The sequence below is a fragment of the Eublepharis macularius genome, chromosome 14 (genome assembly GCF_028583425.1).
Source record: "Eublepharis macularius isolate TG4126 chromosome 14, MPM_Emac_v1.0, whole genome shotgun sequence".
In the NCBI taxonomy this organism is placed as follows: Eukaryota; Metazoa; Chordata; class Lepidosauria; order Squamata; family Eublepharidae; genus Eublepharis; species Eublepharis macularius.
Window position 1 is genome coordinate 26648832 of NC_072803.1, and position 72089 is coordinate 26720920.

Consider the following 72089-nt stretch of genomic DNA (forward strand, 5'->3'; position numbering starts at 1 on the left):
GCCTGCACATCAGCACTGCCCCACCCAACTGTGTGGGCATGAAGATACTGTTAACAATTTCCTCCCTCTGACTTTTGTGTTGAGGGAGGCGGGACAGAGCATCTGCAAAGGGAGGGGATTGAGGAGGGCTCAGCTCCACAGACCATCCCTGATCCAATGGGATGATTTCCCTGAAGGAGAAGGGGAAGGTGATGAGAAGTCAGGAAGGACGGGAACCTTATTTTTCCTCCACATTACAGCAGTACATCCTAGAAGGGGGATGCATATTAGGGTGAGAGCTCTGATTGATTCAGGGTGCAGCAGGGACCTAATTACCCCAGCCCTAGTCACAGGTCTTGGGATGGATCTGGTGAAATTAACAGAGCCTATTAGATTTGAGCAAATGGATGGCTCTCCTATGAAAGGGGGTCCCTGCACCTATGAGACTGAAATGACCCAAGTTGGAATGGAGAGTCATTGGGAGGAAAGAACTTTTGTAGAAAGCCCAACTGCAAAACTTCCAGCAGTTTTAGGAGTCAGATGGCTATATGATCATGACCCATACATACGGAAGATGGGACATTTATGTTTCCCAGCTGAGGATTGCCATAAACGGGTGTGGAACCCCCAATGGGGTGCCACCCCCTCCCATGCCTGAAACTGTGTGCCTAATGAGAGAAGAAATTAATATAATCCCCCGCTGAGTACCAAGACTTAAGTTGAGTCTTTGGGGAACAAGAGGAAGACGAATTACCCCCTCGCATGGGCAACTGACTGTGCTATTGAACTGATCCCTGGGCAGAACTTTCTCAAGGGGAAGCTGTATTCCATGAGCCCAGCTAAGCGAACAGAGCTCCCTAAGTTCATTGACAAAAACTTGGAATGGGGTTTAATTCGACCCGCAAGTTCTCCTCATGCTGCCCCAATGTTGTTTCGCAAAAAGAAGGATAGGAGCTTATGTTTGTGCATGGATTATCGAGAGATTAATGCAGTGTCAATGTCAAATGCATGCCCACTTCCCCTCAGAGTTCTGCTGGGAGTGGTGGCCAAAGGCAAGTTTTTCACCAAACTGGACATAAGAGATGCTTACTTCAGAGTGCGCATCAGAGAGGGGGGACAAGTGAAAAGTGGCATTTAACAACCCCTGGGACAGTCTGAGTACCTAGTCATGCCATTTGGATTTCATGGGGCACCTGGAGTCTTCATGAATCTGATCAATGAAGTGTTGCATAAATACCTGTACAAAGGAGTGGTTGTTCATCTTGATGATGTTTTGATGTATTCTGATGATTATGACTTGCATGTGAAGTTGGTAAGGGAGGTTCTAAGTACCCTTTATAAGAACAAATTGTAAGAACAAAATTGTCAAAGTGTGAGTTTCATAAAACTGAGCTGGACTTCTTGGGCTCTAAAGTGTCTAAGGAAGGTCTTGGGGTGGATCCCACTAAAGTCAGAGATGTGTTAGGATGGGAGGCACCTAAAATGAGACGGCAGTTACAATCCTTCCTGGGCCTTGCAAATTTTACCATTCATTAGTGTCAGACTGTGGCTAAATAAGGCACTCTCTACAGGGTTCCCTTTAGAGGCAAACACAAGTCCAGTGTCTGGAAAAGGAAACTTTATTGCAGAAAAGGTCCATTATAGTCCACTGTCCTGAATAGGAGACTCAGGATGGTACATGATCATTGTTACCAATGAAGGGCAAGCATAAGGTACAGAGTAACAATACCCATCTGGAGCAGCCTCCCCCCACAGTTCTCAAAACAACATCTCTCAGTCCTGGGAAGCTGCTCTCCCTCAAGGCCAATGCTTGGTGGAACGGCGTTAGACAAAACAGTCTCCTCCGGTGGGAATGCTGCCTGGGAACTGGTGCACCTAGGAAGAAAACACTCAAACACTAGAAGCATTAGAAAATGGAGTCAGTACAGTTTAGGTATACACTGGACCTGACATTCTGCCCCCCTTAAAATAAATCCCCCCCTGGTTTATATGGGTAGCGAGTATGAAAAGCTTTGGTTAATCTAGGAGCATGAACATGTGCAGAGTTCACCCATTCATCGTAACCAGAATCAAAGTCCTTCCACCTAATGAGGTAAAAAAGCTGATTTCGTTTGAGTTTAGAGTCCAAGATTTGTTGTACCTCATAGTGTATTTGGTCGTCAATCAAAGTTGGAATGGGTGGAGCTTTGACGTGCCATTTGTTGTCGGTGGGAGCTTTCTTTAGAAGACTGACATGGAACGTATCATGCACATGGCGCAGATTCTTGGGCAAAGTTACAGCAACAGTCACTTTATTTATTATCTTGCGCACAGGAAAAGGTCCTAGGAATTTCAGAGCGAGTTTGCGGCTTGTTTGAGCTATTTTCAGATTTTTTGTGGAAATATACACATGATCTCCGGGTTGCAATTCCCACTCGGCCACACGATGGCGGTCTGCGTATTTTTTGTAATCCAGTTTGGCTTTTTCGAGGTGTTTCTTAATAAGAGTCCATTGCTGTGCCGCCTCCCCCCACCATGAAGATACATCTGGCAATTTTGAGGAATGGAGAGGGGGTGCGTCCAACGGGAAGGGATTGAAGTGGGCTCCGTAGACAATTTTGAAGGGGGCCTCCCCCGTTGAAGCGTGTACACTGTTGTTATATGAGAACTCGGCCAAAGGGAGGAGGTCCACCCAATTATCTTGTTGAAAATTGATGTAGCAACGAAGGAACTGTTCTAATATTTGGTTTGTTTTTTCGGATTGCCCGTCGGTTTGTGGGTGGTGGCTTGAACTGATGCCTTGCTCAATATTCAACATTTTCAAAAGCTCCCGCCAGAAGTTGGCAACGAACTGTCCGCCGCGATCCGAAATCACCTTGGACGGAAAAGAATGTAATTTTACGATGTGTTTTAGAAACAAATCCGCTAGTTTTCGAGCGGAGGGTATAGCAGTGCAAGGGATAAAATGAGCTTGCTTGGAGAACAGATCTACCACAACTAAAATACAATTATGTCCTTTAGAGATAGGTAGATCAGTGATAAAGTCCATAGATATTACTTCCCAGGGTCTGTTTGGTGTTTCCAATGGTTGTAGGAGACCCGGAGGCTTCCCTTTCCTGGTTTTGGCGCTGAGGCAAATAGGGCAGGAACTAACGTATTGGGAAATGTCTTTGCGCATGCCCGGCCACCAAAATTGTCTTTGGATTAGGTGCAAAGTTTTCAAATACCCATAATGTCCAGCAGTGGGAGCGTCATGACAGCGCTGCAAGATCTCCAGCCTGAGGCTGTTTGGGACATAAAATTTGCTCCCAGCTAGCCAATCCCAGTGTTGGGATTGGGTTAGTTTGTTTCGTGGAGCTCTATCCCCCTCCTTCTCCACTTCAGTTTTGAGTTTCGATTTCCACTCTTGGTTGGCCGGGAGGGGCAGCTTGGCCCGACTGCGAGTGGTCACCACGCCCCCAAGTTGCGTAGGCGAGAAGACAGTGTCGACAGTCTCCTCCCTTTTGCTCTTGTGTTGGGGCATGCGCGATAGGGCGTCCGCTAAAAAGTTAGTTTTGCCCGGGAGATAATTTAGAGTGAAGTTGAATTTGGAAAAGAATTCCGCCCATCGCAATTGCTTAGCATTCAGTCTGCGCGGGCTTCGGAGGGCCTCCAGATTTTTATGGTCCGTCCAGACCTCGAAAGTGTATCGCGCCCCCTCCAGCCAATGTCTCCAGTTAGTGAGGGCTGCTTTTACTGCAAAGGCCTCCTTCTCCCACACATTCCAATTTCTTTCCGCCTCCGAAAATTTTCTAGACAAGAAAGCACAAGGCCGCAGTCTCCCATCCTCCCCCTTCTGTAGCAGAACTCCCCCTATCGCTGTATCGCTGGCGTCAACCTGTACTATGAAAGGGGCTTGTTCGTTGGGGTGGGAGAGGACGGGTTCCGTTACAAATTGCTTTTTTAGACATTCGAAGGCCGTTTGGCAATCGGGGGTCCATAGCAGTTGAGAACTGTGGGGGGAGGCTGCCGTGGTTGCGTTGTCGGGGTTGGTCTTGGTTGGGCCGGCGGCTGCAATGGCGGGCGAGCAGGTGGCGGTATTCTCGTTCTGGCGGGTAATACGGGAGGCGTTGGCGGTGGCTGTCGAGGTGGAGGAGGTTGGTGTGGTTGATTGGGGATCGGCCGCTGCGGAGGTGGTCGGAGGGGTCGTAGTGGTGCAGGCCGTCCCGGTTGGTTCGGAGGTGGTAAGACAGGCTGGTCCTGAGGCTGCTGCCCCGGTATGAGCTGCAGTCGAGGTAAGAGGGGCCGCAGCGGCGAGGGTTGAATAGGTGGAAGGCCGCGCGGGCTTGCCCCTCCGGGCGTTGTTAATCTGGGAAGCAGCGGCTGGCCTCTGGGCGCTATTGGACCTTCTCCCGTAGGATGCCCGACGGGGACAGTGTCTGGTGGTTGACGAGGGGCTCCCCCTTGGTCCGGCCGGACCGCTATAGGAGACGTAAGAGGGGGTATCACCGGTGTATCACTGGGCCTTTCTTCGCCTTCCGTAGGCCTTTCAACGGGAGTCTCATCTGGCGGCGCGTCCCCTTCCTGGTTAGGTTGTTCGGTGGGGGTTTCTCCGGGTGGCTCAACCGGGTCAGCCCTTCTCGGTGGAATTTTCTGCTGCTCGGGAAGTTCCTCGGGTTGCTCTCCCGATTCGCCCGGATAGGTGCCCCCTTCGCCGGTAGATGACGGCTGCTGCTGGGCATCCTCCACCGGATAGGAGATGACACTTTGAAGGGTAGCTATCTGTATCGCCATCTCTTCAGGGGATAATCTTTCCCCTGCTCCCATTGCCAAAATTAAATGGATGGCATGAGCCAAACTTTCTTCCATATCTATTAGTTTAGCTTCTAACTGTTGCATTCGACTCGCCCCCGGTTGCTCGCTTATGGAAGCTTCATTCGTTGCACTCACCGGGGACAAGGGGCCCCAAGGAGGAGGGTCCCCTTGGACGACTCTCGATCTCGCGGCTAGAATTCCCTTGGCCATACCCGTCACAGCCGAGATGCTGGTATCCACCGCATAGGTGCGACCTTGTATTTGCTCCCAACTTTGTTCAGGGACCTCCGTTGGCTCTTTCCACGGAGCAAGTTCGGAGTAATCCCAACTCAGGGCGCCGCGGCGAGACGTGTCCCCCTCCGTCTGCTCGAACGTCCTGTTCCAATAGCTCCATGATTGGCTGCTGTCTAGCTCCAGGACTGTTCCTAGGCTTCGGCGCCTTTCCATAGAAACTCGAGGATGGAGCCCACCTACCCGACGCTCTCTGGTTTCCCGGGGTCTGGCACCCCACTCCGACGGGGTAGGTACCGAAATCAAGGGGAGAGCGGTCGCTTTCGGCCTTGCCCCGAGGTCGGCTTCGGTCTCGGCCCGAGTACTGAGATCGATGAGAGGCGGGGTGGAAGTGGAGACTCCGTTTCCATTCCCGGCTGCTCCCAGCTCCTGGGAGTCTTGGGCTTGCACGGGTTGCACAGGTTGATTGTCGGGAGACACATACGGCTCAAACAAAGGATCCCTGTCCGGGACAGCCTTGGATTCCGCTGGGCCCGACTCAGCCATGATTGGTAACAAAATGTCAGACTGTGGCTAAATAAGGCACTCTCTACAGGGTTCCCTTTAGAGGCAAACACAAGTCCAGTGTCTGGAAAAGGAAACTTTATTGCAGAAAAGGTCCATTATAGTCCACTGTCCTGAATAGGAGACTCAGGATGGTACATGATCATTGTTACCAATGAAGGGCAAGCATAAGGTACAGAGTAACAATACCCATCTGGAGCAGCCTCCCCCCACAGTTCTCAAAACAACATCTCTCAGTCCTGGGAAGCTGCTCTCCCTCAAGGCCAATGCTTGGTGGAACGGCGTTAGACAAAACAGTCTCCTCCGGTGGGAATGCTGCCTGGGAACTGGTGCACCTAGGAAGAAAACACTCAAACACTAGAAGCATTAGAAAATGGAGTCAGTACAGTTTAGGTATACACTGGACCTGACAATTAGAAACTTTGCCTAAACTGCACTACTTTTAACAGACTTGTTTAAAATGAAAGGAAAAGAATCAGAAGGAGTAAAACTGAGTGCTAAGCTGGAATAGACAGATGAATGCCAGCAGGTATTTTAGAGTTCCCTGGCATCCTTACAATAGGTTGGGAGTATGACTGGGCTGGTGACCCCCTTGGCACATTCCCATTGGTGGGGATTGAGGTCTGGCCAGATCAGTGGGTAGGCTGTATGAATGTCACTATGAGGTCAGACTGCCAGGTCTGACCTCATGGTCAAGTTCAAGTCCCTCACTCTGGCTTCATGGTTTGAGGTGGCTGGAGCTTTAAGGGGGGAACCATTTGCCTGTCCAGCCAGGTCCCAGCCATGTGCTTGGCTGGTTTGCACATGGGGCACTGGGGGCTCACCCAGACAGGTCAAGGCAAAGGTCCTGGGTGACTTGACCTGTACCGCTAGTTAGACCCTTGCCATATTGATAGTTTGTTGTATTTTAATAAGTGGCCCTTTAGTACCTAAGCCTTGTGTCTGCCTCTTTATTCCGACTTCGGGGGGCAACTAAGCCCCTCCTCATGACAAGAGGAGGTTTCCTTTCCTGTCCCATACATTATATTACATCTCTAGATAAGACACATGATGAGCACATATCATTAGAATATTTTCTCAGTGGCTAGGTCAGAAGATATTTGGCCTATACACAGTAAAAAATGAAGGAGAAAATCGGAGTGTGACAACTTGTCCTACCTGGCATGTCTGCTCCATCTCAAGTGTTCCTAGAGAAATATTTGCACTTCAGTGCTGGAAACCCTACTATTCTTTCCATTCAGTCATGAAACACCATGGCTTGGATCCAATGACACTTCTTCTTTCAAGATCAATGTCAGTCAAGAAGCTGTTACACAAGCAGAAATGCTAGGGGCAGTGAAAGCAAGTGCTGCAGAAGAGGAAAGTCTTTACAGCAGCAGGACAGAAGCAAAGGAGAAATTATATCAAAAGACCCAAGCCCTTTTGTTCAGAATGGCAGTGTTTCAGAAGTAACCATTACGTAGAATGTTTGAGAGAAAAGGTGCATTCCCTAGACACTTAGTTAATTAGAATTCAGAATTCTATTCCCCCCTCCCAAATCTGAGATTGAAAGCTATAGTGAACAAGCAATCCTTCAAGTAGTTTTCTTTAATTAAATTTGATTAGTTCATCATTGAGGCTGCAACTGGTTTTCTTCAATTAATTGTGACCTTAAGATGTTGTAAATGAACGTCAGATTTAATTGAACAATTTTATCTCCATTAAATAAGTAAACTAAACAAAGAGTGCTTTGCTGTTACAGAAATATAAGATAAATAACGTATAAGCCCTCTTCCATGTGTATGTTTCTTAGCAGAATTCTGACCCTTCTTGCCTGTTGATCAAGACCTTATGCATCCAGGTATCACATCTGCATGAGATGTCATATGGTTATGTTCTATCTTCATCAAAACATTTGAGCTGACCTATATTACATACGTTGATGACTTTTTTTTTCTGCTCATAACTCATCTGGTATCACTATTAAGGATTGCCTGCAGCTGTTATTGTGAGTTGTTATAGCTTGTGGAATCAGAACACAGTAACATGTAAATGTTCTGCTAAACATACTTTTGTTACCTCACACCGATAACAACTGCATGACCTAATCAAGATGCTCTGCAGATTACTCTGAGATAGTTGCACAGTCAGTCCTTAACTAATCTGAAATGTGGATGGAGTTCTCCATCAACAAACCTGGAGTATGAATTGGCTTACAATCCTCACTTTCAATGTTAGGCAAGGATTGCAGATATCCAAATGACTGGACATATCTGTCCAATCACATGACAATTCTCTCATGAAAGAATTGTCTTGGTTGGACAGACTGTACAGAAGCTCTCCCTAACATGCAATGCCATTTGTCTTTAAGAGTTACCTCCTTTCCTCTCCCTCTTTCCTCTGTCCTTAGCTGGGAAAGCATAGAAGAAAAAAAGGAGACTAGACATGGGCACGATCCAAAAAGAAATGCCGATCAAGCTGATCGTGGATCTGTGCTGCCAACGACCCCAGATCACCGATTCATTCTGATAAAGTCTCGTTTCCGATCTGGGATTGGGGATCGGGGAGGCCAAAGCGGAGGGGTGCCCCCCCACACACTTAGAGCAGAGGGGGGGAGTTTTTAACCCAGCAACGAGCCGCCTCCCCTCAGGGTGGGGACGTTTTCTCTCTCTCACACACACACATGCATGCACTTAGAGCAGAGGGGAAAAAAGTTTTTAACCCATCCCTGCCTCTCCAAATAGAGAGAGAGACACACACACACCCGTCAACAAGTTTCAGCCAGCTTTTTTAAAAAAGCAGGGCTAGAATCCTCCATTCCTCCCCACCTGATTTTAAAAGCAAGCAGCCAGTCTTCCAAAAGCATATTTTAAAGAGCAAGAAAGTAAAACCAGGATCCACACAGATCCTTGCAGATCCTATGGTTTTTTAAATAGGAAAAACACAAAACATCAAATCACATATCAACTTCTTGCAAAAAGCAGGCACTGGGCTGAGAAGCCAAGAGGAGAGAGATATCTCTTCTCAGTGTTAACTCTTTCAACACACTGAATGAACTCAGGAGGAGCACAAAACAGCTTCTGCTGATAGCTGCACTCGAAGCCAGGGTTTTTTGTTTTTTTCTCTCTCTTCTTAACCCCTTCCTCTCCCAATCACTTTGCTTATATTTTTCTCAGGAAGCCGCCTTTTTTCTCACAACTGTTTGCTTTTCCTCACTAGGGGAAATATTATTGAGTTTCAAACAGAGCTCAGGCATTCCCCTGCCTCCGTTGCCAGGGGAATAGATTGTTGGCGCCTGAATGTCTAGCTTCCTGATCCTATCACGATCACCCCGGTCCAGCCCCCTCCCGACTGCTGGATCCACCAGGTCACAATCGAGAGATTGCCATTATCGTGGGGTTTTTTTATCGTAATGCAGATCATGCCCATCTCTAAAGGAGACCCAAGCCATACTTTCAGAGCAAGGAATTCTGCAAAATAGATTCTGCTGGGATTCTTTGGTTTTGTTGGACTATGTTAGCTCTTTTGGGAAGGCTTTGGGTCAGTGGTTGCTCTTCTGTGTTTGGGTAAGCCTTCTTTATCCTGGAGAACACACACAATTTAATGGAGAGCGACCGAAGGGACCTTGTTCTGGGAACTATAGAATTGGACTCCGTTCAATTGACTTGAAACTTGGGGGATCTTTAAAGGGTAGACAGCACTCACTACACTGCAATTTTGGCGTAATTTTCTTTAAAAACAGACTCTCCAGATCCCTGGACATTTTTCCACATAGGGAATAAGAGAGCTGAATGTATTCAGACTCAGAGAGCCCCCCTCCCTGCAAAAAAAGCTACATCCATGTACTAAACCAGTATTTTTGGACTTGAATATCAGGAATATCAATATTTACTGGGTTTCTGATAACGGAATCTGAAAAAAATGCTGATTTTTCCTTTAGTGCATACCTCTTCTTCCAATATTTGGCAAATGGCTATAGAAGAGGCCCCCCTCCCATTCCTCAGATTGGGTGAGGTATTTGTCTCTAACTTAATAGATTTTCTGCTAAGCCTTTGACCTCCATGCAGCAATTGGATTGATTTAATCATTGACTTTACCAGAGTCATATTCATCTTCTCATACAAATCAAGACAGAATCAGAGATTTATGACAGGTATAGATCCCCATAGAATAACATGGTCCATCTTGATCTGGAAGGAGAGATTCAACTGTCTAATTAGTGCCACATTTTGCTGGACATTTCAGGCCCTGATTGGCTCCCACCTTGATGTTTTGACAATCAGAAGGCTAGGAATAGCTATGAATGGAGATTCCTTTCAGAATCCTATTATAATCAGCCAACCAGGATCTCCCAAAGTCTCTTCTTGTATCTTCTTAGAACATTATTTTTCTGTTTCTACATGCCTGGGGAATTTGTTTCAGGCCTGAAGAGAACTCTTATGGACCTCTAAAATCTTACCCAGCTACTTGTTCCTGGATCATCAGTCACTACGTGGCTTCTCCTCTGTTGACATAATTAGGGCCAATGGGAGGGTCAGAAGGGCCATTTGGCCAGGGCCTCAAGCTCACAGGGGCCCTCAAATTTAGACTTTTTTTGACATTTTGGTAAGTTCCACATTTGGTCTCACTAATTTTTATGCCTTATGGCTAGGGGCCTCAAAATCTAGAAGTGGCCCCAGCCTCTCTGGACATAGTCAAATACTGATTTGCTCCTGGAATATAATATGATATCTGATTTTTTTTTAAAGTCAGGCAACATTTTTTCCTGATTTTATTTCCTCTCTTTTTGTTCCATTCATTATATGTTCCATCCATTCGTTAGGTTTTTTGTTGTGGCGATGACAACCAGAGTTACTCTGTCTATATTTATATACAACAACAATTTTGTCATAGCTTTAAAAATGTGAAAAAAAATGTGTTTAGGCTTAGGATTTGTGGTAGTAACAATTAGAAAGGATATGCATTAAAATACAAAACCCTGATGACTGAAACATTAGTGCGACTTCTACATTTTTGGGTTGGCATCTACTGCCAAAGAAAATTTATGAAGGCCTGCCCCTGAGGTAAAAAGTAATTTTGGCCCAATATATAATTATTCGTTCCCCACCAAAACTCTCTCATTGTGATTAATGGTGTCAAATGTTTAGGTCACTGTTGTACATCACAGAGTTACAGTAACCTTTAAAATGTGTCAGGAGTTGGGGACCAGGAAACCTGGCAGTTCAATTTCACCTTTCTCCCAAAGCATGTAAGTCCCCTGTTCCTATTCACATCTGTGATTTTTTACCCCTTCTCCCGTTTTCCCATTGGTGCCAAAAATGTGTTAAAGTCTGGAAATATTGGTGTGAGTGATGAAATTGATAGATGCCAAGTTGTTAAAGGACATCATTGTTTTTAATTGATTCTCAGCTGACACTGAATATAAAAAAAGTATCATTAATAATTGGCAACTTCAGTATTTCTTTAATAATCACCAGGTTCAAGCAAGTTTCTTCCTTAGCCAAGAAATGTTTTGCCAAGAAATATGGCAGAAAGTTTCTTATTTGATTGCCACACCAAATTTCAGGAAGGGCAAATTCATATTTTACCAGAAATCCATATTTCACCATTGATTTATTTTGTATCACTTAGCAAAAAAAAGTTTGTAGAATTACTGTGGGCTGAATACACATGGTATTCAGAACAATTTACACATTTTTGTGAGATCACATACACTATGAATGAGCAAGTGTTCACTTTAAAAAAAAGATAAAGCCCATCAGTTAAAAGCCTGTGTAAAAGAAAATGTCTTGGCCTGGCACACGTTTGTATTGTTTATGTGTTTGTATGTGTGTTTTGTGGATAATTACATGGTGTTTATAGGTACAAAAAGAGCCTTGCTGTGCTGAACAGAACTGTGCTTATGGAAGAGGCACAAGGACATCCCTCCCTTCTTCCTCTCCCCTGCAGCCTCCTGTCCCATGTGGCTAATAGACCAACAGTACCATCCTAAGCAGAGTTACGCCAGTCTAAGCCCATTGATTTCAATGGGCTTAAACTGGAGTGACTCTGCTTAGGATTTCACTGCAAGTGTGTCCTGCAATCCCAGGAATAAACTCTCCCAAGGTTGCAAAGGACTGCCGAGTAGTGGAACATGGGAAACACCCAAAACCATCACCTCCTTCTGCTGACAAACGTAAGGATCTGTCCCATTGTGATGGAATAGAAGTGGGACAGATCCCTTCTTATAGCTCTTTGCACTATAAGAAAATAACAGTTGCAATTTAGTTGCAAAGACTCTTTTGGTGCCTTTAATATATGTTCAAGGGCAGGGAAGGAACCCTATGCTATGACAGAAGAGAAAGGCTCCATGTCAAACTATAAAATGTTCATATTAGGATAGGCAATTTCAGCTGCTTGAATTACATTGTTTTCAAAGATCATCCCATTACTACAATGGGAGTGGGGAAAAACATAGTTCCTGGAAGCTTTGTTGTGTCCATTGGTAACATTGAGAATATATGTTACAGATTTAACTCTTCTCTGTGACTCTGTGATTAAAAATTCATATTCTTTGATGCTTCACTACTGAACAAGGCCAACAACAACACCAAAAACAACAAAATCATTGGGAAGGAAAATATAGTAGGGGAGGATGGTAAATAGAAGGGCACTGAAGGTTAAATCCTGTTGCAGGGGGAGATTTGTTTATATCCCATTACAAAGTCACCTTCAGGAAGCACAAATGTAAATCAGCATCTTAAAAAAATCTTAACCTAACCTTCAAGAGAAAAAAAATAGTATATGTTTGACTTTGAATTTTAACATCTGTTCAGGTAAGCACAGAGGCTTGTGGTTGGCATTTGGTTACCTCTGTATTCTGCAGGTACAAAAGGCCACATTGGAATGCAAATAGTTTAAAAAAAAAACACTGTCGACCAGATTGCCTGGATGACCCTGAAAGGGCAAAGCAACAGTGAAATTTCTTAGAAGTAAAGGCCAAAAGTCATCAGCTGGTTTATTTTAAAACAATAAATCATTTTCATATTTCAGTGTTTCTTCTTAAGTGTTTTTTTGGGGGGTGGGGGGATTGCTATATTAAGCAGTCAGCTGAAACTCAGTTTACATATCCTTTATTAATTGCCCCCCATGTCCCCCATGCAAATCCGTCTTTGACAAATGAGCTCTAATATCTCTCACTTGAAGTATCTAACACACACACACAATGACAACTAACCAGTGAAGTAGGGGGCAGGGAGATGTCCAGCATGGTGATATCATATCACATATGGCTGGTATTACATGAAACAAGGAAAAGACAGTAAAGAGATACAGAGCTGGAGCACTTCTGGGTTGCATTTAGGGATGCTTTCATCTTTCTCATCAGTCCATGATTGACCACAAAATCCATATTTCAATTTTTGCTACTCCCTTGTGCAAATCATTTTCTGTTCCCTTGGGCCAAAAGTTTGACATCTTCAATGTATATATATTTGTGCACACATTGTGTACAAATGTCATATAATGTAAAAATAATGTAGAACTAAGTTTCAAACATAACAAGTGGTGTAAAAGAACTTGATTCAAATCCATGGGCTTAGACTGGAGTAACTGCATAGGATTGCGTTGCTAGTCTCTTAAAATGTCTGATCTGGTCCTTGAATTGCGTAAGAATAATTGCCAATTGAAAAACATATGAAGCTACTCAACTGGAGTTTTTGGGACCATCTGGCCTAGTAACATATACCGTGCGCACCCAACTAGACTAATGATGCTTTGATTTTTCACAAACAGCAAGTTTATGAAAAATCAAAGCAGGCTTACTGTCCTTGGATTGGTTATTTCCTTTCCATTTGAGCAGAGAGCACCCCAAATGATCATGCTGATCATTTGTTCTCAATTCAGCCTAATAAGTATTCAGAGTGGTTTTCTATCTGTGCAAACAGTCACATTCGGTATGCCACATTCACAGTGCAGCCCTAAGCAGATGACACTTAGTTCTGTCTTGTACATCCAGCAGATTCCAAAAAGGCAGTGGTAACTGTGAACAGGTGTCTGGAGGCAGTTTTTCAAATGGGTGAGGACTAACAAGCTTAATATTGACAAAACCGAGGTGCTACTGGCAGGAAGAAAATTTGACCTAGGAATTGGGATTTTTCCTCTTCTGGAGAGGGTTGCACTCTCACAAAAGGAACAGGTTTGTAGCTTTGAGGAATTGTTGGACTTAGGTCTCTTGTTGGATAAACATGTGATAGCAGTGGCCAGAGATGGCTGTTATCAACTTTGTGAGCCAGCAGTGGCCCTTCTGGGGCAGAAAAGATCTTGCCACTGTGGTGCATGCCCTCAATAATAATAATAATAATAATAATAATAATGATGATGATGATGATGATGATGATGATGATGATGATGATGATGATGGTGATGATGGTGGTGGTGGTGGTGGTGGTGGTGGTGGTGGTGGTGGTGGTGGTGATAAGGAAAATTGACATTGCAGTTCCTAGGGATGCAAGAGTCAAAGAAAAAGAACAAGAAAAAAATGATTAAATATAGAGCTCTGGCAATAGAAACCACCTGACTATGGAAGAAGAAGGCAACAGTAGTCCCCATTGTCATCGGGGCACTTGGAACCATCGCAAAAAACTTTGCAATTCATATGGAAAAACTGCAGCTTTCCGACATAACACCTACAGAACTGCAAAAGACAGCTCTACTTGGAACAGCGTACATATTATGCCCATATCTGGTTAATACTTAGGACTCCAGTGGAAACTTGTATCCGCTTAGTAAGGCTAATCAATAATTGTGTTTTGGATAATTCAAATAATAATGATGATGATGATGGTGATGGTGATGATGATGATAAACATTCAATTTATATACTGCCCCTCAGGACAGCGCCCACTCAGAGTGGTTTACAAAGTGTATTATTATTATTCTTACAACAATCATCCTGTGTGGTGAATCGGGCTGAGAGTTCCAAGAAGCTATGACTGACCCAAGGTCACCCAGTTGGCTTCAGGCAGAAGAGTGGGGGATCAAACTCGGTTCTCGAGATTAGGATCTTGCCACTCTTAATCACTACACCAAACTGGCTTTCCTCTACCAACTGCTGTTTCTGGATGATCTAGACATCTAGATTAGATTACTGCATTTCACTTTACATAGTGGCTGTCCTTGAAGACTGTCCAGAAGCTACAGCTGGCAGAGAATACTGTAGCCAGAATGTTGATTGGAGTGGGTCATTTGGATCGTATCACTAAGTCTTTTTTAAATAAAATATTTTATTGAAACAGAAAATAATATCGAACTGTAGATAGAATATCAAAAGCAGAATGTATAACAAAAAGTGACATTAGACAGTAAACATAATATTGATAATATGTAAAAAATATTTAAAATATATAATAATATAACAGAAAATAACATCAGAGAATAGACATATAACAAAATATTAAAACTATGTAATACTTCCCCTATCTCCCCACTTATTTATGTTTAAATACATTATACTCAACATTTTGTTCAGCATTTTTTTAAAAAAGACTTTTCTTTCAGCTACATAGTGGGCCTGAAATTGGCCTGTTATGCCTAGAGGGGGTTAATTTAGCCATTGACGCATATCACTCAGTCTTGTTCCATCTACGCTTCCTCCCAATTTGCTTCCGAAATCAAGATGCTGGTATTAACAATATAGTGCTTGCAGCCAGCATACTTAAGGGCCACCTACTCCCATACCAACCTTACCCAACCATCCTGGTAATCTTCAGAGGCCCTGATTCCAATGTCCCCACCATCTGAGGCTAGATGGGTGACAGCCTAAGAAAGGACCTTCTCAACTGTGGTTCCAAAACTTTGTAACTCCATCCCCAGGGAGAATCCCATTCCCTACACCCTTTCCTCTTTACCTCCACCTGGTAGCCTCTATATATTCACCTTTCCTTCTTTGTCTCCTTTGAACCCACTAAACAACTTAGTTTTTGTCTGCCCCTCATCTTCCTCTATATATTTTTTTCATTTATATACTGCCTTTCTCCACAATGGGGACCCAAAGCAGCTTGCGTAGCTGTCCCTGCCCCCAAATTATCCTCAAAACAATCCTAAGAGGTAGTTTAGATTGAGGTTATGTGACTGAATCCAAGTCACCCAGCTTCCATAGCAGAGCAGTGATTTGAATCTGGGTCTCTCACATCCTACACTGAAAATCTAACCACTACCCCACATTGGCTTTTGTGGGGGGGTGGGGCGGGGGGGGGCTGCTCTTGAGCAGTAGCAAGCAGCCAGGCCTTGGTGAGTCATGCAAATCATGTATCAAGTCATCTGATGGTTGCTTCAGGGCCTGGCACCAATAAGTCCTTCTTCTAAGGCCAGAACAGTCTTGGAAAAGGCCCTGCCCTCTCCCACTGCCTTTTACTGATAGAAACTAAGACTGGAATACTCGACAAACCTTTATAGTTGCCTAGCAACAGCCACTGAAAGTATATGGTTAAAGTTACAGACACTTGTTTTATCATTTGGGGTTTTTTTTAACCTCCAATATATATATATTTTAGATTTCCCTAATCTCTTTCTAAGAGTGGTATATAAGCACAGTTATTATTATTAATACTCATACAATTTGGTGTAGTGGTTAAGAGTGGCAGGACTCTAATCTGGAGAACTGGGTTTGATTCCCCATTCCTCCACTTGAAGCCAGCTGGGTGACCTTGGGTCAGTCACAGCTTCCAGGAGCTCTCTCAGCCCTACCCACTTCACAGGGTCATTGTTGTGGGGATAATAATAACATACGTTGTAAACCGCTCTGAGTGAATGTTAAGCTATCATGAAGGGTGGTATAAATTGAATGTTATTGTTATGTTATTATTTAACAACCTCAAATATTTGATTAAAATAATTTTAAATATGTTTCAGGGCGCTAATTGCAATTAGTGATAAAAAAATGCAATTCAAGCTTGCCTTGACCAGGACCAGAGCCTTCTCGGTCCTGGTCCCAACCTGGTGGAACTTTCTGTCTGTAGATACTCAGGCTCGCCAAGATCTTTTATCCTTCCAGTGGGCTTGCAAGACAGAGATGTTCTGCCAGGCATATGGTTGAGGCTGGTCTCATATCCATCTAATAAGCCTCCCCAGTGGTCTTCTGTTGGGGGAGGGCTGTATTGTATAGTCATCTCGCCCCCCCCCCCATGAGAAGTTACAGTGTGACCGGAACAGCTGAAACTCCCCTCCACCTTCCTGTCTGCTTTTAGCAGGGGGGAATGGAATGGGCTACAATCTTGGAATAATGTTTTGCAGTATATGATTATGTGATTTTATTGTTGTTTTAAATGTATTTATATTCCTTGTATTATATCTGTTGTAACCTGCCCTGAACACGCTTGCAGGGATGGTGGACTAGAAATCAAATAAATAATAGTAATAAAGCTGAATAGTGTGCATTCATTAATTTACAGGACAAGACCCTGAGAGATCAATACATAAAGTTCCTGGATGTTTATTTTATTGGTAAATAGAGTTCCAGATTCAAATCTGAGCTCCAGCAGTAAGAAGGGGAGATTAAGTCTTTTTCACCTCATATCATTATGATGATAAGATGCCACTTGTCCCATTGGAGAAAACATACAGCTTGCTTGTAGCTGAAGTCCATTTGAAGTCTGGAAAATCATACAAGGAGAAAGAGTCATAAATCATACAAGAAGAAAAGAAAAGGAAGGAAAATCGCACAAGGAGAATGAGCCTACATTTCTTGTATTGTAGTCACAGTCCATATCAGGGAACCCACAATTTGTACTTACAAATAGCAATGTTTGGGACATTCATTTAACAGCCTCCGCAGAGACTCAACTAATTTTTAACTAGAAAGGCTGAGACTGAACCCAGAACTTTATGTGTACAGTCAAAGCATGTACTTTTTCACTGAAGAGGGTAGGTGTTCTGTGCCCAACAATACTTTAACAATCATAGTATGTACATTATTTAAGAAATGATTATTCTAAAGGGAAAAAATAGTGTTTCCTTTTCTAAGTTTTTCATAAAAATGGAAGAAAAATGTTGAAACTGATAATGGAGTCCGGAGGAAATTGTTTCTGCCAATTTACCACTGTATGATGCTATTGGCCAAATATTTAATGACTTCCTTGAAGTTAACTTTTTTTCAGCTTAAGAATAACAAAATCAAGCCTTTGTCGAAACTCTAAACGTTCACCTCACTTCTGAACATTAAAGGCAACATTTTTTCACTGCACTGACACTTCCAAGATGTATAATCAGATGCCAATTAATTAACATCAGTATGTCAGGTATTAATTAGAATAATTGACTAATGTATTTTCGCATTGAAAACTGCTCTTTTCTTCTTAATTTGGTGCACTTAGTTAAATGGGAAATGCAATCAAAGCAATGGAGAAGACCTTTCAGGTCACTCCTGTCCATTCTTCTGCCAATGAAGGTTCGTTGCCCACAGTGCATTTTTTAAAGTTCTCTTTAGGTGTTTTGTATTTGTCTGTGCATGCACATGAGTGTGTGCATGTGACTGAAATGGTCCCTCTGGGAAAAACAGTTCTTCTGTGCCCTAATTCCCTTCAGCGCTGGAAACAATGTCAGTAATTCTAACAAATGCTTCAATCATTTGTGTTTAAATTAAGGCTGGGCCAAAATGGGTTCCTGATTTGGTGAAGTATTCATTTTGAATTTTCAAAAGGCGATTCCTATCAGTTATTTTGAGGGGTCATTGTGAAGGGAATATACCACTGCCTACTTTGTGATCCCTGACTAGAGATGGTCACGAACAGAAAAAACAAACAAACATGATGTTCGTAGTTTTTTGCCACCCACAAACAGGGACTCACTAACAACCACGAACATGACCCTGTTCATGAACATGTTCGTGGTTGGCTGTTGGGGGTGGGCAGCAGGCTCTCCTCCAGCCATCATCCAAGTTGGGTCAAGATCCCTACTGCACCACTCCCAGAAACCTGACCTGAGCAGGCACCAGGAAAGGCACCAATAATAAATAATAGCTTGTCCCCAGGGCCTGGCAGCAGCCCTGGAACTTGAAGGGGTAGATCCCTATCCCACCACACACAAAGAAAATTCAAGCTCCAATGCACTCTCTCTATCAAAATGTCAACAGCAACTGTCTCTCCCTCTGCACTCTCTGCAAAACCAGACCCTCCCTTGTAACAGATTTCGAGCTCCACACTTGAAAGGAAGACCTTCCTATCAAGCTAAATTGGGCTTAGATTGGGGTTTCCAAGGCAACCACAGGAGTTCAGACAGAGTTCAGACAATCCCTGCCTAAGTTGCCAAGGGAATTGATTGCAGGTGCCAGACTGTGTGGCTTGACAAACAGCAAGGAATGAGGCTTGCAATGACCACTTGTTTGTTTAGAATGGGGCCTCACAAATAGCTTGTTTGCGAACAGCAGATTGGGCTGTTCGTGGCTTTTTAAAGTTTGTATTGCTGTTCATGCCCATCTCTATCCCTGACTGGCTAGGACCACCCATCTGAGCAGTATATAACCTGCTCCCATCACTCTAAATGGGCTGCATCTGCTCTTTTAGGCTACAGCAAAATGCCAAATTTGATTGACTCTGCAGCAGTGTGATGTGATCTTTGAATGCCTGGGGATGAAATTGAAAAAAAGTTGCAGAGTTTCCCTCTGCCATCTACAAAAAAGGTAAGAATAAACAGTTTGGGATCTGCTAAAATGCCTAGTTTCAGCTCAGAAAGTGGTCCTGGAAAATAATTGTCTCTACTCTCATTATGGACCAGAGTGAACACACTTTAGGTGAATTCCAAAGGCCCACAATCTGGTCCATAGAGGAAAACAAAGGTGGAAACATACATAATTAAATCGAAATAATATATAGTTAAAGAACAGTGCTTTGGGGTTGCGTTTGTCAGAATTCAGTGTACACATGGCCACGCATGAAGCTGCCTTATACTAAATCAGGCCATTGATCCATCAAATTCAATATTGTCTACTCAATATTGTCTCCTCAGTGCCTCTCCGGGGTCTCAAGCAGAGATGTATTACATCACCTACAACTTGATCCTGGAATCTTCTACATGCTAAGCAGATGCTCTGCCAATGATCCGCAGCCCAGCCCTGTGCATAGCACACTGATTTTTTTTAATGATACAATAGTAGATTCCTAATTTTGGAAACAAGATCAAGTATTTCAGAATTCCAAACTCCAGAAAGACATTCAGGATAGGGGAATTTCTTGATCATATCTCATGTAGTTATTAAGATCCTTGCTGAAGCTAAAATCTCTAAATCTTTAGATCCTTGCCAAAGTTAAAACATTTATTTATTTCCATTTTCATCCCTATCTCAGGTCTTAGGACAAAGATGGACCGACTTAAAATATTGTGAGACCTGCCCATTAGCTCTGCTGGCCCTTGTATTTCATACAAGAATATAAGAATCAACCCAAAACACAGGATGGCATGTATTCTTTAATAGATGAGACTGTGATTTGAAGTGGGGACAAATCCATGAGTGCTGTTTGTCTTTTCCATTTTCTTTTCCCTGTTTCCAAACAGCAGCTCCTCTAAGCTTCATTGTAAAGCTGCTTTAGAAACTCCCTTGAGTTTCCAAACAGCCAGAATGTATATTTTGGTTCTTTCAGTTAAGCTGTTTTGACTGGTCCATTTGTGCTTTCCCACTCAACAGATTTGCATGCAAAATCAGGAAAAGTTCACAATATTAGAGAAGACTATGCATTTAGACACAGCTAGTTCTAAATAGGTTAAAGGGAATGGGTAGGGGATTTTCTGTGAATCATTCTAAAAGCAGGACTATGCACAAAGATATTGGAATTCTGCCTTTTTGAAAGGGGAAAATGAGATTTTTCTCTCATCTTTCCCCATATGTTCACACATTAAAACAGACGTTCCATATCTAATCGTCCAAGGGTACTACCATAGATCATTTTACAGAAGAGTAATTTAGTGCAATAAAATATCTCACCACCCCCTGCAATAGCAAGATTAAATTGCCCTCATTAGCTTAAGTCTATATAACTTGCTTTAAGGATTCAAAGCCCTGTTTAATATAATACAAATGTCTGTTTTAATGAGTTTTTATTGCTAAAAATCAGTTTGTTTGTTTTCTTGTATAGTAGTATAGTCCTGTTACCAAACTGCTACTGTGGTCATTGATAGGAGACAATTTGCAGTTAAAATATTTCACTTTTGTAAATTGTGATTCTCACTTCTTTATTGAACAATTCCTTTCTCTAGGATTTTTTCTTCTTTTCAAACTTGTCTTAAATTGAAATCTTCTCAACAGACACAACACATTATCCACATAGTACTGATTGTGTGTTTCTGTTGGAGAAAGGCAAAGTGAATCAAAAGTAATGTTCACACATTAGTTTTAGGTAAGTAGCTGTGTTTGTCTGCTGTAGAACAAGAACATTTGAGGTCAGTGGCACTTCAGAAACTAACAAGATTTTCAGGGACTGAAGAAGAGAATGAGTATTGAAAGCTTATACCTTGAAAATATTGTTGCTCACTAAGGTGCTGCTAGCCTCACATTCTGCTGTTCACACATTGTTAGTGGTTTTTCTTGGCCAGTTGTACTAGGGCTCAACTATTATGGTGCAAAAGGAGCTAACTTGTGAAACAGAAATCCACCTTCTCTTCAAACAGATGGAAACATGCATCAAAAACTGGTACTTAGTTGTTTGATAAAAAGGAAGAAGCTGTATAAACTAAATTTCACACCAGCATCCTGACTATCTCTGTTATAAATTGGCACTTGCTAGTACAGTTATGATTCAAGACAGGCCTAAGCAAGCCTTAAGCAATACTTAAGTAATAAGCAATACCTAAATATTTTAAAAGGCAGGTCCAATCTACTTAGACAGCATTATCTTGGGGTCTTGTTTAATTTTTTTGTGCTTATTAACAGAAAGCAATATTTGGATAATTAAATTTTGCTTTTTAATTTTTTAAAATATTTATATTAACTGAAAACATTAAATAGACTACAGCAGACTCTAGAATGTCAGGAGGACCTTCTTGAATTTAGAATTCATGTTAGGATTGCCAGTTGTTCAGGGGGGGTGGGCAAGCTCCTGCCCCCAGATCCCATTGTAGCTCTTTACTCCAGTAAAATCAAAAGGCAGGTGTGAGGAGCAATGGCACAACCTCCCTTCCAATTTGCACTTGGAAGTGACATCATCACAACATCCTTGCAGTCTTGTGCCATCGTGCCCACTGACACTTTTTGTGGAGCCTGCCAAGTGTTTTTAGACAGTAGGCAGGGCCAGGTGGGGCTTCTGCTCAGCAGGCCGCCAATTGATCATTGGAGATCTGATTGGCTATGCAGAATTTAAAACAACAACAATATTGCTTTGGCAGCCGCTGCCACCACAGCACAAGGATCTTATGTTTATTCAAAAAGGCATCCAGTTTATCCAAGCTTCAGCATGAAATATTCAAGAGTTACTATATGAGTTATGCCTAAACTCATGCCTTGACAGGGCTTTTTTTCTGGGAAAAGAGGTGGTGGAACTCAGTGGGTTGCCCTCGGAGAAAATGGTCACATGGCTGGTGGCCCCGCCCCCTGATCTCCAGACAGAGGGAAGTTTAGATTGTCCTCCACGCCGCCGAGCAGCACGGAGGGCAATCTAAACTCTCCTCTGTCTGGAGATCAGGGGGCGGGGCCACCAGCCATGTGACCATTTTCAAGAGGTTCTGGAACTCCGTTCCACCACATCCCAGCTGAAAAAAAGCCCTGTGCCTTGATATTTTGTGGTTAGCTCCACCTCCCATTGCAGCCATTTTGTAGTTATGTCCACCATCACCACCACCACCCTGTGGCAGAATTTCAAAGTTGACTGCAGGATCAAAAAGGTTGGGGACCCCTGGTCTAGGAATTTGTCCATCTAGGCAGTTCCTAGATCATCATGATGTCACTTCTGGGTGCAAATTGGCACTGAAGTTGCAACATCTAGCTTACAAAACACTCTTGCTGATTGCCAGTATGGCAAATCACCTCTGTTATTTTCTTTCCTTGAAAACCTCAGCAGGGGTCACCATAGATCAGATACGACTTGACAGCACTTTCCACCACTCCTAGTTTGGTGTAGTGGTTAAGAGTGTGGGACTCTAATCTGGAGAACCAGGTTTGATTCCTCATTCCTCCACTTGAAGCCAGCTGGGTGACCTTGGGTCAGCCACAGCTTCTAGCTCTCTCAGCCCCCCCCCCACCTCACAGGGTGTTTTGTAGTGGGGATAATAATGACATACTTTGTAAACTGCTCTGGGTGGGTGTTAAGTCATCCTGAAGGGCGGAATATAAATCGAATGTTATTTTTATTATTTTTATTCCACTTTTCTCCACAATGGGACCCACAACAGCAACAACCAAATAGAGTATAGATTAAACCAAAAGAAGCAAACAACAACAATGTAGATCAATTGGATCTGGATTCAATTGCTGGCTCATCCATAGGTCTGAGAGCCACAGGCCAAAATCTGAAGGGCCAAGAGCTATTTGGCTTGTGCCCAGCCCAAAAAAGCCAGCAAGATCTTTCTCAATTCCTCCATCCTAGCTTGTCTGTTTGTCCATTCTCCTCTTGACTCCTTCTCTGTCAGTAATGAAGGTAACCTGTACCATATACTCAGGGAATCAAGATATTAAGAAAACAATGCAACACAGAGGTATTCAGTAAATAGAAAAAACAGGATCTAAGCCTCAGTGTCTGACTTTGAACAGTTCTTTAAGAAACAATCTGATCATATGATCCCAATGTGACATGTGGCTACAAGCCAGACTCTGTGCAAGAAGTGGCTCCATAGCTGTCTCTGTTCATCAATGTTCAGCCAAGTGAGCTGCTGGTCTGTCAGCAGGGAGCAAAGGAATTGGTTGTGTTTGCCAGTTTGCTAACCCCTATGGGCACAACTACTCCCAGTGGTGAAGGTTTTCAGAGTGGAATGCTGATAAGTTCCAACAGACAATCCTGTACAATATGTTACATGGCCCATGAAGAGCTTTCTTTATTCCTTTTTTTAATGCTTCAGGGGGCTTTTTCTGAAACAAATAGCATGTGTATGTGCTTTCCTTTAGCTAGGAGCCATAGTGTCAATTTTGGTTTTTAATCTTTATACAAGGGATGAATATATTTCATCCTTGGGTTTAACTTGGTTTCTTCAGCAGCAGAACAGAAACTGGCATAGATAATACTGGCAGATATTCATACCAATGAAAGCTTGGCTTAAGGCAAACTATCGTAAGAGCATTTTAAACTGACTGTGCATTACATACATTGTTATAGTAATGTATTCTCTTGCTAGTTGTCTTCATAATCAAATAAAAACAGAAAAGACATATATAGAAGAATTTCCCATAATGGCTCTCCATCTTTGAACTTCCTTCCTTTGAACGTGAGCCAGAATCATTTACAAAATCTATATTATTTCATTTAGAAAACTCATCTCTAAGACATATAACAAAGAGAACTTGCCACTGTTATTCAGGCCTTTCTTTCTTTCTCAGAATATCAGATACGGTAGGATGTTAAGAGCAAGATTTGGGTCCAGTAGCACTTTAAAGGCTAAATGCTCATACTCTGGAAATCTAGTTGGTCTTTAAGGTGCTACTGGTAGGATGTTAAATTACATGAGATGATTTTACCAGGTCTTTTCCAACAAGGTGAAAATAAAAAATAAAGACAAATGCACAGTATCTCTATGAATCAGTCTTGACTTTGTATATGATTCATTACTCATTATGACTGGAGGTAGCCAAAACATAAGAGGATATGACTTCCAAGATACCTGAATGATGAGGGACAGAGATAGTTGCATTCAGCTCCTATTTCCTCACACACACACACATAATACTATAAAGACTACTGGGAGGAAGGGAAATATAGTCCATTTTCACGTCATTAACATCGCACAAAACTCATGGAATGAGGATGTCTTCTTGGCGCGATTTCTGATGTCATAGTGCCACAAAAACAGAATCATGACGGGGTGACATCAGAAATCACACCCTGAAGACGCCCTCATTCCGTGAGTTTTGTGCAATGTTAAAGATTTGTGAAAATGGTCATAGTTTGTCCCTAGGAAAGCTATCTTTTGGAACAATCTTGAAGGAAGAATATCTAACTGAAAATTCTGAGAAGAAATTCTGGGCAAACACAATGCTGAGCTGTTTTTTCATGTATCTGTACTCTTTGGTTACAATCCAACAATGACTTAGGTATGAGTAAGCTAGGGCCAAGCTACACATGACGAATGACACTTGAACAGCAAGTGGATTGAGTGGAGGGCAAGTGAACAGGGAGAAATACACTTGCTGTTCAAGTGTCATTCGTCATGTGTAGCTTGGCCCCTAGTCATCAATCATCTTCTATGGGTTTAACTACATATAACTCTTGCATGATTATGACCTTTGTTAAGAAACCCAGGATCTCTACCAGTTGTTTGTACAGCAGATTGGGAATATTCCCATTTTTCATAAATGATGATGAAATTTTGCCTCAAGTGAAACATGAAGTCTTCCTCCTGAGGCTGAGCCACAGGGCCAAGCTACACATGACGAATGACACTTGAACGGCAAGTGGATTGAGTGGAGGGCAAGTGAACTTGGAGAAATACACTTGCCATTCAAGTGTCATTCGTCATGTGTAGCTTGGCCCTCAGAAGGTTTTCAAGGGTAACCAAATATGACATTTCTCAGAATGTTCCCATTTCCTCTCAAGATATCATTGGTTTCCCCCCAGCCCAAATGAAATTCAGAGTTTATACAGAGTTTTGCCTTTTTGAGAAAACACCTGTGGAATGTTGAGGAAAGCCAAACGATCAAAAGAACAACAGTTCTCAAAAGTGGTGTTTATGTTCATGTGCTTGTGTTGCCTGAATTCTGTCCTCTGAACGCTAGAGCAACTTCCTTCAGGTCAAAGTAGTTCTGTATATGAGGTGGTAGATGCAGTGGAATAATGGTAAATACTTAAGGGTTTATGACTGCAATTTCAATCCAAATTTCAGGTACGTTACTCATGCCAAAGATGTATATAAAACCACCATAACAATCAAAATTTGAATCAAGGCTCATAAAGCCACTTTGAATCTTTAATGAAGACTCTTTTAAGGCTTCACTGCCAGTGCAGCAAATCAGCACAGGTTGCATCCCATAATTCGTATTGGGGGGGGGGGGAGTTGCGGTGACAGAAAACACCTTGCTGTGCTCATTGTTCTAGAACAATCTTCACATTACCCTTGTAAAAGCTGGCTCATTTCTTGGAAGTAATCCCATCTGCCATTGGAAAAGTTGGATAACAACACACAATAAAGAACATTGCCCCTTTTATAGTTCACTCAGCCCACTGATAACGGGAATAAGGCTGAATCTACACAGTGAGCATCTAAAAGTTGTTTATTATGCTCTTATGTAAATGACTTTGAGCATGGGAAAAGCCACATGTTAATGACAATAATAGATGTGGCTATCTAAAATGGCCAGCTCCTGACCCAGAAAAAGTGCTTTAAAAAGTTGTTAGCAGTGAGGCACTATGGGAGGAAACGCTGAAGTGAATTGTTCAACCATCATTGCCTCATGTGGGATAAAACAGGAATTTAGCTTACAACATCAGACAGGAGAGGCAAGGGGGGTGCTGAAGCTGAGAGGTAAGAAACATCACTCAGGAAACACTGCAAAATCCTGTTTGTCTTTTTCATTCACCAATTTATTGCATCACAGGACCAATGACCAGAATGACAAGTTCACATTTTCCCCTAATGTCTATAGAGACCATGAACACTGGGACAGTTCTTTTAAATTAGGATTCGCCTATCTACTGTGATGTCTGAGGGTTGCCGGCATTATGAAGAATTGCACCCTGGCTCAGAGATCCTCATGGCTGTATGGATGCACCTTGCTAATCCTTGCCTGAACACTAATGGTATATTGACAGGTAGTGAGCTCCTGTCACCCTCACCCCATGTTGGACAGCCCAGTACCAAGGGTGTCCTAGATTGGTAAAACATTACAGACTGATTGAGAAATCTCCTCCAAGTGTGCTGGCCAGGTTCTCTTCTTTTACAGCAAGTAACCCACACTATTCCTACATACTCTGTTAGGACCTAAGCAATCTAACAACCGGGGCTCATTAATAACACCACTCCTCACATCAGGCAATATGAAAGAGGCGAATAAAGGTACTTCGCGCAGCCATTTCTCCCTCCCCCCACAAATTCTCTCTGAAAGCTTGTACCCAAAGCACAAAGTGGTAGAAAGAGTGGTAGGAAAATTGGTCCATGAGTATCTGAACTGAGTTTGGGCCAAGCTACACATGACGAATGACACTTGAACAGCAAGTGTATTTCTCCCTGTTCACTTGCCCTCCACTCAATCCACTTGCCATTCAAGTGTCATTCGTCATGTGTAGCTTGGCCCTTTGTTTTAATCCTTGTTTTTATTTTAATTATTCCTCTTGCATCCAAGTCTTCATTTTTGCACTATTTTATGTTTCCCTGTGCTAATTTTTTTCCCTGTTAAAATTAGGCAATTTTAAACACTATTTTTGCATTGCTTCCATATATAGAGTAAAAATTTTGTATAACTATTTGGCTTTCAAATGCTACAAAGAAAGAACAACAATCTGGAATAAAAGAAGAGGGGGAAAACAGAAAAGGGTTCATAATGACAACATAAGAAAGCAAAAAGAAGTTAAAAGAGTGTGTTCATATATTTCTGCTTGCATATCTCTTTGCTTTACCACCATGTCAGAAAATGTGACTTCATCATGAACTGGCATACTATAATGGTTAAGAATCAGAGCTTTGTGTCAGGAAGTCTTTAGTTTCAGTCTCACAATGAATTCACCACAGAATCAGAGAGCTGGATCGATTCTCATGGGTCATCTAGTCCAACCCACTCCACAGTGCAGGGAATTCTCTACAACCTGCCCACAGTGACCATTGCTCTATGTCCAGAGGAAGGCAAAAAAACCCTCCACTTGGCCTAAAACTTTGGTCGCCTAAAACTTTTCTATTAAAATATTAAGACCACTGAAGCATGCTTAGGACAGCACTGTTATTCCTGCAGCCCCCACACCAGTAAAATGGGGTTTAAAGAATTTGAAATACTTGTAAATAGTGGATTAGGTTCAGCTAGCTTTTTTACTCAGGGCCAAGCTACACATGACGAATGACACTTGAACAGCAAGTGTATTTCTCCCTGTTCACTTGCCCTCCACTAAATCCACTTGCCGTTCAAGTGTCATTCGTCATGTGTAGCTTGGCCCTCAGGATCTCTCCAGACATGCAGGTTTTTAAGAATTGGGTCAGTGTTCCCCATACCCAACTTGGGTTCCTGCAGTCACACAGTAGCTGTGGGGAATGCCTGTTAAAAAATAAAGAACTCAACTGCCCTCAGAATGCCACCATGGAGGGACGAAGGCTTCCTCATGTCAAAGTAGCATGGGGAAGGTTATTTCCCTGTTTTCACTGTTTCATGTGCAGATAATACTCCATGTGGAGCAGCAAATGCTGCGAGCTAGAGGTGGGCACGAAGCAAAATATTAACCAAAGTTCTTCATGAACTGGGATGTTTCATGGTTCGCAAACTAGTGGTTCACAGGAGCTCATTTCTCATGAACTGTGATGGAATTTTTAGCCCGATTCGTTTGGTTCATATTTTGGTTCGTCATTGCAGACAGCCTGGCAATGATCAATCAATTTCCTAGGCAACAGGGGTGGGGTGGGGGGGAGACAGGCTCTCTACAGACCTCCTGCTGACCTGGAAGTGGTGTTTTCATGAACCAAACAAACCGGTTCACGAGCTGGGGTAAGTTCGTGAAAGTTCGTGGTTTGTGAAATGTGATGAACCATAAACTGCATGGTTTGTAATTTCCCCAGTTTGTGCCCATCTCTACTGAGATCCTCTCCCCACTTGCTGTTTTGGAAAATAGCTTGAGTAAGGAGGCAAGAACTTTCCTCCCCCTACAGAAGCTTTATGATGCTGTTTGGGCTCTCCTTTATTTTTTTAATAGCAATTTTCCACAGCTGTTGTGTGGATGCAGGTAACCCAAACTCTTTAAAACTTGCATGCCTAAGGAGACCCTTAGCCACAGCCAGTACTCCTTTCTGCAACCCCATCTTCATATGACTGTTGCCCATGCATCGTTTCCAGTATAGCCTTCCTCATGATCAAAGGGGGACCCCCTCCACTCTTTTCCACCCGCAGAGAAGTTGGTTGGATCCAACTCATTGTGCTTTTTTTAAAAAAAAAATGTATATTTATTGCCTTAAACTAAACAGCCTCTTTATTTTTCCTTCAAAAGTGGAAGCCAAAGACATTTTAAACAAAACACATAAGAATTAAGTCCTCTATTATAGGAAACTACCCCACAGTGCTATCAAAGAAAGTTATCTCAGTAGAAAAAATGTTTTTAGAATATTTAATACAATGCTAATATTACTGGGTCATATGTGGTGATGTTGTCACTATGGTTGGCAAACAGAACTGGACATGTTTTCTGTGAAGATCATATAAAGGTCTATTTAAAAGCTCGACAGCTGGAATAGAAGCAATTGCCTGATTTGCATTTTAAGGGAGCAGAAAATGTGCCAGTCTGTGCATGCTTTCTCTGCTACACTCTTGATAGATGGAAAAAAGCTAGCTTTCACTGGAAGCATCTTTCCCAGCCTTTTTTTGTGCACAGCTAGATCCATGGGTAAATAGTTTATATCAATCACAAAGTTTAGTAACCTTAGCAATCCTTGCTCACTATACTTGCTTGCCTTCTGCCTATATCTCAGATTTTTGTAGCCATTTCATTATTTTAGAGCCCCGTGGCACCGAGTGGTAAGTGGCAATACTGCAAGCTCTGATCATGACCTGAGTTCGATCCTGGTGGAAGCCGGGTTCAGGTAGCCGGCTCAAGGTTGACTCAGGGCCAAACTACAAGTGATGAATCCTTCTGAGGTCCAGTAAAATGAGTAAGTTTCCTGAGGGTAAAGTGTAGATGATTGGGGAAGGCAATGGCAAACCTTCCAGCCTTCTGAGGTCAGTAAGATGAGTATCCAGTTTTCTGAGGGTAAAGTGTAGATGACTGGGGAAGGCAATTGCAAACCACCCCATAAAAAGTCTGCCAAGAAAAGGTCATGATGCAACATCCCCCCATGGGTCAGAATGACTCGGTGCTTGCACAGGGGACTACCTTTACCTTCATTATTTTATTATTACCTTTACATCCACTATAACACATCCAGGATCCCTAGCCAACTGGATTATGGAAAATTGCTATCTGGTGGCGATTGACATTACCCTGGGCATGTAAGGAGGGCCACGAGAACTAAGCACTGATGTAATATGTGAAACTGTATCTAAGTCTGCTTTCTCCAGAAACAGTTGCAGTGATCAACTGGTCTATTTTGATTTTCTCTCTTGAATTCTGTGTTTGGTTCCTGCAAATTTAAAACTAGATCCCTTTATTTTAAAATTCAGTCTTCTGAAGTTACTACAAGGTATTTAAATAGCAAGAAATATGGCTTACATATCTTTAAGCCAGTGCAGAAACATCACGTAAAGACAAACTCTCTGCTATGTCACCCTGTAGATCACTGTCTTCCTCTTGTCAAGTATCCCATCTGCTTGGGCTTCTGAGTGAACACCTTTTGAACCTGCCTCTGTAGCTGGATCTTTAAAAGCAATGTGATCTGCATCAATTGGCCATATTAATTAGCATTTTTATCTCACATTTCCCCTAATGAACTCAAGGCTCACAGTTGCTTTGCCCATTTTATCATCACAACAATTCTGTGAGAGACAGAGTGACTGGTCCAAGGTTATCCAAGGAACATCACGGTTGAGTGGAGGATTGAACCCAGGTTTCCCCCCACCCTGATATGACATTCTAGTCACTAAAATCCATGTGTTTTTCACATGAAACAAGTTTGAAGTTTCAGGAGCAGGCCAGGGTATTTTATCCTTTCTCTCCCTAGTCATTTGGCAACCATACAGTGGGAGATTATTGTCACTGTAAGGTTAAGGATTGTGGAGATCAACAAATTGTATTCTCCAAGTGCATTAATGGCATGTAAAGTCACACTTCTTGGTTTCAGAGAACCAAATGGTCTGGAAAGACTCCCAGAAGCACAGTCAACTCTGCTTCCTTATGCTATACTCCTCAATTGCTACCCCAATTTGCATATTAATACCGAGCGAACATCGTAAATGAGAATTTAAATAGAGACTTCTCCAACATTCTGCTTTTCTTCTTCCTTGGTGTTGAAAGTTATATAGATTTTAAGCTTCATATAATGTAACTTCCTGAAAGGAAGAATGGATCATAAAGCAGAAACTGGGGAGTATGGATGCTTCTGAAAGGACCTTATCTGAATCCCTCCCCCATCCATTCCAGATTTGTCATTTTGATTTACCTGGTCATTCCTAGAGTAGAACTAATGCATTAGGAATCTGCCATTGTTTTTAATTTAAAGAAATCCAAATTGTGTATAATTTTTCCTCACTTTGTCTGAGCTTTCAATTCCTTTGCTGAAAGATGTGGTTTGTTTTAATCTTCTGTCATTAGGGGTACATGCATGTCCATTGATAGAACACTGTGTGAAGGGTTATTGCAAGAGTCTGTTTGAACAGGGTTTTTTTTCTTTTTACTATGCAAAGGAGCACATAGGCACATCGCAAAAATATAACACAACAGGAAACATGATGCAATTAGACGATCACATCAAGATTTTTTTTTTGGTTCACAGGGACAGGCTACTTGCAGCCATCTGAAGCTAACATGGAGTTATCTGAAGATGATCAACTAGGAATTGGCTTCTGATGTCCTGTTGGGAAATTTTGCTCTGAATCAGAACCTGATTCCAAGCTGATTCTCCAATCAGGTGTGAGTTGACCTCAGGCAGTTGCAATGTTGCTTTGTCAGCTGTTTGATTTGCATAAAACACCTGAACATATTCTTGATCTTCATATTCTTCATATAATACGACCATGAGTGTTGAATACAGAATCTTCAACTGCCGAACAGGCTCACTGTGAAATCCATAGTAACCTTAGTGTAGTCTCATCTTGAATTGCGTAGGTCAGCATAAAGAGGTCAGCAGAGCCCAAGAATGGTTTTAATTTACAACATTTAGAAATCCTATGAATTTCATTAGGATTAAAAAGGCATGGGGCAGAGCATAGAACAAACCTGTGAAAAGCAAATTAATAAAATGGAGAAACTCCACTAATTCCTACTCAGAAACAGGGATATGCACTTTTCACTTCTTTTTGCATGTGGCCACTGTGAGCTTTTTTATCTTGTCCATTTTCTTTGTTGCTGTTCCTAATTTGTTTTTATAGCATCTGTAGTCATTTATATGCAAAAAAAGTTGTCAGTAAGTCTACCAAATTTCATTATTAGGGTTGAGAAAAAGACAACTGCCATTGCATCCGATTCCTGAAAAAGGAAAATGTAAGTCAAAAATTGGTGTTTTTAAATCAAAATAGTGCAAACATTTTGCAAACTTTGATAACTTCCTTGCTCAGAAACTAGTCACCTCTTAACAAGTTCTCTTCCTCCTGGGATTCTACAATGCTATCTTTGCTAAAATGCAAAGGATAATCTTCTAGAGAACTAATGCCAAGATTAGCGCTTTCAGTTCCTTGCATTGCATTGTGGTACAGGCTGATCCGATCACATCCATGATGACCTTGGCTATTTCCTTTATCTAGCAATGCTATAAATGTGCATTTCCCACTTCTGAGCATTTTTCTTTGCTGTTGCTATCTTCACTCCCACCCCCCATCTTGTGCCATTTTTGCCTGGCCACTCACTGTGAAGGCTACTGACACAGCAGTTTATAAATCTTGTTTGTTCAGCAGTGAGAAGAAAATACATACAGAGACTGATAAAGCTGAACTAATGCCTTGCATGTCCCTGATTTATATAGTAAAAGTCCACAAAGGAAAAGCTACAAGCAGCATTCCACTGAGCAGCTCAGAAATAAATTATGACAATATTTCCAGATCAAAACAACCAAAGACCACCCAGATTGTTGGTATGGGACCAGGATTCAAGATATACTGTCTAAATGGGAGAAATGCTTTCAATACACAGAGAGAGGGGGGGGAGAGAGAGAAAGAGATTTTATGAACCCCAAAAATAGCATAGATGGAATGAAATAAAATTTCTGCAAGTTGAAAAAGTCTCAAATAGTATGGACTAAATCCAATCAGTTTTTCAGGTTTTGAATGGATGTCCACACACTGTAATCACTAACCTAACTTTTAAGGTATAAGGGTTACACCAACATAGAGAAGTATTCAAACATATGAGACTCCATCTGTAATCCAGGCTTTAAAGCCCAGATACCAGCTTTCTGCTCCACTGAGAGCTTCCTTCTCTTCCAATTATTACAACCTGGATAAGAAAACAAATCCATCTTGCGCAGCTCAAGCAGGGTCATTCATCTTCAAGCTTAGAATTCCAGGGATACATCCCACAGATTTCCCCCCACATCTTTAAATCTGCTACCATACAGAGTCACAGTTTCTCTCATGGTTTTTTCTCCCCACCCATTCTTCCACCTGATCCCTGCCATGCCTGCTGTGGCAACCAGGACTCTTGGTATGCTGTACCTGATTGATGAAGGTACAAGCGAACAAACTAAGGAATGAACAGAGGCACCCTGATTACCCAATCTATCAAAAGTGTCAGGTTTAACAAAAAGAGGAAGAATTACTGGCTTTCAACCTAGCAAGTTCCTCCTGAGAATTAGAAATGGGCATAGACATGAATGAAGGAGATGGTGTACTCACCCAGGTCTCAGCCTGGGGTGAAAAGGGATTTAAAGAAAGCTCATGCTCTATTCCCTTCACTTTCTCTGGAGTAGAATAAGGGATCCCTCTCAGCCTGGAATTGAGAATGCTTATATACAGTGAATAAGACCCATCCCTTTCCTCCACCTCATCTGGTCACACAGGGCTCCAACCCTTATGAGCTATCTATTACTGATACATGGGAAGGGGGGTGTCTATATATGTGTGTGTTTGCATGTGTGTGTGAGAGGGCAGGTCCCTCTACTTCCTGCTTGCCATACTGTGTCCTTTCAATTTTGCCACCACCAAATTGATTTCAGCCTCTTCATTCACCAATGAAGCTCTGACTGCATGTAGAGCATTGAGCCCATCCACTCCCCTTTCTCCTTACGGGTTCCCAGTCTGACCTGGGCAGGAGTTTCTTTATGAGCATGAATGAATGGTTAGGCATGTAGAGAGAACTTAGACAAGTCCTCTTTTTTAGAAAGCAGACTTTAGTCACTACAAGCACAACTTCACAATCCAGAGCTCCCTCTGTCCCCTCCTCCACTCCTCCTGGTCCAGCTTGAACAGTGCAAAAGACGGTCTCCTCTTCTAACCCTTATTCCAGATGGGGACATTTCCTCCTGCCTAATCCTGGGTTTTCCCAGCTGTTTTGGATTAGCGTCATGGATAGTATAGATCATCCACTTCTATACTTTCTTTGTAGTAAAAGTGGTGCATGTGTATTGTGTTTGGTTGGTGTTATTATTGGTATTGTATTGTATTGTTCTTGCAGGGCTGTAATTCCACAAGAAGAGGACAAAAGCCTGGGTTCCAGATGCTTCAAACTGGAAGGATTGTAGCAAAGGACTCTATCACTTGGTGGGATCCAACAAGTTGAACTGTTTACCTTGAGTGGTTTTCAAAGACATTGTTGGCTGAAAGTTTCTGTATGGTTGCACTTATGAGTAGAGATGGGCACAAACAGCAATATGAACTTTAAAAAGCCACAAACAGCCTAATCAGCTGTTTGCGAACAAGCTGTTAGTGAGACCCCATTCTAAACGAACAAGTGGTCATTGCAAGCCTCGTTCGTTGCTGTTCGTCAAGCCAGATAATCTGGCACCTGCAACCAATTCTCTTGGCAACCAGAGGCAGGGACTGCCTGAACTCTGTCTGAATGCCTGCTGTTGCCCTGGAAACCCCAATCTAAGCCCAATTTAGCTTGATAGGCAGGTCTTCCTTTCAGTTGTGGAGCTCCAAATTTGTTACAAGGAAGCAAAGAGCAGGGGGGAGAGGAGCTCCCAGCTCTGGTTTTGCAGACAGTGAGGGAGTGACAGTTGCTGTTGGCATTTTGAGAGAGAGACAGGGAGAGTGCATTGGAACTTGAATTTTCTTTGTGTGTGGTGGGATAGGGATCTACCTCTTCAAGATTCAGGGCTGCTGCCAGGCTCTGGGCCAAGCTATTATTTATTACTGGTACCCTTCCTGCTGCCTGCTCAGGTAAGGTTTCTGGGAGTGGTTCGGTAGGGATCTACCCCTTCAGGTTTCAGGGCTGCTGCCAGGCTCTGTGGCCAAGCTATTATTTATTATTGGTACCTTTTCTGCTGCTTTCTCAGGTAGGGTTTCTGGGAGTGGTGTGGTAGGGATCTTGATGGTTGGGGGAGAGCCTGCTGGCCCCCATGAACAAAGAACATGTTCGTGAACAGGTCATGTTTGTCAATGTTTGTTGTTCATTGTTCGTGGATGACAATGAACAACATGTTGGGGGGGGGGGTTCTGTTCATGCCCGTGTCTACTTTTGCATTTAGTTAAAGAAAAGAAAAATGGTTATAGTGTAATAATTGTGAAAAGATTTGAAAAAATATTTTCTTAACTTACATGTGTGTGAAAGTTTGCTTCCTAAAATAGCCCATAGAACCCATACAAAAGAGGTTACATTAGCCCATCTAATTGCTTTTCCTTCAGCAGTTACAACAGGAAGATACTCTGGTATATCGTTCCCTGATAGGTTCTGTGCCTATGGATTAAAGAAAATTGATACCATTGACTGCATTCTTCTTGAATGCCCAGGGTTTTAGATGCTAGAAATGAGCTGATATTCCTTTGATTGGAAAGAATCTAGTTTCTGTGGCGGCTAACATCTCATGGCTATTAAGCGATTGGGAACAACAAATGAATCCATCTTGTGCAGCTCAAAGATTGCAAAATATTTGATAGCAGTGATAACTCATTGGATTGCTAAACCCATTTCGTATTCTGATTATGTCTTCTGTTCAAGATGATGGTTGAATGAACAGTAACCCAAGTAAGTAAGTAATCCTGAGGTTCAGAAGTGATGCCTTCATTGGACCATAGCATGACTTCCTCCAATCATGTTGCAGCTCACATCTCCCCTGTTTTATTACCCAGCACAAATTATCTAAATAGTCATCCATCTAGCCCTTCCTGTCAGTTTGGCAAATGGTCATCTCATGTCAAGATACTTGTCTCCTTTCAGTTGGCATTTGAACTTTTTATTACCAACCCACCCCTTCTTGGGAAAGAATGTTCTTCCCAGAGATCTGGTTTCCTGGGTATAATGTATGGCATCCTTTTTTCTTTCCTGACTTGACAGTTGGCTCTCCCTCAGGGGAAGTCTTAGAGCTAAGCCACAAGTGACGCTTGACACTAGCTGGACACTTGTCAGCTTCCCTCAAGTTTTGATGGGAAATGTAGGCAGCTTGGCGGAATGTTGGACAAGTGACAGTTGAAAAGTCCATTGGACAGCAGTCAGAGAGCGAAGCTGCAAGACCAGGATGCCTACATTTCCCACATTTCCCTGCCTACATTTGAGGAAAGCTGACAAGTGTCCAACCTGTGCCTTTTGTCACTTGTGGTTCTGCTAGAGGCAGTTTTCCTTCATCTCCAAGCCAGGAAGCTCTTCAGCTGCTTATTAGTTGTGTCAAGCTGTTGCTAAAGGTAGAGGGCCAATTAACCAAGTTGACAGCCCTATACGGGACATCACACACCCATGGGTCAAGGTTTCCTCCACCACCATTTGCTTTATAAGAGGCAGCCCTGAGTCTAGTTTCCATACCCTGGAGAAGTGAAACAAGTGGTTGCCTAGCAACGGAGTGTGCTTTGGAATAGGCCCCAGAGGAACTCAGAGCAGAACCACGTGACAAAAGGCACAGGTTGGACACTTGTCAGCTTCCCTCAAGTTTTGATGGGAAATGTAGGCAGCTTGGTGGAATGTTGGACAAGTGACAGTTGAAAAGTCCATTGGACAGCAGTTGGAGAGCTAAGCTGCAAAACCAGGATGCCTACATTGCCCATCAAAACTTGATGGGAGCTGACAAGTGTCCAACTAGTGTCAAGCGTCACTTGTGGCTTAGCCCTCAATGATTCTGGAACCCTGAGAAAAAGTCCAAGATGAGGCCCCAGAATCACTGGCATCCCCCATTGGGACCCCTGTGCCAGGGCCAAGCAAAAGGCAGCCAGGTAGGCAGAAGCCATTGCTGAAATCTGGCTGACCAGACCTCAGATGGAGGATGTGTGGCTGGCTGTCATTGCAAGTGGGCAGCCCGACCCCTGAACAGACCAGATGCATGCAGTGGCAGCAGAAGCTTGCTCTTTTTCTTCTTTTCCCTGCTCTGCTGGGGAGGCAAGGCCATGGGCAGTCCAACCACCAGCGTGGGCCTTGGCCAGCTGTCTCTGTTCCCATTGGCTAACACTGCCCCTGCACTTCTTTTGGCTTGGGCAGAGGTTTTGAAAAATGGAACAAGAGGCCAGTGACACCTTAAAAACCAACTGTATTTATTCTAGCATGAGTTTTTGTGTCCCAGAGCTCGCTTCTTAGATGTTAGGAAGAGCTTACATCTGAAGAAGTGAGCTCGTGCTAGAATAAACATTGTTAGTCTTTAAGGTGTCACTAGACTTCTGTTTTATTTTGATACAACAGACTAACACAGCTACCTCCTTGGAATTATATGAGAGTTTGGTTATCACCTGGTAATCACTGGAACTTCCACACCATCATCCACAACTTCCAGATCTCAAGATCAGTGGGTGTTTCAGCTACCTCAGGGCCATACTTTGAGAACTCTGGTGGCATGTCTTGCAATACTTCAGTGGGATGTTGGAGACCATTCCTCTGGCTGGGGGTGGTAGTGGCAGCGCTGCTGGCTAAGTAGATTTCTCATCATTCATATTTTAACCCCTAAATTGCTTCTTCACTGTCCAAATCAAGTCGTGATTCTTGATGTTGTTGTTGTTGTTGACACTATTTTCTATTTTGTTACTCAAAATATATATCATATAATGTGTTTTTCTATATTGTTAGGTTGTCAATAAAACTGCATTATACATTATGTGTATACTGTCTAGATGATGAATGATGTACAAATGGCAAACAGATTACAAATATCATAAAGATTACAAATATAGTACAACAAAAATAGTACAGCACCACAGATATTACAAACAAAACATACACAAAAGTGGAGGGCCTGCATGGACTAACAACAACAGCAGCAGCAGAGAAGTTAGCCGTGTTAGTCTGTGGTAGCAAAATCAAAAAGAGTCCAGTAGCACCTTTAAGACTAACCAATTTTATTTTAGCATAAGCTTTCGAGAATCAAGTTCTCTTCATCAGATGCCTGATACAGAGACTGGTCAAACACAGAAGAGCAAGAGAGGGAAGAGGCAATTAAGGAGGGAGGGGGAGGGAGCAATCAAAACATTCCTTTGCTAGTATATGTAAACATCTCCTTTTGGTGTGTGTATCAGTTGGCTTCAAAGGAGTTTGCCCTGTTAGTTTGTAGAAGCCAAACAGCTAGACCATCCAATTCCAATGCAGTATGGACCTTCGATAACCACAGCTCTCCCTGCCAGATGCATCTGACAAAGAGATCTGTGGTTCCCGAAAGCCCACGCCAGGTACCACTAAGCTCCCCCAGACCCCACCTCTGTAAAGGAAATCTGTTACCTGTGGTAATGTGATAACCATTCATAGTCCCTATTCAGTCCCAGCTTGACAGAGTCAAATTTGCATATGAATTCCAGTTCAGCAGCCTCCCGTTGGATTTTGTTTTTGAAAGGTTTCTGTTGAACTACAGTGACCTTTAAGTCTTTGATGGAATGTCCTGGTAGATTGAAGTGTTCTCCCACTGGTTTCTGGACGTTTCCATTTCTAATGTCAGATTTGTGTCCATTTATTCTTTTGCGTAGAGGTTGGCTGGTTTGTCCAATGTACAGAGCAGAAGGACATTGTTGGCACATGAGGGCATATATCAGATTGGAGGATGAGCAGCTGTAAGAGCCAGAGACAGTGTAGTTGATGCCATTGGGTCCTGTAATTGTATTCCCTGGGTAGATATAGGGGCAGAGCTGGCATCTGGGTCTGTTGCAGGGCCTGGTACCTGTGCTGGTGACTCTGCTGGCCGATTCATGGTTGTGAGTGAGAAGTCGTTTAAGGTTGGGGGGCTAGTCTGGCCCTGTCGATTTGTTTCTTCACTTCATTTGGTGGGTACTGTAGTCCCAAAAATGCTTGTTGTAAATCTCTTAAGTGTGAGTCTCGGTCGAGAGCACTGGAGCAGATACGGTTGTAACGTAAGGCTTGGCTGTAGACAATAGACCGAGTGGTATGTTTAGGGTGGTAGCTGGAGGCATGTAGATATGAGTATCGGTCTGTTGGTTTCCGGTATAAGGTGGTATTTATTCGTCCATTATGTAGTTGTACAGTGGTGTCCAGGAAGTGTACCTGTTGTGTAGAGTGGTCCAGGCTTAGGTTGATAGTAGGGTGAAAGTTATATACTGTACCTCCCTTCTGGACAAATTAGTGCCACACTCAGAGTGGTGCACAAAGTCAGTGATTATTCCCACAATACAGCTAGGGCTGAGAGGAATCCAAACCTCCTGCAGAGTTCATGGCCATTGGAGTGAACTAGCAGAGTTCTGCTGATTCATAATCCAACCACTTAACCACTATGCTACAGCAGCTTGGGGTGGGGGGATCTCATTTTCCTCAGTATTCCTTCCCCAACTATTTCAACTTGCCCTTCTCTGACAGCCCCCATAGCATCTCTCCTTTTCCTGCTTTCTTCTCACCCACCAGCCAACCTACCTTTATCTGTTTCCTTGTCTTTAACTTTTCCTTCTTATCTCCCCCTAGCAGCCTCTTCTTGTGAGGAGTTTGGCCTAGTGGTACAGTGGCTAGCAGCACTAGATCCCATGATGTGATAGCCAGTGGTGCTTGGTCGAATAGCATGGTGGCAGGCAGTGCCAGGTTCGTCAGTGAAATAGCTGCCACCAGGCCCAGTTACACAGTAGCTGCACCCACAGGGCCAAGAAAAGTTACATTTCAGATTTTTCTGTAAGCTTGGCACTTGCTTCAAATTTGTACAGAACCCCCCCCCCCCCAGTTCTTCCATTTGCTGATCTATGAATACACATCCCTTGGCCCAGTTTGGAATCTATCAGTTGAAGGAAAACCATTGAAATATAAACAAATACAAAGAAAAATGTAATATGGATAGTTCGCTTATCTCTTCTGAGAATTTCTGCCTAAACCAATTAGCCCATATAATAAGTCACAAGAGAAGGTACTCTGCAGATAGCAACATACAGAGCAAATGATTCAAGGTTACTTACATGTAAGTAAGCAAAGAGAATGATGTGAGAGCAATTGAAAAAGAAGTTAATCCATTTTATTTATGTTATGTCAACAATGTGTAAAAGTGATATTATGTGTATTCCATCATATCATGAATTCTATACCTTTCTGATTGTTTAGTTTTTATGAGAGCTTTTTATTGTTTGTGAGTATTATTTTTTAAAACAGGTGGAGCACTTTTTATCTGAAATACTTTGTACTTGAGAGTTGCAAAAATCAAATGAGATAAGCAGGTGATAAATCACCATCACTTGATACTGCCATGCTGACATTAATATTATTTTCATTAAAAGATTAAGAATGTCATTTCAGTTATTTAAATAAAAAAATACCTAGTTTTGTTTGCTCTAAATTCCATTGGAGAGGAATGTAGCTTTAATTATCTTTTGTGGATTACAATATAAACCTTACAGAATACATAAATGTAGCCTAGCATAAACAGAAGGCTGCTGCCTCAGCAATCGCTTCCCTGTCCTTTTGTGTTTTACTGTGGTACCTAAGTTTTACTGAAGAGAGAATTTGGCATCTGATTATGATGTTTAAGGAACGAGCGCATTAAGAAGTTCCCTAAAAAACTCTCTTGGGCACTACACTCTGCTTCTCCTTAATTCCCTAAGTACGAGAAATTGCAAAATAAATTCAAGAATTGAAGTATGCACATTCTGATGCAGCTCTGAATTCTTTCCATTCAGTTGCCTTGTTTTCCCTTTTCCATGGTCTTCATCCATGTGTGCATTGATAAAACACTGCAAACAGTTTCTCTTGATGCAATCACTACTCCAAGTGATTGTACCAAGATTATTTCTGCACAATATTTTACTTAAGTAACATATACACCACATTCTTAGTTGATTCCCAGGTAGGGTTTCCAGTATCCTGGAGAAAAGGTGATCTGTCTCTTTAATAGAGGGTTCATGGGGTGTTATTTACCATGTAATGTTACTTACCTCCATGTCCTAAAAAGATTTACCTTCCCATTTCTACACACTACACCTCTACTGAAGGGACTTCCCCGCCACCCCCAGGTTGTTGGTAATCCTGTTCCCAGGACAGCTAACTTTAGCAGCACAGTTCTAAGCAGTTACACTTTCAAATTCCATTGAGGACAATGGGTATAACTCTTCACAGGATTGCAGCTTAAATTTCATAAAGTACAATAAAGAAATAAATGTCTAAAAACATTTAAACTGTCAACACTAGAGCAGCAGTGCATTTCATTTATTTATTTACGTGCGTTACTTATTGTTTGCCTTTCTCACTAAGACTCAAGGCAGATTACAGAATAGAAAAAAATGCAATAAAGAAAAACCGTATAAGGCATACCAGAAACAATATGACAACTCAGTTATGAGATCAGAAAAACAATACAAAACCAATGATCAATGCAGCAGAAATTTAAAATATAGAAAAGTAGATGAATGCAAAAATAAAATAGGGTGCAAAGTCAGCATAAATAAAATATAATATAAGGTCAATAGAAAAACTATTGATATGGTGGACAATGACCTAATTCACTTTCTGGTTGCAAACTGAAAATTGTAAATTTTTTTCCTGACTGCTTGGAATTGTTTCTATATCATGTTGTGAATGGGCTGCCTGTGCACATTGTTTTCCTGCAGCTATACTTGTCCCTCATAGGTTGTCTACTCAATCAACCAATCAGCTTTAAAAAGAGGTGCTTTCCTTGTGTTAGAGTGAGGGAAGCTGTATGGATTGTCTCTCAAATATTCCAGCCTTCCATAATTTACTTGTCTGACTCCCAAACTTTTTGTGGCAATCAGGTGTTGTAAATTGGATCACAAATAGAGATGGGCATGAACCAAAAAAACCCCGAACCATGTGGTTCATGGTTCATCAAATTTCACGAACCACGAACTTTCATGAACCTGCCCCTGGTTTGCAAACTGCTTCATTTGGTTCGTGAAAACGTCACATCCAGGTCAGAAAAATCATCACTTCTGGGTCAGCAGAAGGTCATTTCTGGGCCAGCAGAAGTTCACTTCCGGGTCAGCAGAAGGTCTGCAGGAAGTCCATCCCCTGTTTCCTAGGAAACTGATTGATTGGCACCAGGCTGTCTGCAGTGACGAACCAAAAAATGAACCAAATGAACCAGCCTAAAAGTTTGTGGTAGTTCATCAGAAATGGGATCTGACAAACCGTGGTTCGTGCTTAATTTTGGTTCATATTTCAGTTCGTGCCCATCTCCAGTCACAAATACATTCTTATGCTGTAATACCTGGGAGCTGTAGTTGAGTCCATTACATTCTAAACATCGACTGACATGATCAATGCCACCAACTAATGCCATGCAAAAGTAAATAACAGCACATACAAAATGTAGCTATTTTTAAATGGTTCCGCATGACCCTGTGGCCTAAACCAAGCAAAACTTAAAATTGTGAGCATGCAGGAATAGCAACTACCTTGTCAGGCATCATACTGAATAGTTTGGGGAGACTTTATATTTATCTAATTTTAATTTTGGACAGAAACACTGTTGTGTGGCTTCCCTTTTGTGGAAAGGCAAAACAAAATAAAATATTAAATGGATATGAAAATAATACATTTTTTTCCTTGGGCAAAGTTTGTTTCAGACAAACCCTAGAGGGGAGTCTATTTTTCCATTTCACAAAACTGTCCAAGTGTTTGTTTATTTGTCATTGCCTGATTTGTTAGCTGTGGCCCTGAAACTAGAGGGCTGAAAGGCTCAGAAGATGGGCCCCTGGGTCCCTGGAAGTGGTCAGAGGATGTAGAATCAGGGAAGTTCTATCATCTCATCATTGACTAAGAAATAAGAGTGAGGATGGTGCATTGCCACATAGATTAAAAAACAATTCAACCCAAGGAAGTGGCATTCGTAATTCCCCAGTTATTTATTGTAAGTTTTAAGCTTTTATCCATTTATTGTGTTATAGATTTGTTGTTGGGACCTGTCCTGGGCCCTCTTGTAGAGATGGCAGGCTGGAAGCCTAATAAACTAAGCTAAACAGAAGTTGATGGTACAATAGCTGCACTCTGAAGGGGTTCCTGTCCCAATGCGAAGGGGATGGGCCAGCCCCATACCCACAAGGTTGGCTTCATGGGCCTGTAGCAAGGCTGGATTAAGACCTGTCACACTTAAGAGGTCCCATAGTATTGCCCCAAAATGGTTCACTGGAGAGATAGCATAAAAATCCTTCAAACTGAAAAATGGTAATTTAGTAATTTTTTTTTTTTTGCATTTTGGAGGCCCTTTAGGGTTGCCACGCAACCAGTATGGCAAGGAACTTCCTGCCGTAGATCTCTGCCCCCTACCCTCACTCAATTGGGGTGCAGGAAGAAAATTGGGGGAATTGCATTGCTTGATACCAGAACATTACTTCCAGGTTCCAGGAAGTGATATCCTGGCAGTCTCTGCTCTCTGCCCACCTCCACCAATGCTCCTAGGGATTGCCAGTCAAGGACTGACTACCGTAGGCACCTCTCAATCCAAGGCCCTAAATGGTAGCTTACTTAGCATCAGGGCTTTTTTTCAGCAGGAATGCGGTGGAACGGAGTTCTGGAACCGCTTGAAAATGGTCACATGGCCCCACCCCCTGATCTCTAGACAGAGGGGAGTTTAGATTGCCCTCCATGCCGCCGCTGCCACCTCCATGTGACCATTTTCTCCAAGGGCAATCCACTGAGTTCCACCACATCTTTTCCCAGAAAAAATCCCTACTTAACTTTAACACAAATCCAACTTTGGGAGGAGGGTCATCCAGGTTAAGCATCTCTCTGGCTTTTGGTGGCTGCTCCCCCTTTTGCTGCCAGGAGCCCAGAAGACCCAGGGCTCAGCTGCTTGTGTTACTAGATTTTTTTTTAAAGGCAGAGTACACCCATCACCCAGACTCCAGCAGTCTAAGTCTTCTGAGTTATCTTTAAAACTGCAGTGCACCAGAAGATGTTGCCTTATATACCAGTGACTGGTGTCATTTAGGGTTGCCAGGCATGGCAACCATAGAGTTTCCAGTGATCCCTAGAGAGGACTGACATCTAGGGAAACCCGGAAGTGATGGCATGCCATTGGCCCAATGGCAAAGTTTTTGTTTTGTTTTTTTCTCCTTTCACCTCTTCGAACAGAGGCAGGAAGAAAAGGTTTCTGGTGGGAGGTGTTCCACCATTGCAAGAAATCTGGCAACCCTAATTCCAGCCCACCAGTGTTTACATTAAGGTGAGTCATCATTACACAGTGCCATGGGAAATTTGGTTCTTGGTTTATTCATCATATGTTTTTGAAAGTTCCTCAGTGCATCCTCTTCTTAATAAAATGTTTCAATGCAGACTTCATACAGTCATCAGCTATGTATTTAAAACTCTATTGGGTATGAATTTTTCCCAGCTTCTACTGTGCATAGTAACCTCACTTAAGGAGAATTTAACATGTGACTAAAGTTAAGCACAGCCTGACATTCTTTAATGAATAGGAATGGATTTCTCAATTGGGATTTTAAAAGAGTAACTAGTCAAGTAAACCCTCTAGCTTTTCTCTGGATTTCATTAATCACAGAGATTCAATAGCTGTTCTTCTTTTTTTTCCCCACCAGAGCAATAGCTCTGGATCTGGAGAAAATATTAGCCACAAAGTGTCCATTTACTCCAAGGACCTATTGATGTTTTTAAATAGATGTTAATAACTCAATTTCTCCCTATGAGTGAAATCACCAAAGTATTTTGCAAGATTTCTGATTAGAAAACAAGCTGTGATGAGTCACAGTTCATGCAGCTTAATAATAAAGTTGAGAAATGCATAATTAGATCTCTCTGTTAAAAGCAGGTAGAAATGCTGAGCTACCTAGGAGTTAAGGCCTATGATAATTTGCTTCAATTAAATCTCATACCATTAAAGTTTGCAGCGGAGAAAGCTGTTAGACAGAGAGCAATCATGTTTTCTTTGGATGAAGCTACTTGGCAAAGATGAGTATTGAACTAAGGCAACTTCGCTGGCATTGCAGAAGCCTCCCTGGGAATTCAAGGTCCCCTGTTTTAACCCATTTCCAGATATGAAATCATAAACAATTCTCTTCTTTAGCAGGAGTGAATTTTGCTATGTTTTTCCATTAAACAAGGGATTGAACTGATGAGTGATTATGAATTTGTAGAAGAGATGTTTGTTTCATTAAGGCTTTGTCAAGCCCTTTCACTCCATCCTGTCTCCCTTTCTTATTTAAATGCATAAGGGAGTTCCTTTTTTTAGGGTGATGTGATGTTTCTCAGCAGGTATGGAGAGAATGACTGGCCCAAAGACACTTAATAAGCTTCTGGGCTGAGGGGGGATTTGAACTCAGCTCCTCCCAATCCTAGCTTGACAACACATTAAACTAAATAAGATTTGGGTCCAGTAGCACCTGAAAGACCGATTTATAATTCAGGATCAGGACTAGACATGGGCACGAACCAAAAAAATGTAACGAACCAGCGGTTTGTGGTTCGGTGCCGACAATGATCCTGAGGTCGCAAACCGCAATGAACATTTTCCGTTGCCAAACCGGTTCGCAGGACACGGTTCGCGGGGCACGGAATACCCCTGTGGCACTTAGAGAGCCCATATTCCCGGGGAGTGTTTTGCGAACTCTCCTACAGCCATCATCCAAGTTTGGAGAAGATTACAAAAGGGATCTTGGAGTTATACCCTCTCCAATCCAAGGCCCCCAGGAAACTCCCACAAAAATCCAAGCTGAATGATACTCTCTCCCCAAAGGCAAGCAAGTGGCAAGCAAGAGCTCTACCCCACTCCACTGCTCGCTGAAAGTGAAACCCAGCCTGGGAGCTCACGACTATTTATAAGCACAGGTCCCATTGAGCAATGAAGGAGGTCTGTGTTTGGCCATCAAAGCTGCCTATCAGGGTTTGCAGGGATGAGATTGGGGTGCCCATGGCTACAGAACACCCCCTTCCCCCTCCCTCCCCTAGGTATCTTCTCCCAACTTGTAACCACTTTACAGCTCTGTGGTTGGAAGGAAGACCTGCTGATCAAGGTAAGCTGGGCTTCCATTCGGGTTTCCAGGGCAACAGAAGGAGCACAGAGTTCAGGCATTTCTCTGGCTCTGTTGCCAGGGGAATTGATTGCTGGCGCCTGACTGTCTGGCTTCCTGAACCACGGCCGAATGGACCGAATCAGGCTTCTCCCGAACGCTGGTTCATTGGCTGTGGCCGATCACAAACCACCGGATTGCGATTGCGTGATTGCCAATTTCATGGGTTTTTGAAGTTCGCAATGCGGTTCGTGCCCATCTCTAATCAGGACCCCTTTCTTTTTCTACTCGTTGTAACTGATGAAGAGAGTTCTGACTCTCAAAAGCTCATATCCTGAAATCTAGTTAGGTTTTGAGGTGCTACTGGACCTGAATCTTGCTTTTCAACAGACCATCACAGCTACTCATCTGCAACTATTAAGCAATATATTAATTCTGCTGCATTTTAACTCCCTTTTTATAATAACCTCTTTTTCTCTTTGAGAGAATATGTATATGAGGAAATACCACTGTCTTCCCACTGGTTCCCACTGGTTCTTATCAGCAAATGCTAACCCTGACCCAGTCCTACTATTGGCATTACAAGGTGAATACAGGGCTAGGGAGTTAATTTTTCTCTCTTTGGCTTTTTGGGAAAAGTTTTTTACTGTATACATTTTTTTACCATTTTGCTGTGGCAAGTTTTTCAGTAACCTGGTAACCAGCATTATAAAATAATTTCCTGACAGGTCTGTTCTCATGACTCAGTGACTCACATCAGAACAATAAGGCAGAGAGAGCTTTCCTCTCTACCCTTTTTTTTAAAAAAAATACTTTGCAAGCACAGGCTGTTTATTTCCATGTATCACTGAATCTGTCATGGGGAAGGAAGAGTTGATGATTATAGTGAAAATGCTCTTTATGCAGGTCTACTCAAACCTTTGGTAAAACATTAAATCTTACCTTCTTAATGCCTCAATCAGACCTGCTGTAATAAATGTTAAAACAAAATGAAAAATAAAGTTGAAACTGTACAAGAGTTGAACTCTGGAGATGTACTGCAACAGCACTTTAGCGTCAGCTTCAATTTCCTACAAATAGCTTTCTATTTGAGGTGCCACGCGCTGGAAATGGAGGGGAGGGTGGGGGGTGGGGGTGGGAGGGTCCCATTTAGATTGAAGATGCAAGTCTACCCATATGCAGCAAAATTACTTACTGTCATCTATACGAGGTCTGTTGTTGGCAATCCATGTCAGTTACAAATTAAGTTGCACGGAGGTATAGTTCTCAATAGAAATCAATTTGAGACACAGAATGCCTTATTTGCAGTTTTATGGCTTAAAACTACTGACAAGAAATGATTTACTGTAGGCAGTGGAAAAAATGCTATGGGGGGTGATTGTTTGAGTTGGCCTTTTTCAGTTTTTTTTTATCGACAGTGTTTTCTTTCAAATGTTTAATGTAGAGTATTATGCTGTTTAATTTAAAATCAGTCTCCGTCAATAAAGTGTGCTAACAGATCGTCAGGTTGAAATCTGCCTGGTGAGCAAGATTTGGTCCAGGAAAATGGCATGCTATATTTCAAATGATATTAGCTACATTTCAAACAGCCGAAAGCAGGGAAAGGTGAAGGCAAGGCTGCACAGAGAGAGCTCAGCATGAATTTCTGGTTAACCATTGCATTCATTTTTAATATGATCATTTGGTGCACTAACTTAAGAAAAGACAAGGAGAGGATTTTATATCTGCCACACACATATATTTTGGTCTGAATGGTATTAAATCACTAGCCTACACAAGGGACTCAGAAATATTCACACAATGTTGAACAGAAAGAAATGGCTTCGTTTGCTTCGTTGTATCATAAATGCACACCGGAGTAATTTACTGGTACAGTAGAAAATAGGGTGGTAATGATTCTGAATATTAATCTATTTTAATTTAGGGGTTTAAAAGTGGGGGTTTGGAGGGGATATCCTCCCCAACTCCTAATATTTTCCAAACATTATTATTTCTCCCAATCTGCTATTTACTTGGCACCACTTTTTCTTCGGGTTCACAGGCTAAATAATATGATTAACAATGAGACTGAATTTTGCAAGCTTCCTATTTTGATTTTAATATCCCCATTTCAGTTTTGGTCATCCCTTGTGAGAAATAAGCTTTTACTTTTGCATTGTTTTCTGTTTCCTCACACTATTTTCCCCCATTAAAATCAACACATTTTGAATATTCTTTCCCATACAAATGGCATGGAAACAACAGCAAATATGAACAAAAATCATCTACAGCAGCAGCAAAAACAAGGAAGACCAAAGCAATTGTGATAACATAAAAAGAAACATGAAAATGGTATGACTGAATCTTCATTCCCACCCCCCCCACCCCAATTCCGGTACCATCACTCCACAGTCTCACTTAGCATCAGGCCACCAAACACCTGAGGAGAAAACACTTGACTGTCATTCACAGATCCCCCTATGTCTCATCTGTTTTTTGCCCTGAGGTTATAAGAAACACCTGCAAAGGCCGCTGTAGAGAAGGGTCTAGTAAGCAGGCCAGACATAAATAAATGGGATATTCAGGTTGATAAAGCAACCTAGCTGAAACCAAGTAGGTGTGGGTTTGGTTAATGGCTGGATGGAATACCACCTACATGTGCTACTTATACTGAGTTCTCTAATGAAAGAAAGGTCGAGTATTTGTGTAATAAGACTGAGGCCCTGTATAGAAAGAACCTGAGGTTGAAATCAAATATGGACAACAACAACAACAATAATAATGGGCTTATATATCACCCTTTTGGTCAGATTAGTGCCACAGTCAGAGCGGTGTACAAAACCAGTATTGCTATCATCCCCACAGTACAGCTTTGAAGATGAGGCTGAGGAGTGGCTTAACCAAGGTCACCAGTTGAACTAATGGCCGTAGTGGGAGTCACACTAGCAGAGTGCTGATTTGCAACCCATCCAGTTAACCACTATACTACAGCAGCTGTCTCACAACTGCTGAGATTATTACTAGCCAGTAGAGATGAGCACGAACAGAAATACAACCCAAAATTCGTGATGAACCAGGCCAGTTTGTGGTTTCCAAACCGGCGGTTCATCAGATCCCATTTCTGATGAACCACCATGAACTTCAGGCTGGTTCGTTTGGTTCATTTTTTTGGTTCGTCACTGCAGAAAGCCTGGTGACTATCAGTCAGTTTCCTAGGCAACTGGGAATAGTCTTCCTGCAGACCTTCTGCTGGCCCGGAAGTGATGATTTGCTGACCTGGATGTGACATTTTCATGAACCAAACGAACCAGTTTGCGAACCGGGGCAGGTTCGTGAAATTTCATGGTTCATGAAATGCAATGAACCACGAACTACATGGTTTGTTTTTCTTCCAGTTTGTGCCCATCTCTACTAGCCACTCAATTCCTTCTGGATAAGAATTCCTCCCAGAATATACTGTCCCAAACTAAGTTCGAATGTGCCACAGCTTTCAATTCATTTGCATTTTTTCCTTCTAAGTTGCTGACATATATATGTACACTGATAAATGACTGCAAAAAAAGCCATCTTGATGTGATTGGATATACAGCTGCAATTCATTTTGTGTGGCACTTTATCAATATCAAGAGCACATACATGCATCAATAATGTGCTACATAAAAAGACTTTCTATGAAATCATACAAAGGTTTGGGGGTCTAAAATGCCAGACAGGTTTCTTCCTGGGACTCTCAGGAAAAGCCTCTCCAATCTGCCCTTTGACCTGCCCAGGGTATAGGTAAAGGGAGAGAATAAACTCTCCTGGCACAGGGAGGAGGGTCTCTGGCTGTTTTGATCTGAAAACTAGGGTTGTCAGGGAAGAGGGGGGACCTGGAACTCAACTTTTTTTCCTCCTTGTGCATGCACACTTCACACTGGGTCTATTGGGTCTCCAAATGGGCCTGATTTGGCCTGTTTGGGGCCTAGATTGGCCCAATGTGAAGTACGGAAGCATTCCCAGTTAAGGTTGCCAGCCTCCATATGGCGGCTGGAGATCTCCCAGAGTTACAACTAATCTCCAGGCAACAGAGATCAGTTCCCCTAGAGAAAATGGATCCTTTGGAAGGTGGATTCTATGACATTATATCCTATTGAAGTCCCTGCCATCCTAAACTGCACCCTTCCCAGCCTCCACCCTCACAATCTCCAGGAATTTTGCATCCCACAGCTCCCACACTCTTCAGTGGGCCAAAACTGTAGTGTATCCAAGCCACTGTGTTTGCTTATAATCACTGGTGGGCTAACATTGATTTACTCACTCTTAAAAACACACACACACAATTGGTTTGCACAGGCATGTGGAAAGAATGGGTTGTGGGGAAGAGATGTGTGAGCATGTGTATATGGGACACAAGGCCTATTGCATTGTGCTATACTATTTGAATACATAAAAAGTAATCAGATGAATGAACACACTTGAAGTGTTCTCCAACAGCCAACTAATCAATGAAAAATCAGCTTCCTGCTTGGGACCAGCACACACAATAGGAGCTGAACAGGCAGGTGTTCAGTTTGGTGTGAGAGCCAGTTTGGTGTAGTGGTTAAGAGTGCAGGATGCTAATCTGGAGAACTGGGTTTGATTCCTCACTCCTCCACTTGAAGCCAGCTGGGTGACCTTGGATCAGTCACAGCTTCTAGCTCTCTCAGCCCCACCCACCTCACAGAGTGTTTTGTTGTGAGGATAATAATAGCACACTTTGTAAACTGCTCTGAGTGGGTGTTAAGTCATCCTGAAAGGCTTCATATAAATCAAATGTTGTTGTTGTTATCACTATTATTATTATCAAGCATCCCTCTAATTTATCAGAGTACTAAAAAGCCAGATAATGTTTTTCCTGTTACCGAAATAAGGCATCTAGTAGCCTTGTTATGCCATGCAGTCAGATCCTAAGCATGTTGACTCTGGATTTTAATGGGACTTATTTCTTAGCAAGTCCACATCCCTTGTGGCTTAATCTTCCTATGTTTCTTATTCCTTAAATGTGTATAACAAGACTGAGCGGCTTAACTTGGCATTACCTGTTTCGAACCACTGGGAGCTGCTGTGTGTTCTTGGTGATCAATGAGGTCAGGAAGAGTGACAGCTTTTTATAAGGGACTAGTTGAAGAAGCAGACAGCTTGAGACCACCATGGTGCTTCTTTTCTGTGAAGCAACTGTTCTGACTCTCCTGAGTGAAGGCTAGTGAATCTCAGAGATGCAAAAAGAGCAAGAGAGAAAGGGTCACAGATTTAGCAAATGACAGTAATTCCCACATGGTGATAAAAAGCAGATTGTTTGACACAAGGCTTCTTTTGTGTTTGACTTTGAGACACGGTATCTCTGCAGAAAACAGAACAGAATAGAAGCAGGAAGAGGCACACACCCAGTAAACAAAAGAAGAAGAATCTCAGTGGCTGGGAAACCCACAAACCAACAAGGCCGCTCCAGGTTTTGTTGCCATAAAGAAGTAAATTACAGTGCCCCGCTTCTGTCATCACATATGCAGATACATGCAGCTGAATGGGCTTACTCATTCCTCCCCTCCCCAGTGCTACTTCTTCCCCTTTGCAAAACTGGGGTGGTGGATGATCTGAGGCACTCCTCCCCTCCCCTCCAAAACTAAGGGTCTCAAACAAATTGAAACTGAACACAGACAAGACAGAAGGGATACTGGTTGGTAAAACAGAGATCTTGAAAGACATTGCACTTCTGACTTGTGATGGGGTTCAGTTGAGCCTGGCTGACTCCATTAAGAGTGTAGGGGTTACATCGGATTCAGCACTGCTGCTAGAGAAGCAAGTAAATGAAGCTGCAAACAAGACCTTCTCACAACTCAGACTAGCCTGGAAGATGGACCCTACCTTGACATGGTCAATCTGGCATAGTAACATCAAGACTAGACTACTGTAATGTACTCTACATTGGCCTCTCCTCAAAGCTGACTCAGGGCAAAGCTACAAGTGACGAATGACACTTGAACGGCAAGTGTATTTCTCCCTGTTCACTTGCGCTCCACTCAATCCACTTGCTGTTCAAGTGTCATTCGTCACTTGTAGCTTGGCCCTCAGAGACTCCAGCTGGTGCAGAATGCTGGAGCTCATTTACTCTCAGGAACTAGATGGAGCATGCATATCAATTCCCATTCTGCAGTCACTCCATTGCCTTCCCATCAGCTACCGGGATCAATTCAATTAAAGCCCTTCATAGCCTCAACCCCTCATATCCATGTGACCACCTCTCCCGCTATGTTCTTCTGCAGCAGCCTCACTCATCTGAACAGCGCCTTCTGCAGATACCACCCTGCAGTTGGGCAAAATCAACAGCTACCCACACATGTGCTTTCTCTGTGGTAGCCCACACCTTATCAGATGGCCTGCCTGAGGAGATCAGGAAAGCTCCTACTTTCCTGGATTTCCACGTGCTATGCAAAACTGAATTATTCAGGAGGGCTTTCTATCTAGATTATAGGGCAGTGTTCTAAGAAGTAGCTCAAAGAGATGCATAGGGACTCTTCGCTACTCTTTTGGGTGCTGTGCGTTGTTGTAGACATGTAGACATGCAAAACATGCCATGTAAATTAGTTATGCTTTAGCTCAGAAAAATTTCATCTCTATGCTTGGCTTTATGCTTGTTTTTCCAAATCTTCTGCTACCATTCCCTATTGTATCTCTTTTCCTGATTGTTGTTCATTATTGTATTTTGCTCAGTGAATGTCCTATCTGTTTGATTATATTGTATTTTTACTCACACTGTGTAATCTGCCTTGGATCTCAGTGCAAAATGCGGGATGATGATGATGATGATGATGATGTGTGCTAATCCCCTACAATTTGAGTTTAACATATGACCTGAAACTTACCTTTAAATTGGGGGTGGGTTGCAAATCAGCTTCCATGCATGTGTAGAGACAGGAGGAGCATTTTCATTCTTTTCTCTTTACCCCACATGTTTTAACTAGCATGTTTTAACATCTACATGAATAACAACAGTTTATGGAATAAAGTATACCTATATGACATTTTAACCACAGTGTTGGTGTCAATATCCTTTCATACCTGTAAAGTGCTAGTGCTTATTTCCATCATCTTATCATGCTCAGGGAGATGTGTGGAACTGGCTGTAATACAAATAATGTTGCTGCCTACGCTGCAAGTGGGGAGGGATGCAGCGCCGACCCCACTGATCCCAGAGATAGAGAAAACCGGCCCCAATGATCAAGACAGACCACAGTGCTGGGATAAAAAAGGCCACGACTTTATTAACATAACAATAGGAGCATTGGCGCAGCATGAGGGTCAGATCCCAGCCTGAATCGGCTGGCCCGCCTGCCAGCCGAAGAACCCACCCCCCTCAGCCAGGCTGAGGGGGGGACCCAAGGAGTGGACTTAGCGGGGAGTCACCTGGGTGTACACCCCTGAGTGGCCTCCCCAGCCACCTGGGAGTGAGTTTTCCTAGCTGCCCCCGAGCTGAGCATGCCCCTCCGAACTCACCCCCAAGATTCCTTATGGGAATCCCCTAAGGGAGGGGGCCTGGGCGCGCAAGCCCTGCCCCCCCCAAACGAGATCTGACCCGATGCCAACCGCCTACAAAGTTGCGACGAACTAATGATACAAGAAACAGGGAGCGGTGGGTGGGGGCATGAACTCCACCGGTGACTGAGCAAGGCGGGGCTGGCCACAGGCATTTATGCCATGCGGCCGGACCAGAAGGAGAACCGTGGCTCCGCGGTCTGTCCCTCGGCCCCACCCCGGGCGCCCGTGATTGGGCGGCCGGGGTTCAAACTGATTGGCTGGCCTCGCCCCGGGACAGCCAGGCGAGCCCAGCAACATGGCGGCCGCCATACTTCCCTCCCTGGCGCGCCGGCACCAACCCGGCCCCAGGTAAGTCTGAGGTCGTCGCTTCCCCTCATGGCCCTTCTCTGCTAGTTAAAGTGTACAGGGTGGAACGGAGGAAATAAAGATACTACTCCTGTGCCTCCATGTGTATGGGAGCTGATATCCCCCCGCCCACACACAAACACACAGTTTTAAAGATAAGTTTTGGGTCAAACATTAAACATGAGTTGAGTATCAGTTCCTCCTAATCAAATACACATTTAGCACACATATAAAGAGCCCCCAAGTAAGAGTAATACCCCTGGCAGACAGTGGAAGTCTGTGAGATGTTAGAAGTGAGTTGTGAAATCCAAGCCATTACTTGTGGTGGGCACTAGTAACTATTAATCTTTGGAGCCAATGAAACATTTGGATTTTAATGCCTGCTAGATCTCAGATTTTTAACAAGAATTCACCTTTGCAGAGGGCTATATTTTTTTACCTTTCAATGTCAACAAACATCCATTAGATACTTATGGGGATTAGTAAATCTTCTGCAGGTCTTTTCTAAAGTAGAACCCGCTTTTGAAATGAAGTTTCAGCATTAAATAAGGCCCCACCAATATTTCTTAGATTTATCCTTTAAAATCTTATTTACATTTGATATTTCCATTGCCTAGTTGTGGGAAGTGAAAGTGGTGGTTAGTTACAGAAGGTGGAAAAAAAAAACCTTAAAGCATCTTGTACTCTGGAGGGAATTTCATTGGTCTTTGAAACTCAGGAAAATACTCTGGACTTTGTAGCCTTAATGAACAAGAGAATCTTAGATGTTTTCTGCTTTATTTGGCCTTAATGACTCAATGAATAGTTTGATGTTGAATGCTTAGAAGAGCTTCAGATATGCCCCAGCTTTGAAATTTGTTTCCACTTTACTTCTTTTGGAATGTTCTGGCCTGATATTTTATCAACAGCTGTTACAATCTTTTAACTTCAGACATCACTGACTGTTTTCGTGTTTCTTTTCAAACCTAGTGGTCATGAAGCTGAGTTTGAGACTAGCAACAGAGCTGCCTTTGTGTAGGTAAGGTTCTCTAAATTCCCCATTCTTCTCCTGATTAAAGTTGACATATATCAAGTGTTTCATGAGCCCCAAGGTGCAGAGTGGTACTGCAGTCCAAGTCCTACTCACAACCTGAGTTCAATCCTGGCAGAAGCCAGGTTCAAGTAGCCAGCTCAAGGTTGACTCAGCCTTCCATCCTTCCAAGATTGGTAAAATGAGTACCCAGTTTCCTGGGGGTAAAGTGTAGATGACTGGGGAAGGCAATGGCAAACCACCCTGGAACAAAAAGTCTGCCAAGAAAATGTCATGATGTGATGTTCCCCCGTGGGTCAGTAATGATTTGGTGCTTGCACCTTTACCTTACATCAAGTGCTATAGTGCTGCTAAGGCAGCCTTAAAAAATGGAGGGGAGAGAGGTGCACAGATAGGATATCATCTTGCTTCACACGTCATATACTTTGCATGCCAGATACAAAAACTTTCCTGGAATATAGATATGTACTTTACTTGCAGCTAGATTTTGGGGGATAAAAACATTCCCAAATAATTGTCTCTCCCCCCCCTTTGCTGAAAACTGTATGTAAAGCTCCATGTTAGGGCATGGCTTTGTTTATGAACAATCCTAAGTTCAGTCACTGTCATACTAAAAAAAAAAATAATCAAAGGTAGCAGAGATAAAAGACATCGGAGAAAGCATTATATGCCTGCATACTGCTCTCCAGCGCCATGGTGTGGTTTAAAGGAGTTGCTGGCTGGGAACTCACTTTTTAAAATGGTTGTGTGCCTGGAGACTCCTGTCTCATCTAGTTCTACCCAGAGACTTGAAAAACTGCTGCCAATCAAAAAAGGCAATACTAGGATAGATGGACCTGTGGTCAGTTTGGTGGGAGTCAATGCAGTGTAATATAGTAGCTATAGGATTAAACTAGGAGTTGGGAGATCTTTCATTGCCTGGACTGTGAAGTTCACAAGATGACAATGAGCCATCATAGCCTCTGACATTAGCCTATTTCAAAGGGTTGTTGTGTGGAGAAAGTGGAATACCTTGACCATGTGCCATCATGAGCTTCTTGAAGAAAGGGCAGCATAACGAATAGTCCAAGGCAGCTTCATTAAGTACATATATATTATGTTAAACTTTGCTGGACAATTGATGTGGAAAGCTCTGCTCATCTATTGACATTATCCATATTTGCTCTACCATATGAAGGACTTGGCTCAATTAATTAAATAATGCATTCATAGACTGGAATCTCTTGCATTACTCAGAGTGGTTCACCATTTACATTATGAAAAGACAAAACAACAGAACAATAAATAGCAGAAACTGCCTCAGGCCATTAAGAGATTGATACAGTGAGCTCCCGGGCTTAGTCTTCTGTTCTCCTGCCTTTTCTTCTAGTTAATTTGCAAAGGCATATTTTTTTTCCTTGCATACACAGGGAGTAAAAAGAAGGATGAAGAAACACCTGTGCTGTCTACTGGGGTGGTCTGATTGTGCTGCTTTCACAATCATATTGTGTGCCAGACACTTTGCTATTAGAAGGAGTTGAATATATATGTACATTTAACTGAGGTGATTCTTTATTAGGTGAAGAAAAGATAAGTTTATGTAGAGGAGGAGGGGGAGAATGGAGGCTATAACTGATCGTGAAGACTGTACCCTTTTAGTTATATTAATTCTTTAAAAGCAACGGATCATTAACTACTTCTTAGGCTCCAAAATCCTGTTCCTAGTCATTGTATTAACAAGCATTATCCTACTAAGCAAATCATCTAATTATTAATCCATTAGCGATCAGATTGCATACATTCCTTTCAAAAAGTGCCTTCTTGAAAGACTGGCTTTATGAAATCCCCCCTGTATATTGTCAAGTTATGATCTAGAAGGTTAACTTCCTAAACTTAATGAGGAATTAATGACTAACATTATCTCATAGTTCCCTAACAGATCTTGCTTGATGGTACTTCTTGCCCTTTGCTTAGAAAAGTCCTATATTGTGTGTAAACTTTGTAGGCATCCTTCCATTTTAGCATGAAGCTGAATCAATCTGTTACAGCAAAGGCAGCAAGTGATTGTGGCAGCAGCATGAGGGGGACAATCAAAACAGTAGTTGCTTAGAAGCGCATCATGATATTTTATTTTCAGCACCAAGATAACAAAAAAGAGTTAGGGTGCATCGAAAAACAAAGATATGCATTCATCCAACACATTTTGATGACATTTAATGAAGGGCAACAACTACAGCTTTTTTCTTTAGCCAAGATCAGTATCACCTTATTAATGTATATGCGTGCTCCTGCACGCATATTAGTAAAACACCACACAAAAGAATCTTGATTTAACTGTGGGGATGATCACATAAAAACTGCATTTTTGCCATGTTTTATCACAGAGCCTGGGTGCATCAGTAAAACATAATATATCAGTATTATGTTATGTTAACTGGAAGCATCTCCATGAGATAGTCAACCCACCTTGGCAATTCACCTGTCTTTCACACTTAATTTTCATGGAAACCTCTTGTAGAAAGGATAGGCCTCTGAATACTGAGCAGAGGTGTACTTGAGCTCTTATTGAATATGAATGATTTGTTATGATTCTGATAAATCTCCTTTCTTAAGATGAAAAAAATATTTTTCTCTGTCAGTTTCCAGAAGCTTCCAAATGAAATGGACCTTAGTAAAGACATATATCTGATAAGATACAAAAAAATTTAGAAAATACTCTTGCTTTAGAGCTAGGTTTCAGTCACATATGTGGGACCCGTTTTCTTGTGCAATGCAAAGTTCTATATAAGAAAAATATGGCAAAAAAAGTTCACAGTTTTATTATTGCATATTCATAGAACTTTCTAACCAAAAGTTGCAGAGAGAGACAGACTGAAGGAAGCTGATACTAGCCATTTTCACAAAGCCTGTCGTTCCCGCCCTTTTTGTGCTTCAGGTGTGTGTTTCGCTGTGTTTCTCCAAAAACTCATCCACCACACACACTCCCCGTTCCAATGCTTTAACCATTCAGATGCAAAAAACCCACAAAAGAACCGCACTGTCAACCCACAACAAAAGTGAAAATGTGGTCCCTGAAAAATGCCGAAAAAATGGTAACAAAACAATATGCAAATGTTTTACAAACGTAGATGTGAGGAAGCCTGTGGAAAAGCCACCAGAGTTCCGAGGGTGAACTGTGCCTATAAGGACATGTGGAAACTGCCATTATTTGGAATATTAAATGGCTCACAACTTTATAAAATATGAAGGATCTGCAATAGGCAGCATAACTAGTAATTTAATTTAACTTGATACAAAGGAGGCAGGTGTCCTCTGCTTTCAAATCCCTAACATCTGGGCAACTCCATCTTACCTCTGATCAGTCTTCAGGACTTTTCAAAGACGCTTTCTTACTGAACATTAACTGATGTTTAAAGGAAGCATGCTGGATCTTCTTTCACTAGCCACGAGGACTTTGGCTTACAGATCATGGTGGCCCCAAGAGGCGTTATCCCAGTGACTGTAGCCACATTAGCTCTTAGATACTGGTCTGAGGAACATCACCTGTGCATAGATATCTTAGGATGGTAACTGAACTTAGTTTGCTGCTTTACCTGTACTGCAATTGACAGTTGTAGTCAGAAACATCTTCCGACACCAATCGAAACAAGAGGCTCTGAAGTCTGTGCCTTGAGCTGCAGAGTGAAGCAGGTGGTAGTGGTGGGGGAAACAGTGAATCAAAGCCAAATAGATTCATGAAGTTTTTTAAAAAACTACTCAGTCTTAAAAGGCAACCAGTTTTAAACCAACTCTACTGGTTTGGGTGGGAGAGTGAATGCTGCATTGTGAAAAGCAGACAGAGCTGGGATATAGCCCCCTTTATATTTGTCTTTCTCCTGGTCCACTTTAAATGTTGTTACGTTTGGGCTTCTCCTGTCTGCTGGTTAACTGTAAAGCCAATTCCCATGCCATGTCTTTAAAATGAGGAGTTAGGATGGAGCAGCATTCACTCTGAAACTGCTTATAGCAATTTAAAATGATACGGGTATAAATAATAAAGGTGCTGGGAAAAGAGTTCTTAGTCAGTGTAGGGCATGAGGGAGGGGTGTGTACCTGCTTCTCCTCCTCCATCTGGCCTCCGAAATGGCACTTGAGGAGTGGAAGGAGGGAGTTCTCAGCTGTTGATCAACAATTCAACATTACAGAGATATTCAATTGGGGAAAAAATCAGTGGAATATAATGGTACATAAATCCTCCAAGGAGACAATAAATTGTATATGTGCCTCTATATTTTATTTCCTGAACGTTCTGCAGTTTGACAAGGACACAGAAATAGTTTATCCCATGCCAAATGTAGTGAAGCATTAAAGGCACAATCTAACACAGACTTGAGATGCATTGAAGTCAATTGTTTGCAGTGGGCTTCATCTCTAATGTGACTCAATTTAGAGAGCACACCCCGTCATGGTTTGCCTTAATGATCATCTGGATCCAGAATCACCATCTTAGCATTCAACAGTACATGGAACAAAAGCTACTTTCATTTTCTATATACTCAACACTCCTTTTGAAGCAGTAGCATAGCAGCTAAGTAGTTGGGCTGCGATTCTGTGAACCAGCACTTTGCTGGTTCGAATCCCACTACTGCCATGAGCTTAAAAGGTGCCCTTGGGTAAGTCACTCTTCTCAGCCCCAGCTCCCTAGATGTATTGTGGGGTTAATATTAACAATGTCTTCATTCACTGCTCTAAGTGGAGCACTAATCTGTCTAGAAGAGTAGTATATAAGTGCAGATGTTGTTGTTGTTATGAGAAGTGGCAGCCATAATTATAGCTCAACAATTCAGCATTCAAATTATACTTAGAAGAAACAATAATACATTCAATTGTGATTTCCCAGATCCTGCAAATCATGGTTCATCAGTTCAGACTGGTGAGGAGATGAGTTTTGAATGGGAGTTTGGAATACAAACTTGCCCAGTGTAAAATGGCTCACCTCATTACAAGTCAGACTAAGAGCTAAACTACAAGAGATGAATTACACAAGGAGGAGCATGTGAAGGGAGTCACAATGTTAGCCTGAAAGCTGAGTTTTAAAAGAGATTGGAAGGCTTTGTCAGTTTCCCCTCTCTACTAAGCCAGGGAGATCACTGCTCAGAAGGTTTATTTATTTCCTCTTTGCCTCTTAGAAGGGGAGGTGAAGCTGACAAACCTTAGGAAGGCAAAGAGGAAATTAGCAACCCCTCTGAGCAGGGATCTCTCTAGCTCTATAAAGATGGGAAATTGACAAAGCCTTCCAAACTCCTTTAAAACTCAGCTTCCCAGCTAACATTGTGACTCCCTTCATGTGCTCCTCCTTGTGTAATTTGTCTCTTGTAGCATGGTTCTAAGACCCCTTTAAATTTTGGAAATCCAGTTTGTTTCTCCCACACAACTTAACATCTTCATTGATATAATAGCTGTCTCATATATCCGATGGCATCTCACCAATACAGCACAATTCTTCAGACATATACAATCCAAATAGATGGAAAATATATAACTATTTTCAAAAATTATGTTAATTTATTTGCTGACTTTCTACCTCAGAGGAACTCTAGACTGCTTACAATATAAATAAAACAATAATGGAATGAATAAAACAAAGTTTAAACTTACAGTTTAGGACTGCCAATAAATATAAAAATAAAATGAATGAAACACAGTCCTAAATACAAACATCTTCAGCTGCCTCCTGAAGATCAGCAGTGAGGGGGCCAGGGACACAACTCCCTGGACATGCGGTTCCATAATTGTGGCACTGCCACTAAAAAGGCTCTGGTGTACCCACCTGATGAAATAGTAAAGAATCCAGTAGCACCTTTAAGACTAACCAACTTTATTGCCACCCTAGTCGGAATAAAGAGGCAGACACCAGATTGGATATAAGGGCCACTTTATTAACTATATACATCAACATAAAACACACAGCGGCAAGGGCCTAAAGCAGTACAGGTCAGGCCACGGTATCGCCGTAGATCACCGCCCTGACCTGTCTGGGCGAGCCCCAAAGCCCCGGGTGCGACCCATCCCTTGGATGGCGCGGACCCGGCTGGCCAGGCAACGTGGTCACCCCCCTGCCAAGCTCCTAACACCTCAGCCGTATAGCAGTGAGGTAAGGACTCGCAAGCTGGGGTTTCCAAAGGCAGCCTGCCCCCCAACTGGCAGCCGTCAAAGCAGTACCAGCCCCTCAGGCAGGCCCCTCTTCCCACTAAAAGGGGAAACACCAAGGGTGCTCACCGGCCCGCACCCTAACTTAACCCCAAACCTGCCATAACCCAAGGGATAGCCTCACCCCATGCCAATTCCTCAATCCCATCAATTGGTGCAAGGTAGGCAAAAAAACCCCTCTCTACCTTGCCAATTTAAGAAAGGGGGGAAAAATTCCTACCTGACTCTGTCAACAGCAGCCGGCTAATCCTGCAACAATACAGGGAGAGGAGGGTGGGCCGAGCAGCTAACGGCGACTGAGGCTGGGCCGGGCAGAGCCGCTTTCGCGCTTCTGCTCTGCCCACCCAGCCGACCAAATATGGAAGGAGGGCGGAGCTGGTGCTGCCTCGCTCCTTCCCGGGCGGCAATACTGGCACCCGGTCAAAGGCTTCCAGCCCACCGGGTAAGTGCCGCATTGCCACCCTAGTCGGAATAAAGAGGCAGACACCAGATTGGATATAAGGGCCACTTTATTAACTATATACATCAACATAAAACACACAGCGGCAAGGGCCTAAAGCGGTACAGGTCAGGCCACGGTATCGCCGTAGATCACCACCCTGACCTGTCTGGGCGAGCGCCAAAGCCCCGGGTGCGACCCATCCCTTGGATGGCGCGGACCCGGCCGGCCAGGCAACGTGGTCACCCCCCTGCCAAGCTCCTAACACCTCAGCCGTATAGCAGTGAGGTAAGGACTCGCAAGCTGGGGTTTCCAAAGGCAGCCTGCCCCCCAACTGGCAGCCGTCAAAGCAGTACCAGCCCCTCAGGCAGGCCCCTCTTCCCACTAAAAGGGGAAGCGCCAAGGGTGCTCACCGGCCCGCACCCTAACTTAACCCCAAACCTGCCAACGCCACGGCCAAGCCTCTGCTTAGGCCTTGGCGCCCCACTGATAACCTAGAGCCAACTGTAGCCCTTGCCGCAGGTCGTCTAAAAATATTTGATTGCCCGCCTCCGAAAGGTGCACTCCATCGCCCCTGTAGAGGCCAGGCACCGTGGCCCTGAGTCTCGGATGAGGCAAGTACACTCCCAGCCCTCCTTCCAGGGCCTTCTGAATAGCCCTATTGACTTTCATTCGTGCCCGCTCAATAGCCTGACGGCACCCAGCCTCCCTCCAAACCACACGAGGAACCATGGCTGACCAAATTATCAGTACCCCCGGCCAGCGTTCAGCAATAAGGCGCAAATCAGACTGGGCCTGTGCCGACAGGGCCCTGCCCTGAAGCATCCCCAAATCATTGCCACCCAAATGTAGAACTAGGATATGGGGGGGTTCACCTCGCCCCATTCCAAACAGCAAAGGCAACAAGCCCGACCACCTGAGGCCACGGCGACCCAGCCATTCAACCACAGCCCACTGGCTCAATCCAAGCTGGGACCCCACTGACGTCCGTCTCGCCTGATGGGCCGCCCAAAAAACATAACTGTGCCCGCAGATCAGGATCCGTTGTCTGGCACCAAGCACTCCAACACCTACGAAACAATCAATTAACAATGTTTAACATGGGAAAAGGGGGCGCACATAAGAACGGTAGGCAGCTGATCTCCACCTACCCACCCGCTGAATTACCTGCCCGGTATACTCCATAGCTGCAGCGGTGGACGCAGCCCCATTTCGGAACGAATGGGTGCCAAATTTCACCCCCGTCAAGCCCAGCGTAGCTAAGGCCCGTTTCGTCACCGCCCAACATTGGTAACGCGTAAGAGGATCACCGTTCTGGTGTAAAAACAACCATCCATGGCCATCTCCCCTCACCCTCCAATACCTACGCAACACCCGTACCGGGCATAACTCAACATCAGAACAAGGGCCCAAACGCACCACGGCCCCCTTTTGCCTTTGGTCCGTCTTCGACCAACGAATGGTAAGGGTAACACCATCTCCCTCAAATCTCAAATCCTTGGCCATCAGAGCACGACCGGAGCTATCCTTACCTGCCTGGGCCACTAATTCACTGACCCTCAGGGCCCCAAAAAAGGCCGTCATGGCGGCCGCGTGAAAAAGCGTCGCTTCATAATGCGACGAACAAACCTCCTTCCAAGCAACCTTCAACCCCTGAAGGACTGCCGGGGAAAAGGGTACGCGGGAATCTACCCTCTGGGCACTCTCCCTAGCCCAGCCTTCCAGCATCTTCCTCACCCGGAAATCGCCCGTGGCCTCAGGCAATCCCCGGGATTTACTAACGAAGGCTAATGCCGCCAGCTGCCCCCTAATAGATCTAACCGCCAACCCCCTATTTTTTTGCCAGATGCAAAACTGGAGCACATGCTCCACCGGCACCGGCCAGCTCTCAGCCAAACCCGCTGCCTTCCTAAACTCCTCCAACTGTCCTACCGCTCTCCGGTATGCTCTCCTCGTGCTGGGTGCTATGGCTACTTGAATAGCCCGACACACTTCGGCCTCCCAAGCTGCCACAACTCCAGCGGCATCCGAGCCGGTTGCCGATCGGCCTCCGGAGCCAGACTCCAAAACCGCGCCATCTGCAGGCGAGACAAAGCGTCTGCTAGACCATTGTCCACCCCCGGAACGTGCCTGGCTTTAAACAAAATATTCTTCCGGAGGCATAACAGAGTAAATTCCCGTACCAACCGCATCACCCTTGGGGACTTAGAAGTCAATGAATTAACGACCTGAACCACTGCCTGGTTATCACACCAAAAATGTACAGTGTGATTAGCCAGCTCCCGTCCCCACAAATGAACTGCCACCAGTATTGGAAAAAACTCCAAAAAGGTGAGATCCCGTACCACCGCAGTTGCACGCCAATCAGGCGGCCACTGCTCAGCACACCAGTGCTTCCGGAAATAAACCCCGAAGCCAGTAGACCCTGACGCATCTGATGTCACCTGTAGTTCGGCCTCCAGTAATAACACCTCCCGCCAGAGGGAAACCCCATTAAATTCAACGAGGAAGGTCTCCCAGACAGCCAGGTCCGCCCGCATGCCCTTGGAGACTCTCAACCTATGATGAGGAGCCCTCAAGCCGGACATAGCATCGCATAATCGACGCAGGAAAGCCCTCCCTGGGGCAACTGCCTTACAAGCAAAATTGAGGTAACCCGCCAGCTGCTGCAGCTCCACCAGGGTAACCTTATGTTGAGCCCGAATCCTAACCACGCACCGCTTAAGCTCCTCCACCTTATCCAGGGGCAGTCTAAAGGACTGCTGGATAGTGTCTAGCTCAATCCCCAAAAAGGTTAGCACTTGGGAAGGACCCTCAGTCTTCTCATGCGCCAATGGTACCCCCAGCTCATCCGCCAGGGACATAAATATGTCCCTGATACGGGCGCACTGACCTGACCCCACCGGCCCAACGAACAAAAAATCGTCCAAATAATGAGCCGTATCACAACTGGCGGCCCTACGGCGCACCTCCCATTCAAGGAATGAACTAAAACGCTCGAAGGCTGCGCACGAAATGGAGCAGCCAATTGGCAATGCCCGGTCCATGTAAAACTCACCTTGAAAGGAAAATCCCAGCAACTCAAAATCATTGGGGTGAACTGGCAGAAGACGAAAGGCAGACTTAATATCGCATTTCGCCATCTCAGCACCCACCCCGCATCCACGTACCACCCTAACCGCCTGGTCAAACGATGTGTACCGTACCGAACATAAGTGCTCAGGTATCGCATCATTCACAGATTCCCCCTTAGGGAATGACAGGTGATGTATCAATCGAAACTCACCCTGCGCCTTCTTAGGCACCACTCCTAACGGAGAAACTCTAAAGTTGCTGGTCGGAGGAGCAGAAAATGGTCCCAGAACGCACCCCTCTGCGCATTCCTTATCAATCTTTCTTCTAACTATGTCCTCCTTACCCATGACCGAACGCAAATTATCAGCCATGTACGGTGCCCTAATACCCTCAAAAGGAATTCTAAATCCTTCCTTAAACCCCTGATACAAATAAACAGCATCCACCTGTTTGGGATAATTCTGCAAAAGCTGCCTAAGGACCTTCAACTTTACCGGGCTGGGGCCCTTTCCCAGGGGGGTGCTGGCCCCCAGGGCCCCCGCCTCCTGACTTCTTACCCCCCCCATCCCTGCTTACCCTTGGGACAGGAGTTATATGGGTGGGAACCCCCGCATGAAGGACATTCATGCCGGAATCGGCACGGCTTCCGCATGCAGGAGCCCTTATAGGCAAACTCCCAGCACAATAGCCGGGGTTGAACCGACTGTCCCGCACTGCTGCGGGAGCTGGAAACCTGCAAAGAACGATGCACCACATGGCCACTGTCTGATCGGTCCGCTAAATTCGGCTTTGCGGGAGACATAACAAGAAGCCACAACTCCTGGTGAACCCGATCCCATGGGATATTCGGGTTCATAGCCGCCCGCATCCGGAACTCCTCGTCGTACTGCATCCACGCAGCACCCGAGAAGCCCATGTATCCCTTAAAGATAATATCCAAGTATTGAAACAATTGCACAGCCCGACTGGGCTGAGCCCTGACGATAACTCCCGCGTAAATCAAAAACCCGGGCAACCAATTGTTCCAAGTCCTATCCACCTTCCGACGTTTAAGGCGCTCCTTGTCCCTATCATCCATTTCCTCCTTACTCTTCTTTTCTAACTCCCTGAAGAGCAGAGAGAAAAGATCTACATATTCCCCCTTCAGAATCTCGTCCTTGGTCGCCTGGGTAAGGTGATCACCTAAAGGTAGAGCCGTATCCCCAAAAGGAATGGCGTTGAAGGGGACCTGGCCATATGCCAGTGCCGGGTGTGGGTAAAAACCCCACGGGCTCCCCCCATACCCTGACCATCCCATGTGCAGCCCGGAGAAGGGAAGTACAGTACCACTCCCCCACGACCCAGATCCAGTAGGCATGTGCTGTGGGGGTACCCCCCCACCAGCCACCGCCCATGGCACCTGTCCCCCACCAGCTACCTGCCCCCCACCAGATGGGTAAGCCCCCTGAGCCAGTGGAGGCACCAGGCCTGGCATAGCTTGACCCCACGGTCCCCAAGGCCAAGGGCCAGTTGTCTGCGGTGTGGTGTCCTTACCTCCCAGATCCCCTGGCTCCACCGCCACCGCCACGGGAGATGAATCCTCCTGCCACTCCTGTTCCACTTCCGCAGCTGGCTCCTGCGGTCCAGTGGTCACTGCGCTACTCCCACTGCTGCTTTCGCCCTTCGCTCCTCCAGCAGCTCCCTCTAGAAGAGACAGACGCCACAAAATATCCCTGTTAATGGCATTTCTAGACGCCTGCCGAACCGGCCTCCCCGGGACAGCACTCTGCAGTGCTACCCCTGTGGACCCTTTTGCCTGTTCCAGTGCAGCCAATCTCCTCAAAATGTCCTGTTGGTCATTTGAAGCTTCTTCATCCGATGACGACATAGCCGTGTAAGGACGCTTGGCAGCCTTCTTACCCACAGGCTGTTTCCCTTTAGGGGGCGCTTTTCCTTTTTTAGGAGGCATGATTACCCGTGCCCCTCAACCACCAACCGTAACCAGCGCCCCAGGTACAAAATGGCCGCCTGTCTGAACCAGCCCCACAAAATGGCCACTGAAAAAATATCAATGCCCTCCCAAACACCAGGGCACCACCCTAGGGCACCCAACACAGGGCCAGACAGCAAATACCCACACCCTCAGAGGCCGCCACTAACAAACTGCCCTCAAATAAGGAGGGGGGGGGGTAAAGAGGGGTGCAGGTTAAATGCAGGCAGGCGAAGCACCCTTAACACACCCCCTAAAACGTGCTTGCAAACCACTCCCCGGAATATCAGGTCCCCAGGCTAGGCCCCGCAGGCCCGCGGAGCGTCCGTTATTAATGCTGTGTATGCCACGCTGTCCCCCCAAGGCTACTATGCCGCCTAATAACGCCTCCAGCCACGACCACGTCACAATGCTAAGGCAAGGCCCAAACCTCCCAAACAGCGCTCTCGCCCCAGGGCCTTCCCAGCAAAAGCCGCGCCGCCACCCAAAAGGCCCGGCCCTTCGGCCACACTGAAGGCCCCACGCCGCCGCCCTCTGATCCCACGGCCGCCCCCTGAGGGCCTGCGCAGCAAAGAGGGCTGCGCCGCTTTAAAAGAACTCCCCAGCCGCGGCCACGCCAAGGCGCTGCACCGCGCAAACCGCCGTCTTTCGTCGCCGCGGCTCCGCTGCGCTGCTCCGTTGCTGCTGCCGCTGCCCGGCTGTGTGCCTCGGCTCCACCTAGCCTCGCTGCACCTCCGCTGCCGAGCCGCCACCGGCCGCACTAGGCCGCAGCCGCCCCCACGCTGCTCAGGGTAGATGCGTCTACCCCACCCGAGCAGCTAACGGCGACTGAGGCTGGGCCGGACAGAGCCGCTTTCGCGCTTCTGCTCTGCCCGCCCAGCTGACCAAATATGGAAGGAGGGCGGAGCTGGTGCTGCCTCGCTCCTTCCCGGGCGGCAATACCGGCACCCGGTCAAAGGCTTCCAGCCCACCGGGTAAGTGCCACATTGTTGCATTGGTTCATCATAAAGGTGTTACTGGACTATTTACTATTTTGCAACTACAGACTAACACGGCTAACTCCTCTGGATCTATGACCACCTGATGAAACAATCAGAAGGGCCTTTCCCTATGATCTTAATTCCTGGGCAGAAACATATGGGATAAAATGGTCCTTCAGATACTCCAGGCTCAAGCTACATAAGGCTTTGAACAAAGTAGTTTCAAGGGCCTGGAGTGGGCCTCCAGTAGTGCATCTCTGCCTTAGATAATGACAGAAACACAGGTGACTTTTAATACAACCTTCAGCGCTCTTCGTTTTAAGCAATCTCATGCATCACCATTTTACAACAAGCTTGTACATTTCCAGTTCTGGTAAGGTTTGTTTATATCCAAGGAGAATTCTTTGTGTTTATATTCAGTTTTAAAATCTGAATTTGGTATTTTTCCACTGTTTACTGAATTGTTTTATGCCAACAAGCAGGGCTGGATCTAGGGTTGCCAGCACCCAGGGCAACCCAAGTTCAACCCCTCACATGTGTGCACTACACCAAACCGATCCCATGGGGATATTCGGGTTCATAGCCGCCCGCATCCGGAACTCCTCGTCGTACTGCATCCACGCAGCACCCGAGAAGCCCATGTATCCCTTAAAGATAATGCATGCATGCTCCCAGCGCTGCATGATGACATCACTTCCGTGACATCATCATGCAGGGTGGAGTGTTCCATCCGTGTGACAAGCTGGGTGCCCCGGCGTGCTGTGGAGTTGGAGGAGGCAGCATGGGGGGCTGGGAAGTCGCCTGCACCATTTGCCTGTCCTGCAGGACAGGGGCAGTCAGGCTCCCCTGTCCTCTGGGGAAGACGAATGGTGCAGGTGGCCTCCCAGCCGCCCGTGCTGCCTTTTGCCTGCCCCACAGGACAGTGGGTGCATGGCAAGCCAGCCGCCCCCTGTCCTAAAGGGCAGGTGAATGATGCGGGTGGCCTCCCAGCCCCCCCCCACACTTTTTGCCTGCTCTGCAGGACAGGGGGTGCACAGCAAGCTGCCCTGTCCTGTGGGGCAGGTGAAAGACAGCACGGGGGGCTTGGAGGCCGCCTGCGCTGCCGCCCATGTGCTCCTGGCGGCTGGCAGCTGCGCTCAGCGCCCCCTCCTTGGCGGCACCAGGGGCAGACTAGCCCCCCTGCCCCCCCCCTTGATCCAGCCCTGTCTGCAGGTGATTAAACTCTTTCTTCTCCCTTCAGTTTTAGGATAGGGCATGTGTTACCAGGTGATCATATCTTCTAAAAATTAACACCCATTGAGAAATATTAGCCAATATTCAATATTAAAGGAATGGCAGCTACAAGACCTACAGGTTGGGATAGGGGGTTAATTTTTTACAGACACACTCCTATTGCGAATCCTAAAGATGTCATGTTAATTATTTATACTTTAATTTATAAAGGTTTTATCTCTGTGTTCAGCTTTATGCTAGTTTTCAGATTTGTGGCTACCATCCTCTATCATACCTGTTTTCATTGAATGTCTTAACTGTTTATTATATTGTGTTTTTGCTCTGCAAGTGTCCTAGCTATTGATCATATTGTATTCACTTGCAGTATGTAATCCTCCTCAGATCTCAGTGCGAAAGGAGGACTATAAATAAATAACAACAATAATAATCCCTGAACAATGGATGCCAATACCTATGTGCTTCCATGCTGCTCAAATAATTCTAAAGAGGCAGCAAGGCAAAAATTCCACCGCCCCCCCCCCCCCGATGGAATGCAGATGCAGATGGAAGTGCTGGGAACGAAGGAACATTTATTTGGCAGAAACATAACATTAAACATAATATGGCAAGGGCATAACTAGAGGTACAGTTCAAGCCCTGAGGTAACACTGAACCTCTGCCTTGACCTGCCTGGGCAAGCCTTTCTGCCCTGAGTGCGAACCATTCAAGCGAATGGCTGGGACCTGGCTGGCCAGGCATATGGAACCTCCATCGGTTTGGTGTAGTGGTTAAGAGCCAGTTTGGTGTAGTGGTTAAGAGTGCGGGACTCTAATCTGGAGAGCTGGGTTTGATTCCCCACTCCTTCTCTTGAAGCCAGCTGGGTGACCTTGGGCTAGTTGCAGTTCTCTGGAGCTCTCTCAGCCCCACCCACCTCACAGAATGCTTTTTTGTGGGGATAATGACATACTTTGTAAACCGCTCTGAGTGGGCATTAAGTTGTCCTGAAGGGCAGTATATAAATTGAATGTTGTTGTTGTTGTTGTTGTTATAGCACCCCAGCAAAGGGTGGCCTCCTTCTCAAAGCAGCTTCACTGCTAGCTGGGAGCGCCACATTATCAAAAACACCTAAGAAAACTTAGAAATTCTGGGATAAGCAGGTAAGACATCTTGTTATAGACTGGAAGATGGATTAAAATCAGGAAACGGGGAAAGAATAAACCAATCAGTAGTTTTTACAGCAAAGTAAATTAAATAGGATAGGCTCCATGTAGAGTGCTAGTTTTGTGGTCTGGAGACACATTGAGAGCAAAGTTTATAGAAAGCAAAAAAAAAATGTTTAGGAAGATAGAAAATCCCAAGCTGACTGAAAAATGCTTTACTTTAAAAGAAACATTTCCAAACTGTTGCATCCCTTCCCTTCCCGAAACTTCAAGCATTTTCCAAATAAATAGATAAGAAGAACCACTTTAGCTGAAGGGATATCCCCTAGCCTGGATGAAAGCTTCAGATTTTTTTGAGCAGAGTGGTTGGATCCACTCCAGTATCTTTCATTCTGAACCTAGCTTCAGAGTATGGATCAAAAAATAAATACAATGGGGCCAGCTACAGAAAGGGGAGGAAAAAACAATTCTTTTCTTAAGCATGGAATTGAAGAAGCCAAGATTGTTCTTGGACAGGCATTGCAACTCAACTAATAGATATGCCAACCAAGATCTCATGATATCATGGTCAGTGTTTCAGCTGGGCATATTTTTCAAAAAATTAAGGATTGGCCAATGAGAGGGGAAGAAGGTTGCAGCAGGAGGATTGGAGAGAAGAGGATGATGGATGGAAGGAACAAGGTGAAGGCAGGGGAACAAATTGAGGAAATGGCAAAAATGACATGGGGAGACAGGAGGAGGAAGAGACTGCAACAATGCAGAGAGAAAGGTGGAGCAGGAGTGGGGGTGGGATTTCCTTTCCACATTGTGTTAGTCATCATGGGTCCCCTATGACAGCAAGTTTGGAATAGTGGTTAAGAGTGGCAGGACTCTAATCTGGAGAACTGGGTTTGATTCCCCACTCCTCTGCTTGAAGCCAGCTGGGTGACCTTGGGTCAGTCACAGCTCTCTCAGAGCTCTCTCAGCCCCACCCACCTGACAGGATGATTGCCATGAGGTTAATAAAACACACACCTTGTAAACCACATTAAGTTGTCCTGATGGGCAATATATAAATCTAAGGTTGTTGTTGTTGTTATTACTTGTCTAATACAATAACCAAAAGAAAGGCCTGTCATTTCTATTATAGTTATGATTATAACCAAATCATGTATCTGAGACTAAAACAAGCCAAATAAACAAGAAAGCATATTTTTGTTTAAATTTGTAGCATAAAACTGAATGTTCTTAAAATGCTTGGATGTGCAGGGATCTTATGTGCAAGTTATGAATGACCACTTAGGAAAAATCCTGTGGCTACTAACTGAAAAGTGGCTACTCCACAATAAGCAATTTTTGGAAAACTGTTCTATGTAGAAAGACAGCTGAGAAGCATTCATTCTGTCTTTTATCTAGCAGAGCTCATGGCATCTGTTCCAAGTGTTCAATAATTATTGATTTTTCATCACTTAGAAAAAATTGCAGGTATACCATAAAACAATTTGCTTGAAGGATTTTCTTTCCTTGCAGGAATTCAACTAAAATGAAAGCTATGAATTCTGAATTCACAATATTAGAAACTCAGAACGGAAATTGAATTATTTATTCCAATGAACACTTATTTTTCAGTATTCATATTTAGAGGGATCATGGCTTAAGCAATAACATTATATATATTTTCCATTTATTTTTTATTTCTTATTTTTAAGAAGTTTTTAAAAAGTACGTCCATCACAATAATAAAAGATGCTATTTAACTTTGGCTAAAACTAAAGCTCTCTACTCATTTTTGTGACTTCTTTTGTTTCTTCACACTAATTTTCCCCATCAAAAATGAATACATTTTCTATGTTATTTGTGTATCGGTTGTGTATAAATGGTCATTAAAAAGGAACAGAAGAAAATAACGTATTATAAACTACTGTTATCCAACACTATATAGATAAATTTGTTGAGTGATGAAATTTTTATTATATTTTTGAACAATAAACATAGTAAGGAAGTTTACCTTGTTTTCTTTAATCTATTGTCAAAATTTTGAGTCTTTATTGTCTCTCTGTGTGTTTGTATGTAAATTTGAAAGGGAAAAAAAGGCACAGAAGAAATCAGCACTTTAACTGAGCAGAATAAAATTCTCTCAATGCAAATAGACAAACAATGAAAAGAAACAGAATATAGCCTGCCCGGCCAGCAGCGTAGCTGCCTTTGGCCGGGGACCACTCTTTCTGTGCAATCCTAAGGAGAGTTACTCCAGTATAAGCCCATTGATTTCAA